The sequence below is a fragment of the Olea europaea genome, chromosome 7, assembly GCF_002742605.1.
Source record: "Olea europaea var. sylvestris chromosome 7, O_europaea_v1, whole genome shotgun sequence".
NCBI lineage: Eukaryota > Viridiplantae > Streptophyta > Magnoliopsida > Lamiales > Oleaceae > Olea > Olea europaea.
This window is the reverse complement of record NC_036243.1, coordinates 359,134-422,601: the sequence shown is the minus strand read 5'-3', so window position 1 is coordinate 422,601 and position 63,468 is coordinate 359,134. Positions and strand designations below refer to the sequence as shown.

The window sequence follows — 63,468 nt, the reverse complement described above, 5'->3', positions numbered from 1 at the left end:
TGTTTGAACTACCGAAGTTTGGACATAAAGGGACTAGTGCGTGTATACAAGCATTGCCTAGTATAATGTATTCCATTACAAAGCTTACAAATTATGTCTTCTACAAGCATATCCTTATATCCATGTCGAGATTATTTGTTGCAAAAATTGTCTCTTTTTCCATCATCAAAATACTATATATATTGCTGAATAGTACCTGAAAGCATATCAATCACAAGAGAGATCGGGCTGGGTAGCGAAAATTATCAAAAAAAAAAAAAGTTCGATTCATATATAAAATAATAAACTCAAATCAATTAATTTATTTCTGACAACGACGTCCAAAACTTGTTCATGTGAAACCTATAAGCGTACTGTATCATTGACAAGTAATATATTTGAGTGAGTTGAAAGTATCGCCCCACAAGAAATAAATTTAATTCAAGTTTACTAATTTTATATGAAATTCGAATTATGCAAAACAAAATGGAGATTTTGATTTTATTTTTGCTAAATTATTCTAGAAAAATAACAAAAGTTTGGTTTTTATTAAATTATAGATGATTGTATTGGATTTTAGACTTCACCTATTGTTATTTATTTCAATTCTTGATTTGTAATCTAGTTTCGTTCATACGTTATTGACAATAGATAAAGCTTATATATTTAACTTTATTTTCCAAGACAAATCAACTCTATCCTAACCACGACCGAATCTATTCCAAGCCCAAATTCGAATGATTAGAACATATTAAACTTTAGATTATCTATATGATTGCACATGTTATAAATGTTATTCCTAACATAAATTGCACATTTGTTAATTTTGCTTCTAAACTTATTATAAGTCTCCTAACACTACAACAAACAACTAATTATCTAATTACTGGCCAATCAATTAAATAATATAATGGGTATGCAAAATTAATCAAGAAACACACTAGTCTTGAATTTAACACAAATAAAAAATATGGTTCATCTTATTCAATACAAAAAAGGGATCTAACCTAGCATGATTTTAAATAAATTACAAGACGAATAACGCAAAAATATCATCCAGATCATGAAAGAATACAAAAAATGTTGATATTCAATTCTAAAGTTGAATTTTTCAATTTTTTATGTAATTGGCTTTCAATTCTTGTTAGGGGACTTGATCTTCTCTTTCAAAAGTGATAAATTGACTCTGTGTTCTCGATGATATTATTGTATATAAGGAGGCAAGAATTTTTATTTTTTATTTTTTAATATGTAACCCTTGCTCTCTATTTATAAGATCCAAAAAAGGTCAAAATCACGTCCAATTAGGATCCCATAAGAGTTTGAATTGCAAAAGAAAATTGCTAATTTGTTTGTAAAAAACCCGCACGTGCAAAGGCACAACTACCGCCTGCGCGCTATTGAACTGTATGGGTCTTGGGTCAAAATTTTGGTGTCTTGCACACATGCACTGGTTTTCACAGTGTTGTCCCTGAGAAGATTTTGATATTTTGGTTATAACTTTCTCTCTTAATATCCAATTGAAGTGATTCAAAGTGTATTGAAAAGCTAACTCGAAGGCTATAATTTTTTGATTCAAATGTTTGTTATCCGAAAAAATCGATCTCAAGTTGAGGTTAAAACTTCAGAGCATATATTCTTTAGCTGAAAATTGATTTATGAAAATACATCAAATTTATTTTACTCATTTGACCTCTAATTGTATCCATTTGATCCTATATGATCTTCAATCATCATTTCATAATAAACTATTGAATGTTTACACTTTGGATTTCTTTCTTTTTTGCCTCTTTTTCGTTCCTTTCTTTCAATTTCACCAATTTGCACTAAGTTCAACCTAATAAACATAACTAATATATAATTAAGTTATAACTTATCCAAATCACTAATAAATATTATAATTTATTGGCCTAGATAAGTGTACAAAATACACTTATCACCAAAATGCAGCATGTAACTATAAATTTTGTTATAATATATACTATTTTCACAACTCAGATTTACAAAAATCATGTTACTAATATGAAAGCATATGTGATATGTTATGAAATGAAGAATTATCGACCACCAAGGTAGGCCCAGGCTTAGTTTATTCACCGAATACACCACAATCAAACAATCAATCGACCCAAGACAAAACCAAGCTTCCCACTTTCAATTACCAAAGAGATTACACATAGGAGAGGACAAAGACTAGTAATAACTCAATGACAATCAGCACAAAAATAGAATTTAAGGAAGAACGTGGCAAGGCAAAGAAGTAGAAGAAGCAGAGGCCAAAATCTCAAAATAGAAAAGGAGAGGTGCACGGTCACTTGGAGATGGGTAGGAGACCCAATTATATTAAACCAAATTAGCCCAATAAGATAAGTTACACAAGGGTATTAAATGGGTCAAGTAAAGGCCCAATTAATAGACAAATGGGCTACCAAGTGAAACTTCTCATTTTTGGCCATCCAAGAAAGTGGGTTGGGCCATGAATAACACTAAAATATTTCGGTTGTTTCAAATGACACAATTAACATTTGGGTCGTGTCATCTAGATTGTGGTGTTACAATTTTGTTCAGTCATTTAGCCAAACCAACTGAAGATTAAAATCGAATTACATCATAGCTCGAGGAGGACGTTTGACAATAAATTACCTAAAAGTGACTCAAACTGAAATCTCACGTAAATTCAGGACCTAAGTATAACCCTCATTGAAACCCTTTTTCCTTCTTTTAAGGAATGGTAACTAAAAAGGAAAATAAAATAAAATAAAATATCTCATCTCGGCACCACCTCCCCCAACCCCTATCTGGTCACCCTTGGTGTAACGTTTGTGCATCGTAGGTGTAAATTTTGAAAACAAAGACAATCAACTATATTAATTTACGTTTTAAGGTGGTTGATCATCTTGTTCAGATATAGACACTCTCTTTCTCAAGTATAACAAGATACTGTAAACTAATCACGATAATAACAAAAGACTCCGTATTTGTTACAAAAAGGTTTACAACTTTTATTCATCAGCTGCTAAACAACATTGCTACTGCAATGTCCAATATAGGATATGCCACACATTTATTGCCTTATATAATCATCTATCACATTTTGACACACTGGTTGATTCATGTAAAATCCACCAAGATATATTAATAATATATGTATCACGCTAGTAGAATGTTTGATCTGCTTAGTAACATAAGTATACGTTCTTTTTAAACAGGGCGAAAGGTCATCTAAGGACACTTGGGCTTATTTCCGTGTGTTCGTTGATTAGCATAGCAGGGACACACATTTTTGTTGCCATAAGTTCCTGGCGGCACGCAATGGCATCTCTTGCAACAAGTTTTACATGCGCGATGGCACACATTCTTTCTTGATGACTTGCTGCATCTTCTTGTGCATTCATGACTGCAATCTGTGTATTATTATACAAATTAGTCAAAAAATTTGAATCCGTATTTAAATGTATGTGACTTTTCGGAATGAAACACCGAAGTATATTACTGATTTTTGGATGCGGGCTTTTCTTGAGAAGGCTTCCTAAATTTCCTGGTTCTTCCACCTGAATTAACGTAAATTACAAGAAAATGTTTTGGATTAAAACGTAATCCCTTATTATGGACCAATATGAACCAAATAATAATAAAAACACGCAAAGGTGCAAATACATGGATTCAAAGTGATTCACCCTAAACGTGAGGTCCACATCACTATGATGATGAAGAATACAAGATTTTCTTAACACCTCTTACACACTCAAAATAAGCCCTAGTAAAATCATTTATATAATAGGTAGATTAGGTTGACCCGCTGTCGAATGAATAAGTGAACAGTAAGATTAGACTCTACAAGGTCGAATTGAAAAAGTGGAAGTAATTTACCTGAGTAGGGGAACCTGGAGCATCATTCAAGGTTAATGCCTCTGCAAAACCCTAACATAGCATTTCATAGAATATAAAGTTAAGCCAAGTCATTAATATATATAAAAAAGTACCCAGATTTCTCAGTACTTCAACTGAAATATACCTGCAGAAAGAGGATGGCAATGAGGAAAAATGACGAGAATTTCATGTTTGGGAAATTTAGATGAAAGTTCTGTGACTGCATGCAAATTCTTGATTGCTGGTGCTAGCTATTTATTGACAATCAGATTATTTCCTTTGTATTCTTTTGAGGTTCACATGCACTGATTTTTTAAGAAAATCACAAGCTTTGGGTGGTAGAGGAAAAGATTGAGCAAGTTGAATGACTACAAACTTTTTAATTACTAGGAACTTTCTGTCACTTTAGATAGGCCAGCTTTTGCTATGCACGATGAGAAAACAGCTGGTGGATTCTTTAGTTGGTGGATTCTGATAGAGAAAGGAAAAAATGGATGGTCCCCTAAGTGATAAGGAATGGTGTTCTAAACCCAATCTTTGTATGTCAATATTGGAGTAAATTGGAGAGCAAAGTCGGTGACTCGGAATCGAGCCAAAATGGCCAGATCAGGTTCTTTTCTAGGAGAATAATTAACCATGAATTTTTCTCATAATGGATTTTCCATGTGTTAGCTCAAAACAAGGGATATGTTTGTATTCGTCGGCCTTTAGAAATGGTAAATCAATTCCTTGCATTCTTCGCGTATTGCACTATTCGCTTTCAGTAAAGTACTTGGCTAATTATGACATAAGATTCATATTGGTTCTCGATTTAGTTGGTAACAAGATTGAACATCTTCCACCATTATATATTCTATAATGGAATTGAATTTGAGTTTCATGGCACTAAAAATCTAAACCAGTGATTATTTTAACTCTTTTATGTATTTCATTTTTACCGCCTTTATTTTAATACTGTTTTGTTAGCATTGGTAGATGGTGGGAAAATATTTATAATTTAAATATGAAATTTCCACATTCACCAAAGTTAAGGAGGGAAGTCCAGTGTGCACCAGAAAGTAGAAACATATAAAAAACATATGGATTCCACCCTCTTAAGATGAGAAATTAGGCCCAGAAATCAATCAGCCCAATATGGATTAAAAATTATTGGGCCAAACAAAACAAAGGAAAAATTGATAACTTACGCTACTTACCTAATATTTATATAATTTCGGAAATTACTTTGTCATTAATTTTATTCAAGATATATTATTAGAAATATAATAAAACAAAAATATGTAAATCACCTCGTTCACAGTATCAATATGTGCGACCAAACACGCCACTTACCAAAATTTTATAAATCATAATAGAGGGCATATGAATATATGTTTCAGCAAATTATGAGCATTTGGATGGATTATTAAGTTGTGAATCAGAAAATTATCAAGTCAACACAGAAATAAATGATTGGCTTAATACTAGGATAATTTAATTTAATTTCAATTACAAAGAACATATGGAGTCTAAATTGGTTATGTAGTATTTCCCACAATATTAACCATATCAGAAAGTAATATTTTGATCATAAAATGACATAGTAAATCTTGAATATTTATTTCGTAATGATGTAGATATGAAAATTTCTGAAACATTTAATTAGATAAATGCCCTAAATAGAAGGTCCAATATGAAAAGAATAATTTTATATGTATTAATGGTGCTAAAGTGTCAATTTATGTGATACGTGCATATTAAAAGTGAAACTATATGATTCATTAAATATTATTTAATGACACTTATTGCCATAGCACTAATCATTTTAAAAATCAAGCAAAAAGTTATTTATTTATTATTGTTATAGTAATTACACCATAATTAATACTTTACATTTAAGGGCTATGCTACACAGCAAGTTGTACACCCACCTCACATGAGTGGGCTCCAGGATTAATATCTTCTTTTGTTATTTTATTCAAAATTTTATTAAATTAATTTTTTTCATCACTTATTACATATTTAAAAAACACTAATATAAATTGTTTTGTGTACATTATTATCCAAATAATGTTTAATAAAAAATCAATTTTTAATTTATTATCCAAATAATGTTTAAGCAGTTGGCTTAATCACCTTACCAAATAAGACAGTACTAATCAATCTCCATAAATAATAATAATAAATAATAATAAAAAAAGATTAATATTTAAGGTATACGTAGGCCGCACCTGATCGGATTCTGAAGGACATTATTTTTTGAAAAATTCAAACTAAAGAATTTATGAACTTTTTAATTAAAATGCAATACAATGCATTACTTTCAAATGCAAAACTTTACTTCACATCTAAGAGTGACAAAGTATGTCACATCTCTATCTTTTAATTTAAACGTGGCGTAGAATTCACATATCTATTATAGCTATATCATTAATTATTCACATCTAAAGTTAATATTAACAAGTAAATATAGTTTATGTAGTCTTTATCACATTGTGAACTTGTGCAATCTCACATACCATGTCGATAACAACTGCAGCAATCACCATTCCAATCGGTTTTGTATAAAGGTGAGTGAGGGCCACGCCTTAGGCCCAACATTAGATGGAGCCTCAGATTTTAATCTCTTTCATTCTGTGTGTGTGTGTGTATAAATTAGGTTTACTACAATTTTTTTTTTTTTTTAATTTTATAAATTAGGCCCATTTCATTCCATTTACAAATAAGGCCCAATAATGTTTTTTCATCATGAGAATTTCATTTCTAAATTAGGCTTATTTCAAATGCAACAAAAGAGGACAAGTGGCTTAGGATTTCTTCTTAGGATTTCTTAAACTAATTTTGTAATGATTTCTTAATTCATTCAACTTTTTCATCATATAGATAGTATTCAACTTATTTGTTTGAAATAAGAGATATTTTACTGGACTTTACAGCATTTAACATAGATCCTAAAATTAGGAGTGAAGTAGAGTCCTTAGCAACTTATGAACTTTAGAATTTTTAGTTCTTGACTGACATGGTAATCTGGTACAAGTTGTTATATGCAATCAATAATATGAGTAAATTTTTTAAATAAAAAACATAGATATTGATGGTGCTATCTACATCTTACAAGGATCTATTTTATTTTTCGAAGATTATAGAAAAATTGAATTTACTTTTCTCGTGGATAAGCTGACAAAAAAGGAAAGTAAAATATGAATTGAAGTTGTATTCCGAGAAAAGCATATAATTTGAAAAAAGAAGAAATTTAACGAAAGTAGTAATGATGAGGTAAATCAATCAGTCAAAAAATCTTTTAAAGTTGAATACTTTATTTTTATAATTAATCAAACTCTATCTTTTCTAAGATTCAATTTGAACTTTATCAGCCTCTACTAACGCATCATTATCATTTCGACTACCTGCTTCATTTTTACCACTAATATCCGTTCCAAACTCCCGCCTACCTTGCTTCCTTGCACTAGGGACTTCTCTAAGTTGTTCCCCACATAAATTAGCAAATAATGTGTCTTGCATTTCCATTCACTTCTCTTGCCTATCCATCCTATCTCCTATATCGCCAAACAACTTTTCAAACCATCGTATCATCTCCTCCGTCATGATGACTTAATTATTCTTTCCGTTTAAAGTAGAATCGTTTTTGTCGGACATCTTAAAATTAGAATAATATTTGCCTCACGTATGTACACTCGTGTATCACTCAATTTGGAATATTGTTGACTTTATTATTTAATTATAATATAAATTTTTGTATAATCCATTTTATTTGTTGTTTTATCATTAAGTTTAAAATTAACAAGTAAAAAATTCACTCCATAATACACTTAGACTTTCGTGCATGCTATAATTTCGAGACCTAATTTATAAAATTCGCTTCAACCCTAAAAGTCACAGAACTTGCACTGCTCCCAAGGCGAGAGGAAATGACATTGTAACAGTAAAATACTTTTTATATGATTTTTTATATGGCCCATGTTAAAGTGTATTTGTATAAGTTGCCCAATTAAGTTTCAAAAATCCAAGAATTTTTAACATTCTGTAGGTACTTGAGGAAAAAATAAATGAGAATAATTGTTACCTAAATAAACGAATTGTAAGCCCATGAACCTCTCTTTCATATCCAAAATCCAACATTATCTCAAGACAACACTTCATGTATATAAGTATATATTGCTAATTTCAAGGGTGTTATATTCACATTACATTTTTTTATTTTTCATTTTTTATTTTTTATAAATACACCACAATTTAATTGTACTGAAGGTGATTATCTTTATTGATTTTCACAATTGTATCCTTAATTTTCTTCATCACATTCTTATTTTTAATTGTTTTTTACATATTATTTATTTTGCTTATTTAAAAATGCAAGGGAGAAATTAGTCTTTTCACACTAACTTAAATAAAATAATGGGGAGAAATTCTAATTAGGAACAATTTATGTTAATTTGAGAATTTAAGAATGCGATGAAAGAAAAGTTTGAGACACAAATGTGAAAATGTATTAAGGTTATGAATCTTTTATGCAATTAAATGTGGTCTAATTATTAAAAATCGTTGTGGGAATATATTTAACTAATTTTAATACTCCACGGTGTCATCTCCGGTCAGTTACACTAAATCAAATATTATCTACTATATCATTTAAATAATGGGTCAAAACTAGAATTTTGAATTTATGGATTACGAAAAAAAAAAAAAACAAAAACACTTCGAGAAAGCAGAATGCAAGTATGAAGAAAAAAATAGCTTTAAGGAAGAAAATGAAGGAAAATTCTATCATTCCATATATTTGCATGCGTGTAAATCAATTAAGAAACCAGCAATCTAATTTATAGATGTTAAACAACTCTACCAAAGAGTTATAATCCTTCATGAGAGTCATAATTTTAAGTATTTTAAGTTCAAATCCAAGTGAAAGCGGTGGGAAAACCTGAGAAGACACGAACAAGTTTATATGCACCTGTTTTGGTTCACACGGGGTGCAGCCGCCCCAAGCTTGAGGGCGCCTGTGGCATGCACAAAAAATTGCATGCCATGGCGAGCCCACCCACAAGCATTGGGCAGGTGGCCTACCAAGGCCTTGACATGTACACTTATGTCTTCCACCTTTCTGAACCTACTCTGGATGATTTCACAACTCATAGCAATTCTTATATATATCCAATAATGTTAAAAAATCGACATTATTTTAAAAATGTTTACAATATCTCTGATCCCAATGCTATACATAACAATAAAAAAGATGACCATTGTCCCAATTGATTAAATAATTAATTGAACAAGAAAAGAGAAAAAAATAAATTTAACCTTGTAATTTAATAATCAGATATATGAGGAAAATGGAGAAAGATTGTGTCAGGAGATATGTCATTATCAAGCTTAGTTAAAGGTCCCTAGTCTCCACCCCTTATCTAGAAGCTTGTTAAACTCACTTTCAAGTTTTGTTAACCCCCACGACACCCCCCCTCTCCACTCCCTCTAGATAGATACATATAATAGATAGATATATTGGTATGTATCATATGATGAAGAGTGTTGAAATTTTTTTGTATAACAATGGTAGTGTGTGAGGGGTAGCTTCCTTAGTCCCACAAACCGCCCCGAGATCCCCCCACCCCATTTGGTGTGTGCGCATGGTCCTACATTAATGTTGTCATCTTCTTATTGTGTTCTTGCATTTTCGGCTGCTGAGAGGAGTGTTCACACTTATAAATGCACATTATCCTCATATATGGTGATCTAATTATATCGCTTAACCGTTTGAACAAAAATATTCGAAAGAAATTCTTGTCAAGACATAATTGTAAAAGGTTTCAATGCTAATTTCCAACCTCAGAAATCAAGATTGGTACAAGAATGATCTCAAGAGTTGACACTTAACAGCATTAGAGCGACACTAAGAAATTAATATCAACTAAGCTTTAGACAAGGTGGTTCACTACGGTGTAGTAGACAACCAAGAAAAAGTACAAGCTTCTTCACCACATATTGATTAAAATTATCAAAGCTTCGAGGGAAAAATAAATTTAGCTTGCACAGGAGGGAGCTTATGCTTTATTTCTTTTGAGTATGCATAAACAGTATGGCGCCCTTGTGGTAGGTTGTTATTTTTCTAAAAATTTAAGTTTTTAGATGATCAATATTTAGTGCAATACTTTTTATCAGTTTTTGCAATATTGAGGTAGAAGAAATATTTACATATAGCTCAGTTAATATCTTTATGCAGGCCGGGAAGTGATCCTTAGTTTGATTTCCTTTGAATATTATTTTATAAAACGATATTATGAATTAATATTCGATCATTCACATGTTATAATTTGAAACAATTATCTAAGATTCCATGATCATATCTGATATCACAAATTGTAGACTCGATGATTCCAGTACAATAAGACACAATTTGTGACATGATCTAAATATATCGTTCACAATTGGTACATGAAGCTGGATGTTTTATGTTGATACGATTGTTTTGTTCTTATTGAGATTTGGAAATAAGAACAATAATGTATTTCGATACACATTGAACAGAATCGTGTAGATAACTCATTTGTGGCCATTTGGAATGAGAGTCTACTTGATTATCAAACGAGTCACCTAAAATCTTGAGCGATTATTATAACTTTGATTGCTAGTAGTTCAAATTTTTTCGGGTACTAATGAGTAAAGTCTTAATTGCAATATTGATCTCGGTAGTTTGGGAATTGGAGTGAAACAGTTAGAGATTATATGCTTGCAACCATGGAATCTGTTAATCATCACAATGAGACGATCGCCACTCCAAAGCATTTTTTATAGTCATTTGAGCTTGGGCTTAGTAGTCCAATGATGGGATCATTGGACTCTATATTGTGATTAGTTCACAACAAATTAGTCTTATGAAAATGGGACTTAGAGGGAAATACAGGTTGAAATGGCAAAATAGTCATTTTTTCAATTTTCAACATACTGACGGTGAAACAGGAGTTGAATTGTGGAATGTTGATGGGAGGATATTGTTATCGGATCGTAATTTACTTATGTAATTATCACTTGAATCGAGAGTGTAATTTCGACTTTTTGGTAGAATAAGTCGGAATTAATAAATGTATCTTAGTTGGTCAAGAATTAACCCAATTTGTAAGTCTGGTTAGATCCCTCTCAGCTTTATTAAAAGTATATGACTTAATTGGCTTACTACAATAAAGTCCAAGGAAAATTGTGTAATTATGAACCTTAAACCATAGTAAAATATCACCACGCTAACTTCTTATTATCTTTTAGCCTAAGTGCGACTGTTCAATTCCGGTTTTAAAACTATAGACTCGATGATCTTATTTATTTATTTTTTTGCCTCCCTTGGCTCCGCCCGTGCATGTTTACACCAAACAGGCATCTGCTTAACAAGTGGAAACGAACTAATTTTCCACAAAATTTTCTTACAGTGGGTGAGATGTGGAAAGGTAGGAATATAATATATATATATAGTCAAGGGGTAACATAATGTGCAAACTTTTTGACCTAGTAGAAAGGGGACGTGCATGCCATGCGCAGTGGAATTTAAGTTGATTTTCTGCATTCAGCTTTTAAATTCAGGCTTGTAAAGATTGACTTTGAAATGATTTTCAATTCAAATTTGTCACACTTTGTCTTATGAGCGTACGATAGAACGACACTAATCTTGACATTGATTGCATGGGAAGATTTTGCAATCTTCTCCAACCAGGTAAAATAATGACCTTCATAAAAAATTATCCAAAAATAGCAGTATACATCTATATTGTAGCCCGAAAAAAAAAATAATAATAATAATAGAAGAAGAAGAAGAAGAAGAAGTAGTAGTAGTAGAATACGGAGATACTTCTATAAATAATTGAAGTTTAAGAAATATAAATACTCTAACGATATGATACTCAGAATACAACAAAGTTAGAACTGAATAATGTTCAAAGTGTGAAATTCTCTCTTGAAATTGTATATTTATTTTGCACTAAGTAAAGTTTCAAATTTTTAAAAAAAAACACGAGTGTGAATTTTTTGACTCTTTCCTTTTTGTCAGTATCCAGCATAGGATCCAATGTAAGTTCTTTTGACATGCATGAAAAGCTAACTATCTTGTTCTTAGGCTTCATATATAATACTGTTTAATTTTTCATTTATTATAATAAATATATAATGCGTATAATTCCTTTCCTGGTTTAGAAGTCCTTTTCAAGGTGAAATGATTAGTGAATTTAATCCATCTTACTTTAGTTGATTAATCAAACTTTGAAAGAACGAAACCCATTATAATTATATTTAAGTCGCAAATTGCAGAAAAAGTAAGTCACAAAAGAATAGGGTCGGTAGATCACACAAGATTGTAATGATTTTCTGAGATTGAAGTGATGGTACTTTAACCACGATCTACAAAGACAAAGATTTCATACTTAACATCTTATTGACCATTGGCTTGGAGTCTTCTTGTTTTCTAGTCGACTTCTCATGTACAGCCTTAGCTATCAAACATTTAATAAATGTACGTCTCTAATATCATGTTAATCATCTAACCTAAAAACTTAAAATGTTACCAAAAAAGTTATATTCATTTGTATCTTGTCTTCAACAAATTAGAGAAGCTGAGAGGAATCGATAACTATGATTGTCAGTGTATTGGCTAGCGCTTTGATAGTCCTAGATTTTTTGATCGAAAGCCTCATCTCTTATATTTAATGCAATGATCCTTTCGATTGAAATAGTTTTATTTGCATGTGTTATGCGCGGACTATTAAGGCATGATCTTATAAGAGAAATTAATAGAAAATGTTAAAATATTCACTATTATATATATTTTTTCTTTGTACAATTAATATTGCATACTAAATGTGTATTCATTGTTTAGAAGAACATTTATGTTACGGGTACAAAAAAATTTGACAGAACAATACTTGACAATTTTTCATTGGTTTTAGACCAAATAATGGTAGAAAATGTACCATATGTGTGCTTTCTAGAGGTAAATAGGAAAAGTTACTTTCCGACCATACAAAGCTTTCCATAAATGACCACTTGGTAATTTAGTTTGTCAATTAGTATCGCATAATTAGTGTAAATAGTACAATTCTAGAATAATAATGCTGATAAATATAAGGATAATTAACGTCATATAAAAACTCATGGTCGTCCATTTTATCAGTACTTTTTCCTTTTTAATTTCTTGTTTTTTGCTGTCACCATCAAGTCTGAGAAGTATTAAAACATTAAGCCCTTGTTTGAGCCACATTATTTTGGAAAAAATACATTTTCGAATAGTGTATTGATTGAAAATGTGTGGTTAAAAAATAAGGAAAAGTTTTGAATTTACGTCTAATACAATTTTATTGAAGAATGTGGAATTGAAATGATGTCCAATCACTGTTTAAAAATATTTTTTTTTCAAATAATGTAAATCGATATATCTTGGTGAATAATCATTTTGTTGCCAACCCCAAGTTTTATAAATATCAACTACTCTAGAGAAGTGGTTGATGTGTCACGTTATAGGATTTTCTAATATATTTCAAATCTTTCTCCTATGAGGAAAGTTCAACTCTAGTAAATGATAATTGAACTACATAAAATTGTTTGATTTGAATAAGTATTATTTATGTATTATATATTTAAAGGAGCAAAACATAATTAGACAATAAAGTGAATAATGATGTAAGGAAACACAATGTATTCGTCAATAAACCACAAGTAGTAGAAGAAAAGCATCGAACCTTTTATCATCCACGATTAATCTAATCTTAAACACTATTCATTGAAGAATCACTTCAAAGCCCTGTGTAAGATAGGCTCACACCCATAATTAATTGATGTTTAATACAATTTTCAATTTTTCTTAAGATAATCAAACGCAAAATATCTAGTAGACTAATGAATTCATCGCAAACACAAATTGGGTAATAAATTTATTATACCGAAATTACAACTAGTGATAGATGCAGAATCTAGCCATTTATCACAAAAATCAAATTCAAGAATCCACCCACACACACTGTGTACAACTATATTCATTTAATTCTTATTTCATTAATACACATAAACTTGCCCTCTTGTTTTTCATGGAGGAGAAGAATCAAAACTAAAATGGATCCAACCCTAATAAAATTAGCTGGCAAAAACAATGCTCAGTCAGGAAAATCGAAACTGATAATGCAGCTTTTAAGGTTTATTGCTGTCAAATCTTGATTGGGAACTTGCTAGATTATATATTTAGTACAGTAGTTTTGTCTAGCCCCTAAAAAATTTATTTTATCATTTTAAAAACAAGAGTATATTCAAAATGCTTAAAACAATTGAACAAAACTTATATATATTTTGTACAATACAGAAAACTGATATTTAAAAAAAAAAAAAAATCTAATGAAACATCTTATTTTATTTTATTTTTTCTTCTTTTATCTCTTCGTCTTTCTCTTTGTTGTAAATTTATGGTTTTATAATACGGATAAGACGATCTATTCATGAATATTGTAGGACCATAAGTCCTATCAAAACCTATATTTTCAAGTGCATATTTTATGACTTGTTTGGGATCAACAAATATTAATTTTTTTTTGGCATCTTATGGGTCTGATTGTTCTCATAAATATGCATGTTGTGAATTGGACTTAATTACACTTTCCCCCTTTACTCTTACATTTTTTTTTTTTTAATTTCTCTCTCTCTATTTTTTTTTATTAAAATACAGTGGGCATAAGAAATATAGTACGATCTAATAAAAGATAGAATCCATTGATGCTAATAAAATAGGATCGTGCTACATAAACATAGGGGATGACAATTCGGTTAACATAGCACACACACATGGGGGAGGTCGGGATTATTTTATTCATGAGACCCACACCTCGATTGTGAGTGCTATGTCACCCATCGTGTCAAAATTTATGTTCGTTTGGCATAATTCAATAAAATATCGAGAATAAACCATTAACAAGACCCGAAGCTATGTCAATGATTGATTTACATCAGCAAGATAATTCGAGTACATATCAAAATTAAACCTAACAAAAATCTCAAAGTTCAATACAATTTTATCCAAACAACCATCTAATTAAAAGTCTTAAACCCTTGTTCTTAGCGTTTTTTTTTTCTTTTTTTCTTTTTTCTTTTTTTTTTTTAAGAAAGAAAGAAAAATGGAAAAAGAAATCAAAGTTGCTATTGCAAGAAATTGTAAATAAAGCTCTAAATTATCACGTAATACAAAAGACTTGTATTTTAATACAAATAATAAAAATAAAGGATTCATTAAATTTCAGATAGACCCAATTTAAGGACAAGTACGTGGAATTATCAATTATGTATTATTGAATTACTTGATTTAAAAAATTTAAATTGATATATAAAATTACTTATATATCATTTATTCTTAAAACACGCCTCTTAGGTTAAAACTTCAAGTCTTGACTTTAGAAACTTTGTGTTGTGATACCATGCTAGCAGAAAAAGGAAATTAGAATTTTATTTATGGGCGAATTTGATTAGTGACTAATAGTCAATTAATCGCCTGACATGCATTAAGCATGTCTGTCCCCATTATTTTAAATTATAATTTTTTTCTTATTTTTAACCATACAATCTTTTATAAAATAATATTACACTTAAATAAAAAAGTTAAAAAAATTTCTTCCTTTTAACCACACATATATATATATATTGAAATAATGGTGTGCTAAATTAATACTTGGCAGTATTTCATTAGTAATTGAAAAGTGTTTTTGGGTCAACTATTAATAAAATCAAGTGTTAATTTAACACAGTTCTAATAAAATCAAAATGGAAATACAACACAACTCCACAAACAATCGAGTTGGTAATACATGCCCAACTCTTACAGACCCTTTACAGGGTCTCACAAATGAGTTGGAGTTGATTTTTTCTTTTTTTGGCCATTTTCTATTGCATTGAACACTGTGTGGAGCCGACCCATGCGAAGAGTCTGTAATTTCTCTATGAATATTTTCCCTGTACATATTGATTTATGCCTCCACAAATTGACAACACAAATAATTAGCTTCCTGAAGCCCCAGGGCACATCCAAGTTGGCGGAACAATCACATTGGGGGGCTCTGAAACCAAGCGTGGGGAGTTCGATTCCTGGTGAGAACCTTTGATCCAATAAAGGAGGAATTATTGGTAGATTAATCACCATGGAGGAGGCTCCCTTTGAGGAAGGAGTAAAAGCCATGTGGGAACTTGGGAACCAACAAGGGCACATCCTGCGATTTACCTCCCTGAGCAGCTGAGGGGCCGGAGGTTCAGGGACGAGGATATAGTCTAGCGCAAGCTGGGACACCTCGTTAAAAAAAAAAAAAAAAAAATTAGCTTCCTGAAATAGACAGCTCGGAATTCAAGGTTTCATCTACCTGTTGACCGGCTACTGGTTCCAAATGTCGAAGGGCGGCGCACCTAACAGACAAGAATTGCTGGATTGTGGGAAGAGCAAAATGCAAATATATGTTATATTGATAATTCAAATGGCAATGACAAATTACAAGGTCCCTTTATTCATTTATTTTTTTTAGGCCATAATATGTTTGGTTGATAACGAAGATAAAATAAAATATAAATTTAAGAAGAGATTAACCTAACCTCTGATTGAAAGTACAGAAGAATAAACAATAATATTAATTTTCTCGATCAAGACAGGGATTACAATTAAATAACTAAAGATAACTATTCCTTTTGGTCTTAGTCATACTCTTGTCATTATGTCCGAAAGTTCATAATTTTGTCCTAAAAGAACCTCACGTATTTCCTGATGTTTGGATGGATAGATGAGGCTTCAACTTTTCAGAGAAGTGGAAATTAGTCTTAGGGCACAATATAACGGTGGAGGGTGGCGTGAAAATAGGGTGTCACGCCGTCCAAACAAAGCTTGATCCAATCTGCCACCCCCACGCGTAATCAATAACATATGTACAATCTCTCTTACTTACATTACCTTTTGTTTTTATATGTATATAGATATGTGAAACTTTATTTTATATATAAATCATATGTTTGATCAGTCATATTCATCAACTATTTGTTAGCTTATCGTGTAGCTATAAAAAGCCCTCTTACCAACAGCATTAAGCAACATTTAAAACAATCAAGTCCTTCTCTTCACCAACATATTCGCCTCCAATTTCAAGAAATCGACTCTCTCTCTCTCTCTCTCTCTCTCTCTCTCTCTCTCTCTCTCTCTCTCTCTAAAAGGCAGCTCAAGAACACATACAAAAAGGTTGAACTTGTGGTTAGTAATTTTCTTAATCGGTTATTTTGGATGTAAGTTTGTATTCATGCATTTATGTGTACTGTATAGACTAATGAAATAGGAATCTATTTTCGTTCTTGTCCCAGATCTTAAATGATCAGCTTGCACGCAATTATAATCTCTCAATGCTAGCTAGTGTGTCTATATGTATTCTCTCCATGTGTACAATGTAATATTGGTCTGAACACGGTTTCGACCGGAAAACTGCGACCGCATCGAAATATGGAGTTGGTTATTTTTGTTGTAGTTCAGAAATGGTGTGAAGAAGGGTGTGTGGGTGGGTTAGAAAACCCCTCCTACACTATGAGGGATGCAGTGGAATGCACTCAAAGAAATGAGTATGACCCATGTTCAAAAGTCAAATTTCTACGGCCACTTTTGTGATAATTAAATGTGCTTACTTTTGCTACATGCAACTGAATCTGGTTTGGCAAATTGTAAACTGCATCCAAACAGTCAATAAGAATGTTGGCATATGTTTTAGCATGAATCATTGGTTTTTGGGCGTGGGATGCCACATTTGGTCGGCCATTTTTTCCTCATAAGACACAATTTTAACACATGCAGCAACAATTCATGGGACCATCAAACCATAATGTTCACGAGTGGATATATGAATGAATCATGACAATCTAAAAAAACGAAGTTGTATGAATTTTACTCTGTGATTTGGGAACTTTTTTCATTCACTTCATCAAGAGAGTGTGTTCCAAAAGTAGCTTTACAATAACCTAAAGAAGAAAAACATCTTCGGGGCGGTTTGCTTTAATGATTTGTTCTGTAAGACGATTGTACAATGTAGAATGATGTTCAATAATTACTTGACCTAAATATCTTTCGATCGAAACAATGTTCTCTAACATAGCATATCTCTTGAGGAAAAATTGAAGACCGACGATGGAAATGGAATCATGTGTCCCTCCAGGCTTTCGATTTCACCCCACCGACGAAGAACTCGTTGGTTACTACCTGAAGAGACGGGTTAACGACATGAAAATCGATCTTGATATCATCATTGACATCGATCTCTACAGAATGGAGCCCTGGGACATTCAAGGTATTCATTTGCATTTAACATTTTTGAAATAGTTTTTGATCTAATCAAATTATCCATGTAGCATTTTTCTCAATTTCACTTCAGTTTGCTTATGAGCTTAGTCCCATTATTTCCTAACAGCATTTTTAGGGCAGAGTAGGGTTCTCAATATCCATGTTACTTTGTTTGTAACTGCAGAGAGGTGCAAATCGGGGTATGAAGAACAAAATGAGTGGTACTTTTTCAGTCACAAGGACAGAAAGTATCCAACAGGAACGCGAACTAATAGGGCGACTGCTGCCGGTTTCTGGAAGGCAACCGGAAGGGATAAGGCAGTGCTTTCGAGCAACAAAATGATAGGGATGAGGAAGACATTAGTGTTCTACAAAGGACGCGCTCCAAATGGGAAGAAATCTGACTGGATTATGCACGAATATCGGCTCCAGACATCTGAAAATGGACCCGTTCAGGTACTCTTCTTCTTCCTAAGACATTGTTTGCCTCCATTTTATAGAAAGAAAAACGGGTGGAATATATATATATATTTTTTTTAAATTGAGTGGTTGAAAAAGAAAACAAAGTTTTCGATTTACGTGTAATATTATTTTATGGAAGATTGTGTAGTTGAAAATAGGAGAGAGAAAAAAAAAATGTAATGAAATGAAAATTAATGCGGGCAAACGGGGGCTAAATCTCAATCGAACATACTTAACTCTAATATTGAGGGCGACATATTGTATATCTGTTAGTTTTTTATTTTATTTTATTTTATTTTATTTTTTTATTGCTCTTATTAATCGATTTTAAAATTTAATCTAAATAGTCTCATCGTGAGAAGAAAGTTCATACATTCCCTTGAATTTTAAAAATAAAAAAAAAATTTAAATTAAATTGCCATAACAGATATGTAGATATATTTGTATATTTTCAGATTGATGGAGTTGAAATCTAGAATAATTTTCATTTCAAATATTTGTTTTTTATGCAACTTTTTCTTCTCTACAAAAAGTGTGGCTGAGATAATTGTTATAAATATATTTTATTTTTCAATCCGTAATGATTGCAAATGTCTCGACCACTCTTTTTGAAAGCACTTTCGGAGGTGAAAATTGAGACAAGCTTTCTTCTTCCTTTCTTTATTGTACTTCATCAGTATAAAAGAAACATATAGCTTAGATATGAATCCTAATCATATGTATGTTTATCTCCTTTCATTACGAATTTTGTTAGGGTTATATTGATTTTGTACATGTATGAGGTCACCCTCTTAGAGTCGGTTTTGAAACTGGGAGGAAGAAGAAAACGCTTGTACTCTTCTCCGTGACAATAATTAAAAAAAAACATGCAAATTCAAGTAGACGTAGTTGTTACATTGCATAACCATTTGGAATCAGCGTGTTTATATGATCAAACATTACAGGAAGAAGGATGGGTGGTATGTCGCGCATTTAAGAAGCCAACTCCAAATCAAAAGCAAGGTTTTGAAGCTCGGGACAATGTTTACTACACCAGATCAATCAACAGCAATTACAGGCCTAATTCATCATATCCAAGCACCCCGAGTTCAATGCAACCTTTTGATCCAGTTAATCAAGGAACAAATTTTCAGCAGTCTCCATTTGGCCTGGTTTTGGAAAACCAAATAGTTGAACTTCCAGAACTTGATAGCCCAGCCATGTTAACGAGTGATTTTACAAGGAAAGGAATTTTAAGTTTCGACAGTAATGCAATATTTGAAAATGAAGAGTTGACCGAGGATGATAAAAGCAATTATGGGAATCGAATTAGTGACTGGAAAAGCTTTGATTTACTTGCATCAGAAGTAGTTGAGCCTTCGCCATATGCTTACACAAACCTGTTATTAATGTCCCAAAATAGTGAGCAAAATGCTCAAAACTATGACAGCCAAGTACTTGAAATCTTTCCCAACTAGTAGTTAAGCATGTTCAGTATGCAATGTACTGGACACACGACATTTTAGCCATTTTTTTTTGGTTCAGTGCTATCCAATTTACATATCCAAACAAGTCAAAAGTGCATGCATAGATAGAATTTCTAGTGAATTGAAAAAATAACAGCCCTTGTCAAGTCCTGTCTAAAATATCCAAGGCCGTAGGTTAAATTGTTAATTTTACATTTTGACTCTTTGTTATTATTTTGCATTTTTGAATGGCATGCTAACTAAAGGAGATTTTGTCTTTTCCATGTTTTTCAAATTTCCTTGCCTCAGAGTAAAAAGGGTTTTGTTGATTGTACATCCGGGCATGCAGGCTCCCTATTTCAAATTGCAGAAAAAGTAAGTCACAAAAGAATAGGGTCGGTAGATCACACAAGATTGTAATGATTTTCTGAGATTGAAGTGATGGTACTTTAACCACGATCTACAAAGACAAAGATTTCATACTTAACATCTTATTGACCATTGGCTTGGAGTCTTCTTGTTTTCTAGTCGACTTCTCATGTACAGCCTTAGCTATCAAACATTTAATAAATGTACGTCTCTAATATCATGTTAATCATCTAACCTAAAAACTTAAAATGTTACCAAAAAAGTTATATTCATTTGTATCTTGTCTTCAACAAATTAGAGAAGCTGAGAGGAATCGATAACTATGATTGTCAGTGTATTGGCTAGCGCTTTGATAGTCCTAGATTTTTTGATCGAAAGCCTCATCTCTTATATTTAATGCAATGATCCTTTCGATTGAAATAGTTTTATTTGCATGTGTTATGCGCGGACTATTAAGGCATGATCTTATAAGAGAAATTAATAGAAAATGTTAAAATATTCACTATTATATATATTTTTTCTTTGTACAATTAATATTGCATACTAAATGTGTATTCATTGTTTAGAAGAACATTTATGTTACGGGTACAAAAAAATTTGACAGAACAATACTTGACAATTTTTCATTGGTTTTAGACCAAATAATGGTAGAAAATGTACCATATGTGTGCTTTCTAGAGGTAAATAGGAAAAGTTACTTTCCGACCATACAAAGCTTTCCATAAATGACCACTTGGTAATTTAGTTTGTCAATTAGTATCGCATAATTAGTGTAAATAGTACAATTCTAGAATAATAATGCTGATAAATATAAGGATAATTAACGTCATATAAAAACTCATGGTCGTCCATTTTATCAGTACTTTTTCCTTTTTAATTTCTTGTTTTTTGCTGTCACCATCAAGTCTGAGAAGTATTAAAACATTAAGCCCTTGTTTGAGCCACATTATTTTGGAAAAAATACATTTTCGAATAGTGTATTGATTGAAAATGTGTGGTTAAAAAATAAGGAAAAGTTTTGAATTTACGTCTAATACAATTTTATTGAAGAATGTGGAATTGAAATGATGTCCAATCACTGTTTAAAAATATTTTTTTTTCAAATAATGTAAATCGATATATCTTGGTGAATAATCATTTTGTTGCCAACCCCAAGTTTTATAAATATCAACTACTCTAGAGAAGTGGTTGATGTGTCACGTTATAGGATTTTCTAATATATTTCAAATCTTTCTCCTATGAGGAAAGTTCAACTCTAGTAAATGATAATTGAACTACATAAAATTGTTTGATTTGAATAAGTATTATTTATGTATTATATATTTAAAGGAGCAAAACATAATTAGACAATAAAGTGAATAATGATGTAAGGAAACACAATGTATTCGTCAATAAACCACAAGTAGTAGAAGAAAAGCATCGAACCTTTTATCATCCACGATTAATCTAACCTTAAACACTATTCATTGAAGAATCACTTCAAAGCCCTGAGTAAGATAGGCTCACACCCATAATTAATTGATTTTTAATACAATTTTCAATTTTTCTTAAGATAATCGAACGTAAAATATCTAGCTCTAAGACTAATGAATTCATCGCAAGCACAAATTGGGTGATAAATTTATTATACCGAAATTACAACTAGTGATAGATGCAGAATCTAGCCATTTATCGCGAAAATCAAATTCAAGAATCCACCCACACACACTGTGTACAACTATATTCATTTAATTCTTATTTCATTAATAGACATAAACTTGCCTTCTTGTTTTTCATGGAGGAGAAGAATCAAAACTAAAATGGATCCAACCCTAATAAAATTACCTGGCAAAAACAATGCTCAGTCAGGAAAATCGAAACTGATAATGCAGCTTTTAAGGTTTATTGCTGTCAAATCTTGATTGGGAACTTGCTAGATTATATATTTAGTACAGTAGTTTTGTCTAGCCCCTAAAAAATTTATTTTATCATTTTAAAAACAAGAGTATATTCAAAATGCTTAAAACAATTGAACAACTTATATATATTTTGTACAATACAGAAAACTGATATTTAAAAAAAAAAAAAAAAGTCTAATGAAACATCTTTTCATTTTATTTTATTTTTTCTTCTTTTATCTCTTCGTCTTTCTTTTTGTTGTAAAATTATGGTTTTATAATAAGGATAAGACAATCTATTCATGAATATTGTAGGACCATAAGTCCTATCAAAACCTATATTTTCAAGTGCATATTTTATGACTTGTTTGGGACCAAAAAATATTAATTTTTTGGGGCATCTCATGGGTCTGATTGTTCTCATAAATATGCATGTTGTGAATTGGACTTAATTACACTTTCCCCCTTTACTCTTACATTTTTTTTTAAATTTCTCTCTCTATTTTTTTTTTTTATTAAAATACAGTGGGCACAAGAAATATAGTACGATCTAATAAAAGATAGAATCCGTTGATACTAATAAAATAGGACCGTGTTACATAAACATAGAGGATGACAATTCGGTTAACATAGCGCGCACACATGGGGGAGGTCGGGATTATTTTATTCATGGGACCCACACTTCGGTTGTGAGTGCTATGTCACCCATCGTGTCAAAGTCTATGTTCGTTTGGCTTAATTCAATAAAATATCGAGAATAAACCATTAACAAGACCCGAAGCTATGTCAATGATTGATTTACGTTAGCAAGATAATTCGAGTACATATCAAAATTAAACCTAACAAAAATCTCAAAGTTCAATACAATTTTATCCAAACAACCATCTAATTAAAAGTCTTAAACCCTTGTTCTTAGTTTTTTTTTTTTTTTTTTTTTTAAGAAAGAAAGAAAAAAGGAAAAAGAAATCAAAGTTGCTATTGAAAGAAATTGTAAATAAAGCTCTAAATTATCACGTAATACAAAAGACTTGTATTTTAATACAAATAATAAAAATAAAGGATTCATTAAATTTCAGATAGATCCAATTTAAGGACAAGTACGTGGAATTATCAATTATGTATTATTGAATTACTTGATTTAAAAAATTTAAATTGATATAGAAAATTACTTATATATCATTTATTCTTAAAACACGCCTCTTAGGTTAAAACTTCAAGTCTTGACTTTAGAAACTTTGTGTTGTGATACCATGCTAGCAGAAAAGGAAATTAGAATTTTATTTATGGGCGGATTTGATTAGTGGCTAATAGTCAATTAATCGCCTGACATGCATTAAGCATGTCTGTTCCCATTATTTCAAATTATAATTTTTCTCTCTCTTATTTTTAACCATACAATTTTTTGTAAAATAATATTACACTTAAATAAAAAAGTTAAAAAAATTTCTTCCTTTTATATATATATATATATATATATTGAAATAATGGAGGCCAAACAGAGACTAAGCCAAAGCTTGCAAATATAAAAAAAAAAACTAGATGAGGGCTTTTCTAAGACTCATCTCGCAAATATGAGTATGTCATTTTACCATAAGTGTGCTAGATTAATACTTGACAGTATTTCATTAGTAATTGAAAAATATTTTTGGGTCAATTATTAATAAAATCAAGTGTTAATTTAACACAGTTCTAATAAAATCAAAATGGAAATACAACACAACTCCACAAACAATCGAGCTGGTAGTACAGGCCCAACTCTTACAGACCCTTTACAAGGTCTCACAAATGAGTTGGAGTCGATTTTTTTTTTTGGCCATTTTCTATTGCATTGAACCCCGTGTGGAGCCGACCCATGCGAGGAGTCTATAATTTCTCTATGAATATTTTCCCTGTACACATTGATTTATTCCTCCACAAATTGACAACACAAATAATTAGCTGCCTGAAATAGACAGCTCGGAATTCAAGGTTTCATCTACATGTTGACCGGCTACTGGTTCCAAATGTCGAAGGGCGGCGCACCTAACAGACAAGAATTGCTGGATTGTGGGAAGAGCAAAATGCAAATATATGCTATATTGATAATTCAAATGGCAATGACAAGTTACAAGGTCCCTTTATTCATTTTTTTTTTTTTAAGCCATAATATGTTTGGTTGATAACGAAGATAAAATAAAATATAAATTTAAGAAGAGATTAACCTAACCTCTGATTGAAAGTACAGAAGAATAAACAATAACATTAATTTTCTCGATCAAGACAGGGATTACAATTAAATAACTAAAGATAACTATTCCTTTTGGTCTTAGTCATACTCTTGTCATTATGTCCGAAAGTTCATAATTTTGTCCTAAAAGAACCTCACGTATTTCCTGATGTTTGGATGGATAGATGAGGCTTCAACTTTTCAGAGAAGTGGAAATTAGTCTTAGGGCACAATATAACGGTGGAGGGTGGCGTGAAAATAGGGTGTCACGCCGTCCAAACAAAGCTTGATCCAATCTGCCACCCCCACGCGTAATCAATAACATATGTACAATCTCTCTTACTTACATTACCTTTTGTTTTTATATGTATATAGATATGTGAAACTTTATTTTATATATAAATCATATGTTTGATCAGTCATATTCATCAACTATTTGTTAGCTTATCGTATAGCTATAAAAAGCCCTCTTACCAACAGCATTAAGCAACATTTAAAACAATCAAGTCCTTCTCTTCACCAACATATTCGCCTCCAATTTCAAGAAATCGACTCTCTCTCTCTCTCTCTAAAAGGCAGCTCAAGAACACATACAAAAAGGTTGAACTTGTGGTTAGTAATTTTCTTAATCGGTTATTTTGGATGTAAGTTTGTATTCATGCATTTATGTGTACTGTATAGACTAATGAAATAGGAATCTATTTTCGTTCTTGTCCCAGATCTTAAATGATCAGCTTGCACGCAATTATAATCTCTCAATGCTAGCTAGTGTGTCTATATGTATTCTCTCCATGTGTACAATGTAATATTGGTCTGAACACGGTTTCGACCGGAAAACTGCGACCGCATCGAAATATGGAGTTGGTTATTTTTGTTGTAGTTCAGAAATGGTGTGAAGAAGGGTGTGTGGGTGGGTTAGAAAACCCCTCCTACACTATGAGGGATGCAGTGGAATGCACTCAAAGAAATGAGTATGACCCATGTTCAAAAGTCAAATTTCTACGGCCACTTTTGTGATAATTAAATGTGCTTACTTTTGCTACATGCAACTGAATCTGGTTTGGCAAATTGTAAACTGCATCCAAACAGTCAATAAGAATGTTGGCATATGTTTTAGCATGAATCATTGGTTTTTGGGCGTGGGATGCCACATTTGGTCGGCCATTTTTTCCTCATAAGACACAATTTTAACACATGCAGCAACAATTCATGGGACCATCAAACCATAATGTTCACGAGTGGATATATGAATGAATCATGACAATCTAAAAAAACGAAGTTGTATGAATTTTACTCTGTGATTTGGGAACTTTTTTCATTCACTTCATCAAGAGAGTGTGTTCCAAAAATAGCTTTACAATAACCTAAAGAAGAAAAACATCTTCGGGGCGGTTTGCTTTAATGATTTGTTCTGTAAGACGATTGTACAATGTAGAATGATGTTCAATAATTACTTGACCTAAATATCTTTCGATCGAAACAATGTTCTCTAACATAGCATATCTCTTGAGGAAAAATTGAAGACCGACGATGGAAATGGAATCATGTGTCCCTCCAGGCTTTCGATTTCACCCCACCGACGAAGAACTCGTTGGTTACTACCTGAAGAGACGGGTTAACGACATGAAAATCGATCTTGATATCATCATTGACATCGATCTCTACAGAATGGAGCCCTGGGACATTCAAGGTATTCATTTGCATTTAACATTTTTGAAATAGTTTTTGATCTAATCAAATTATCCATGTAGCATTTTTCTCAATTTCACTTCAGTTTGCTAATGAGCTTAGTCCCATTATTTCCTAACAGCATTTTTAGGGCAGAGTAGGGTTCTCAATATCCATGTTACTTTGTTTGTAACTGCAGAGAGGTGCAAATCGGGGTATGAAGAACAAAATGAGTGGTACTTTTTCAGTCACAAGGACAGAAAGTATCCAACAGGAACGCGAACTAATAGGGCGACTGCTGCCGGTTTCTGGAAGGCAACCGGAAGGGATAAGGCAGTGCTTTCGAGCAACAAAATGATAGGGATGAGGAAGACATTAGTGTTCTACAAAGGACGCGCTCCAAATGGGAAGAAATCTGACTGGATTATGCACGAATATCGGCTCCAGACATCTGAAAATGGACCCGTTCAGGTACTCTTCTTCTTCCTAAGACATTGTTTGCCTCCATTTTATAGAAAGAAAAACGGGTGGAATATATATATATATTTTTTTTAAATTGAGTGGTTGAAAAAGAAAACAAAGTTTTCGATTTACGTGTAATATTATTTTATGGAAGATTGTGTAGTTGAAAATAGGAGAGAGAAAAAAAAAATGTAATGAAATGAAAATTAATGCGGGCAAACGGGGGCTAAATCTCAATCGAACATACTTAACTCTAATATTGAGGGCGACATATTGTATATCTGTTAGTTTTTTATTTTATTTTATTTTATTTTATTTTTTTATTGCTCTTATTAATCGATTTTAAAATTTAATCTAAATAGTCTCATCGTGAGAAGAAAGTTCATACATTCCCTTGAATTTTAAAAATAAAAAAAAAATTTAAATTAAATTGCCATAACAGATATGTAGATATATTTGTATATTTTCAGATTGATGGAGTTGAAATCTAGAATAATTTTCATTTCAAATATTTGTTTTTTATGCAACTTTTTCTTCTCTACAAAAAGTGTGGCTGAGATAATTGTTATAAATATATTTTATTTTTCAATCCGTAATGATTGCAAATGTCTCGACCACTCTTTTTGAAAGCACTTTCGGAGGTGAAAATTGAGACAAGCTTTCTTCTTCCTTTCTTTATTGTACTTCATCAGTATAAAAGAAACATATAGCTTAGATATGAATCCTAATCATATGTATGTTTATCTCCTTTCATTACGAATTTTGTTAGGGTTATATTGATTTTGTACATGTATGAGGTCACCCTCTTAGAGTCGGTTTTGAAACTGGGAGGAAGAAGAAAACGCTTGTACTCTTCTCCGTGACAATAATTAAAAAAAAACATGCAAATTCAAGTAGACGTAGTTGTTACATTGCATAACCATTTGGAATCAGCGTGTTTATATGATCAAACATTACAGGAAGAAGGATGGGTGGTATGTCGCGCATTTAAGAAGCCAACTCCAAATCAAAAGCAAGGTTTTGAAGCTCGGGACAATGTTTACTACACCAGATCAATCAACAGCAATTACAGGCCTAATTCATCATATCCAAGCACCCCGAGTTCAATGCAACCTTTTGATCCAGTTAATCAAGGAACAAATTTTCAGCAGTCTCCATTTGGCCTGGTTTTGGAAAACCAAATAGTTGAACTTCCAGAACTTGATAGCCCAGCCATGTTAACGAGTGATTTTACAAGGAAAGGAATTTTAAGTTTCGACAGTAATGCAATATTTGAAAATGAAGAGTTGACCGAGGATGATAAAAGCAATTATGGGAATCGAATTAGTGACTGGAAAAGCTTTGATTTACTTGCATCAGAAGTAGTTGAGCCTTCGCCATATGCTTACACAAACCTGTTATTAATGTCCCAAAATAGTGAGCAAAATGCTCAAAACTATGACAGCCAAGTACTTGAAATCTTTCCCAACTAGTAGTTAAGCATGTTCAGTATGCAATGTACTGGACACACGACATTTTAGCCATTTTTTTTTGGTTCAGTGCTATCCAATTTACATATCCAAACAAGTCAAAAGTGCATGCATAGATAGAATTTCTAGTGAATTGAATAAATAACAGCCCTTGTCAAGTCCTGTCTAAAATATCCAAGGCCGTAGGTTAAATTGTTAATTTTACATTTTGACTCTTTGTTATTATTTTGCATTTTTGAATGGCATGCTAACTAAAGGAGATTTTGTCTTTTACATGTTTTTCAAATTTCCTTGCCTTAGAGTAAAAAGGGTTTTGTTGGTTGTACATCCGGGCATGCAGGCTCCCTATTTGGTGATGACAATTTACCCCGCCCCACCCCGAATGGGGCAAAAAAACCCGCCCCGGCATGGGGTGGGGCCTTGTGAATTTTTATTTATTTATTTATTATTATTATTATTTTGTGATCAAAAGGTTAGGGTTCAACTTACTTCAAATAGAAGGATATGACCTATTTTCTAGTATCCTCAATTATACAATTCTTATCAAACTTGACTAATTTATATATATCATTATGCTACTTTGTCAAATTGATATTATATTGATAAAAACAAATATAAAAGGATATAACATATGCAACTGAACAAATTTGAAAATCTATATATTGTAATAAATTAAAGTGTGTGGGGTTACAACTTTTGTGACAATATCAATGGAAAAAATACAAAAAATGTACCAATAGCGACCATTATATTTAAGATTTGTAATGTTTATTTGGATATTAACTTTGTCAGCTTGAATATTATCTATATTTTATTGAACTTGAAATTCGGGAAAAAAAAGGGGCAGGAAACGAGGCAAGCCCCCCGCTCCGCCCCATGGAAGGCGGGGTGGAAGAAACAATCCCTGCCCTGCCCCGCCCCGACCTGACTCAAGCCCTTTCCATTGTCATCACTATCCCTATTGTGAGGGAGCTGTCATCCGAGCTATCATGCTCGGATGTACGTATAGCATAACTCAAGTAAAAAAATGGTGCCATTTTTTTAGCTCCATTTGTACTAATTAGCACTATATGTGGCATTGGAGCCACTGTCACATTGTATAATGAATAAAAACATAGATCTCAATTTCATTAATGAACAATATTACAGCTGCCTCACCGTCACATAAATCGATGTTGAGCACTGCTGACACATAGCTTTGATGGACTGTGATATAAAAATAGCACAAGAATATAGAAATTCAAGTATTTTAACATTGTGTCAAAATGAGTGAGTTGGCTGCATTCAAACCCAGATAGAAGCTGTTAAGTTTTGTAAAGAAGTGAAATCATCAACCACTAAGGCGATATACAGGCTCAATTTACCAAAATTCGAACCAATACCAAAACAAACGACTCAAGAACACCACAAAGGTTTCACCTACGATTACTAAACCTTTTGCCACTTAGAGACCACCTCAAAGGGGAGAAATATCACCAAGATGTATGCACTATAGAAAATGGTAGAAGGTAGAAGTGATGAAGCCGAGAGAGAGCACGCAAGAAGGAGAAAAGAGAGATACCAAGTCTTGTTCTTCAAAGTGGTGTGCAGGACCAACGAATATATATTGGCCCAAGTCACAAAATAAGGTAATTTAGGTTTAGGTAATGGGTCAAGGTCTAATAACATATAAGTCGACAATAGTGTGGGTCTCAAAACTAGTTAGCCATACAAATAGGTGAAAATATGGCCCATGAGCAACACAATTTAATTGGTTGTTTCAAATGGTCCAATCTTTTCTTTGGTCGGGTCGTTACAATTTAGCATTGATCTATCGCCCAGTCATATCACAATCGTTGACTGATAATTAATAAAAGGTTTACATCGTTGCCCAGAGATCTTTTGACAACAATATGTTCAACAATTTCCATCTTGGTGTCAAAAGACCTGCAAAAAGAATGTTTCTTATTAGTGACACCTCTAACAAAAAACCAATAAAACTAGAAATCATTTACATGTACCAATGTTTAGAAGTTCCTTGCAACTTCTAAACTTTACTTGTGGCAGCACCTTTGTGCCCATATCAGAAGGGTTGTAATGTGTGCGAATCTTTTCAAGTCTTATCACCTCTTGAGATGCTATATCTCTAATGAAGTGGAGTCTAATATCAATGTATTTAGTGCGCTCGTGAAAAGAAGGGTTCTTGCATAAATGTATAGACGACTAACTATCAGAATACACTACCACATAATCATTTAAAACACATAGTTCATGAAGTAGATCTCTAAGCCATAGAGCTTCTTTAATAGCTTCAGTGGTGGTAATATATTCTGATTCTATAGTGGATAGTGCAACAATGTATTGTAACTATGATTTCTAACTAACACGTGAATTAGATAAGGTAAACATGTAAGACGAGGTTGATTTCCTACCATTCTTATCTCTTGTATAATCAGCATCTACAAAATCTTTCAATTATACACCTTCTTTATTAGCACTAAACTTTAAACCTACGTCACTCGTACCGTTCAAGTACCTTAATAGCCACTTTAACGCTTCTCAATGTTCAGGGCCCGGATTAGCCATATACCTATTAAGAGTACTAACAAAACATAAGTCCGATCTGGTGCAAACCATCAAATACATTATGGAACTAATCACATTAGAGTGAAGCACTCTACTCATATATTCTACTTCACACTCATTGTAATGAGATTGTTCTTTCAATAAAACAAAATGATTAGCAAGAGGTAACGTGACAGGTTTGCAATCACTCATTTTAAATTTTTTCAATACTTTAGATATGTATAGAGACTGATGCAAGAACAAAATCGAATTTGACCTATCTTTTTCTATTTCCATGCCTTGGATTTTCTTAGCCTTACTAGGCTTTTCATGTCAAATTTACTACTTAATTTGGCTTTATATTATTTATCCACTTAGAAGAAGAATCCATCAATAGTATGTCGTCCACATAGAGCAACAAAAACAAATAATTATTATCAATTTCGTTGTGTTGAAAATACAAACAGTGATCAAATTTACTTCTTTGGAACCCTATAGTGAGTACAAAGGAATCAAATATCTTGTATCACTGTCTATGTGATTGTTTTGAGCCATACATGGATCTTTTCAGAAAACACACGTAATCAGGTTTTGACTTGTCTTTAAAACCTTTAGGTTGGTTCATGAATATTTGTTCGGCAAGCTCACAATGTAAGAAGACAGTTTTTACATCAAGTTGTTCAAGTTCCTAGTCAAAATGCACAATCAAAGCAAGTATGACCCTAATAGTAGTATACTTAAAACGAGTGAGAAAATCTCATTATAATCAACGCCCTCTTTCTGTGTGTAACCCTTAGCCACTAACCTAGCCTTAAACCTTAAGGGTTTCGAGCTACTAGTACCTTCCTTAACCTTAAAAACTCATTTGCAATCAACAATCGATTTGTTCTTAAGCCTAGGTACTAGCTCCCAAATCTGATTCTTTTCCAGAGAACTCGTCTATTCATTCATCACCTTAAGCCACTCATTAGATTGATAACAACCTATCGCATCCTCAAAGGTTTTGGCCTCTCTATCGACTAGTTCTTCATAACTAGTATGGGTGAAAGCTAACTCATAATCAAGACCAAATCTTCTAGGTTCTCTCATTTGTCTCCTCTCTCCTCACCTGATTCAGTTTCACTCATAGGTTCGATTTTCCCTTTAATACACGGCATCTCATTCTCGTTAAATGTGACATCCCTACTCATGATGATTTTAACCCCCTTTTGACTTCTATCCCATAGCCTGTATCCCTTAACACCCTCAGAATACCATAGAAAGGCACACTTTCTAACTCTAGGTTCCAGCTTTTCCCCACTCTTATGAGAAAAGGCAGCACAGCCAAAAGTTCTAAGCATAGAATAATCACTCAATTTATCCAACCATCTCTCATATGGAGTGTCACCGTTCAATGTAGTAGATGGAGTCAAATTAATCAAATAACAGGCAGTCATAACAGCCTCACCCCAAAAAAATTTGGGAACATCAAAACTTAACATCATGCAACGCACTTTATCAAGTATGATCCTATTCATTCTTTCAGCTACCCCGTTTTGTTAGAGAGTGTAAGGAAAAATCTTATGTCTAGTTATACTATTTTCTTTACACATACTATCAAATTTCGTGTTGCAAAATTCTAGGCCATTATCTGTCCTTAAAAATTTGATTTTCTTGCCAGTTTGTTTTCCATTTGTCTCTTCTAGTTATTAAAATTATGAAAAGTCTCAGATTTATCTTTCAATAGATAAACCCACACTTTTCTAGTATAGTCATTGATAATAGACAGGAAATACCTATTTTCACACGATGTGGGATTACTAGTAGGACCCCACAAATCATAATGCACATATTCAAGCATGCCTTTAGTCTTATGAACACTCGAGGATAACGATGTTTTATGATACTTACCAAGCACACAGTGATCGCAGAATGACAAACCTGATACATAGTCATTACCAAAAACACATTTTTCATTAAGTAACTTAAATCCCTTAATGTCTATGTGTGCAAGTCTATTATGCCATGTGTGTGTAATCAATCTTGGCAGAAGAGATAGAGGAGTTCAAATCTTTAATCACTTCCTCAGTAGTGATATAGGTGTCATTTTTATTAGTTTCCTTAATGGAAACTAAAGTACCCTTAATCATCTTTAGCATACCATTCCAATTTTACCAGTAAAGTCATCATTTTCAAGTCTACCTACTGAAATCAAATTCCTAGACAATTCAGGAATATATCTAACATCCTTTAACGTGTGCACAAAACCCGTGTCAAATTTTATGTTTATATCATCAATTCCAACAATAGTATAGGCAAAGTTATTACACAGCACAATATGCCCAACATTAGACATGCAAATTATCAAGCCAATTCTTTTCAAACGTCACATGAAACGATGCACCAGAATCAAGTATCCACTCATGCATATGTGAATTAGCAGTTTGATTCAATTCAATTGTGTATGCGACTTGACTTGTAAGCATATAGACCTCATCATTATCTATTCAAACGTAGAGGATAACACATTTACCTCATCTCTCTCTTTAATCTTTAACTTACAATTTTCTTTATGGCAATCTTTTATAAAATGCCCTGTGTTTTTACAGTCATAGCATTTTCTATCCTTAGTCCTAGATTTTGATCAAGACCTACCCTTGCCCTTCTTTTTCTATCCATTATCACTTGACTAGACACCACTTTGATATCCATCATGACTATTTTGCCTAAATTGAGTTCTACCCCGTATCATATATAATTCATCGCTCCTCTTATCGTGTTTTTCAGCCCTAATTTACATCTCTTTACTCCTAAGAGAATTTATGACAATTTCAGGTGTCAACGTATCCCTACCATACTTAATGATATTCTTAACTTCCTTATAAGAATCATGAATCGCATTGAGCAAAATTATAGCCTTATAAGTTTCGAACAAAGCCTCATCACAATTAACTATATGTTGCACCAATTTATTAAACACATCTAAATTGTCATCGAGATCCTTTAAATGATCCATTTTAAAACTGAAAAAATGTTCGAGCAAGTAAAGTTTATTCGGTGTAAATTTAAGCAAATACAAGTCTTCCAATTTTTTTTCAAAGTTCTTTGGTGGTTTTCAATTTACCCACCTTTCTTAAAATAGCGTTAGACAAGTGTAAAATGATTGAGGTATAAGCAAGCTCATCGGCTTCTTCTCGTTGCTCTTTTGAAAAGTCAGTTGAAAAATTGCCTTCGATAGCTTTTGAAACTATTTATTGGACTAAAATACTCATTTTTTTTGTCAAATAGAAAAGTCATCCTTTTCGTTAAAATCTCCAAATCAAAATTGTGAGTTGTCATCTTTACACAGCAGTCAAAGAATGCACAAAACACAATCAAACTACACAAAGTAGCCCTACGGTCACAGACAGTAGACACCGTTATAGATTTTCAGGGTTTCGTAAGACTCGCGGTCATAGATCAAGGGAATTTCAAACAGGTAAGGTCACGGTAATTGTAATGGAATTAAGACGCAGGGGAAATAAAAAAAATGCAATAAAAGGTATGTCAAACAAATAATCAATTTCACGGCAATTATGACACTAAGAGTTAAATACTGATCTAATCAAGAATGCAAGTATTCAACCAACCAATTAAGAGCAAGTAACCCTAGTTTCTAGCATAAGTAATAGTTGCCAAGCAATGACAACCCCCAATCCTAACGAACACCCCACACGATGATCTGCTAGTCCGAAAAATTTAAAGGTTTCAGCAAATTTACTAGAGCGGACCTATCTGAGTCTGTAACGTGGAGATATGTGAATTTGCTTCTTTAGGGCCATCACTATTGGTCCTAAAGATTCAGCAAATATAGCAGTTCAGTTTAGCAACAAATGCATATTGTGGTTAGGGGTAAAATCGTCCAAACTTTCCCGCGCAACCTGAAATACTAAACTAAACACATTAGTAAGTTCAAAAGACTAAAATAAATGGAATGGCACGAAAAAACTAGGCAAGAGCTCCTCCACCCGCCGTCGGTTTCCGATCGCCGCTGCACATGGACGCCTCGACCTGCTGATGATGGGTCCAAACTCCGCTTATTTGGTTGCTTCAAATGGTCTAATCTCTTTTTGGGTTGGGTCGTTACAATTTGGTATTGATTTATCACTCAATCATATCGCAATCGTTGATTGATAATTAATAAACGATTTACATCATCGCCCAGGAGGTCATTTGACAACAATATGTCCAACAAGGTTGATATGATCCACTAAGGAATATGGTTCCGCTAAAATTGCTATGGTCCATTTTGGAAAATATTGCCCGAACTGTTCTTCCAAAAGGTAAAACAATAATCTAAGTTCAGGAACAAACAATAATCAGTTAAGAAAGCAAAATCTTCGTTGAATAAAAACAATGAATGACACAATAATAAAATAAGTCAAATTTCAGCCATTGTAAGAGACACTTAACAAAATGGCTTAACTAGTAGCACTTGCCAATCTTGCTTAATAACTAAAACTAACTGTTAAGAACGATAGTTCATCTCTATAGATGAGTCACATAACTAATATATCAAGAATTTATAACTTGGAAAGTTTAATTTTGACAAATAAATAGTTCAATTAAAAGATACTTACTTTTTTGTGTTGTGTATGAAACATTGGTAATTAAAAGTGTACATTTTCTAGTTCTAATCCATAATTAAAAGTGTTTATTTTCACGTAGTAAAGAAACCCAAAAAGCCCAATTACTCGAGTTCTATAATGAGAATGATAAATGAAAACACGTGCACATACACCTATAAACATATGAAACCATAACCTTGATGACATTAAATCAATTAACTTTTGATAAGTAAGGAAAGGCAAAGGATTAAAAAACGTGTTGCAGACATATAGCTTACAATTTGATGTACAAGAAGTTCTCAAACGTTGTAAATGTTTTCCACCAACAATGCTGATATAGACAAATCAAATGCCAAATCCTGTAAACAATAAAATAATAATTAGCTTAACATGTGAAGTAGAAAAGCCAATATTTTATACCATCAAAGAGGATTTTGTAAAAGAGATTTGAGATTGAAGGTGCCTAGCTGTCCACGGATATAGAGCATTTGCGTGGGTTGTAAATTATTATGATAAGCACCTCAAAAAGCAAAAAATAAGAGCCAAATCATATAATCAAGAAATGGTCGAGAACATTTACAAATTTGAATTCTAGACAATTAACACACATACCTCACTTTCGAAATTGTGAGAATAAGGAATATGAAGAAAGCAAAAATAAAAATAAAAATCCGACAATGATATTTCTTACGTTTTATTTCAAAACACTCATGGAATGTTTAGCTCAACCGAATTTGGTCATATTAACATATGATTTCATAACGAATTTGTTGAGAATTACTGAGAATAACTGTCAAGAACGATATTTTTATTTCAACAGATGATTCCATAACTGTTGAGATTTACATTTACATTTGTCATTCAATTTGGTGTTCCAAGACATAAAGGGTCACGTTTTGACAAGCTTGATTAGTGTAAATATAAAATTAAAATCCAAATGTCATTAACAAAGATCACACAACCTCAAGAATATATCAAACCCAAAAAACTTACCCAAAAAAAAAAAGGAAAGAAAGTCTTGTTGAATAGAAGAGAAGGAAGCACAAATATATTGTTATACCAATTTTTTATTATCTTTCCAGCATATCGAATTACAAATTTATGTAAGCTGAATTTTTTTCACAGCCTTTTCGAAAATTCAAAATCAATAGCTGTCCCTACACCAAAATCCATCATCAACACCATCTAAGACATATTTCTAATATTATAGGATTGGACCTTTTTTTTGCCCACAGATCACTATTTACAAGAAAATACATAAAAATAATAAACCATCCTAACGCCATTGTACACATCCAAAGGAGCATAAAACTTAGTCTTTGGGCAATGGAACAAGCAATTGGTAGATGGGTTGAGACTGACTTGTTGGTGGGTGGCAATTTGCGTGGTGACTGAGATGGTGGTGGTTGGCGTGGCGTGAAAGAGTGGGTGGAGCACGGCAACAATAGAGGAGTGATCACATATGTTTGAGATTTTTAATGTCAGAGAGAGTGGCTTGTGTTTTTTAGTTATGAGATTTTGAATGCGGAAGAGAGACCAATTATGGTGTGTATAGTTTGCGATTTTTCACATTTTATTATTCCAAAATTTTGGAAATATTTCGGTACAACTTTTCATGTAGTTGAGATTTAATGAAGGACTTATAGGGCATTTAAATTTGTAAAGGGGGAAATGTAAAAAAAAAAAATGATATTGTTGCAAAAATTTTTAAAAAGTGACATTTATGAAAATGTAAAATCGAAAAATGACATGGAGTGCAAATTCCTATTACATAAATGCATGTTTGCCTCTTGTGCAGGGGCTGATCATATAGTGTTTATTTGGATAAAATTATGAATTGCTCAAATTATAATGTGAATGAATGATGAATAAGTAGAGAGCTATGAATATTACGAAATATGTCATTAAAAATATTTGCTTCTGACCATTAAATTACAAAGAAATCACATGCACTTAGTAGCACAAGAAGCGGACGTTGACTTTAAAACATAAAAAGTGACAAATCTGGAGCAATTGCCCGCACATGTGGAAATAAATAAAATTTAATGTGCAAAATAATAAAGAATAGGTTGGAGAGATGAAATCAAAGTTGATGGGTGTTTTATAATCAAATAGTAATTAAAAATCGATGAAAGGATCAGAAAAATAGATATGAAAATTTTTAATTAAAATTTTTATGAGATTTAATTTAATGCTCACTATAATCCACAAAACTAATCACGTGGACAAAAATAAATTAATGTGCAAAATAATAAAGAATACGTTGGTGAGATGAAACCAAAGTTGATGACCATTTTATAATCAAGTAGTAATAAAAATCCAATGAAAGGATCAGAAAAATAGATATGAAAATTCTGTAATTTTGTTGACTTTGTGATTTCATCTACCATATGATCCATCTGTAAATTGCAAAATATTGCATGGGTCTAACGTTTTTTATGATGTATTTTTTTCTTGCTTTTTCTTACTTAGAATGGGGCAATAGTTATGAACACAGAACATTAGCGATTTTTAAAGTTGACGGATTTTTTCATTTTATTGCTAATTTTATTGATGTATGAAATAAGACTCTAATTTGATTATACAGAACTATGAGAGATTAGGCCTGACCTCTCGATCAAAGACAACCAACTAAAAAAGATGGTTTCTTTAATCTGAGAGATGCTTTCCATTGTTTGGTGACATTTCGATAAGACAAATATAAGGATAATAGAAAAATAAACAAAGAAATCCCAAGAAAGATACTCATGCATTGAAATACCACATTTTGTCAACACTCAAGTTACAGTTTAATTAAAATTACATTCCCCTCTTTGTCTTATGTAATTTTCAAATTCTTCCTCAGAGTTAGTAAAATTCATGCCAGAAATTCTATATATACTCATTCCAGCATTTGCTCAAGGCATGCTCACTTGTGAAAATAACACTTCAATAGGTAACTTGCTAGAGAAAAATGGATGCCTTCTCAGCTTATATTCTTCCTCTTGTAGTCCTCCTTCTCTCCCTCTATCTTGTCTTTCGCAAACGAGGTTCTGATGACTCGAAAGTGCCTCCTGGCTCGAAGGGATGGCCAATGTTAGGAGAGAATATGGAGTTTGTATTACAAGGTCCTCATAAATTTGTTAAAGCTAGGATGAGTAAGTACTCACCTGAGGTTTTTCGAACCTCGTTGTTGGGAGAAAAAATGGCAATATTTTGTGGCGCACAAGGCAACAAGTTCCTTTTCACTAATGAGAACAAACTTCTCACTTCATGGTGGCCACAATCAATGAAAAAGGCCTTGCTATTTCCAGAATTCGTTGAGAGTAATTTGAAGGAAGTATCGGCTCTTAAACATAGCTTTCACCACGATATTCTCAAGCCCGAGGCTCTAAAGAAATACATACCAGTGATGGATGCACTCGCTCGTGAACACTTGGATGCAGACTGGACTCCGAATGGAGTTGTGAAAGTTTTCCCTTTGTCGAAAACATACACATTCGCCTTGGCATGTAAATTGTTCTTGAGTATAACTGATCCCAAGCACATAAAAACGTTGGCCGATCCCTTCGCTCTCGTGACTAATGGAATGTTCTCCGTGCCTATTGATTTGCCCGGCACAGCTTATAACCGTGCAATCAAAGGAGGTAAAATGGTGCGGGACGAGCTTATGAAAATCATCACGAAGAGAAGAAAAGAGATAATCGCTAACGGCGAGACTGAAGGTCGAGACCTACTGTCTTGTATGTTGCTCGTTAAAGACGAAGATGGTCAGTTCTTGAGTGAAATGGAGATTTCGAACAACATAATAGGTCTACTAGTGGCCAGTTTTGAGACAACTAGCTCTGCTGTCACTGCTGTTATGAATTACTTAGCAGAACTTCCCCATATATATAATGGTGTTCTCAAAGGTAAATTATTAGTAAAAGTTTGAAAGTGCTAACGTACATCTCGAGTCAAGATAGATCATGATCAATATTATGTTGTCCCACATTTTTACAGAACAAATGGAGATCGCAAAATCGAAAGGTCCTGGCGAGCTTTTAACATGGGAGGATATCGAGAAGATGAAGTACTCGTGGAATGTGGCGCGCGAATCACTCCGGTTAACACCACCGGCTCAAGGAGCTTTTAGGGAAACCACCACTGACTTCACCTATGCAGGTTTTACTATACCTAAAGGATGGAAGGTATATATACATAAGAAATAGTTTACACTTGAAACTTTTTTTTTATATTCGACTTCATTCGATACGAATAATCAAAATTTTCGCAGACGTTTTGGACAGTCCATACAACGCACAAGAATCCAAAGTTCTTCCCTGATCCAGAAACGTTTGATCCTTCAAGATTCGAGGGTAGTGGACCAGCACCTTACACATTCGTGCCCTTCGGGGGAGGTCCTCGAATGTGTCCCGGGAAAGAGTATGCTCGGCTCGAAGTACTTGTTTTTATGCACAATGTGGTGAGAAGGTTCAAACTCGAAAAGGCAATCCCGAATGAGAAGATAATTTTCTATGCTTCTCCCACGCCAGAGCATGGCCTTCCGGTTCACCTTCAACCTCACAAAAAATAAATCACTTTCTCTTCATGCAACAATTTGAGATATTGTAGCCTATATTCAAACTTGTTTTGCATTTTCCTGCTTTTCATCAACAATAACTTGTGATAATTGAGTGTTCTATGTACGTAACAATAAAGAAATATGTTGCGAAATATGGTTGTTATTTTGGTTTGAGATTAAATGACTGATAAAAGAAAGAGGTGTTATGTCTTTTGTTCATCTCTAACTTCTTGAATTTGGAAATAAGTGCATCTTTGAGCATTACAGAACTAAACTAAATATGAGATTATAATCCAGCTAAGAATTAAGAATAGAACACATAGGTCATATAAATAGTTCAATTCGTTTTAATTGATGTCATTTCATTAAGAAGGACAAAGCATACAAGTTTGTTCATCTTAGTAACCTAACTTCAGTTTGTTTCACTTTTATTGCCTAACTTATATCTTTATTTCACTTTGACTATCAAAAACTTTTAGTTAGTCCCACGTGACTAAAGAAAAATGCTTGAGTTCGCACCTCTATGATCCTTTCAATTGAAATAGTTTTACTTGCATGTGTTATGCTCTGACTACTAAGGTATGTGAAAGGCTGTGGCACAATGATGCAATTGTGTGAATTGGCCAACTGACTTTTCCTTGTTGATTTTAAAGTGTTGCCTGGTCTGTTAAAAATGCAATTTCAATTTCAAAACTGTGTTTCTTCTAATGGACGCTCATGATAATGCCATGTGTCAACTCCATGTCCATTGGATGGCTGACCATTTGGTGACTCATATAAAAGGGAGCTCTAGGGTTGAGACGCGTGATTTTTTCTGGTTTTCTAGACACTTCTCTTTATACTCTGGCCGTTTGAGTTCTTCTTCGTCTTCTCCTCTCTGAAAAACAAAGATCTCATTTGATTTTCAACACTTTCTCAAATTTGGTTTGTAATCTTGAGTGGTTCTTTCTGAGAAGTGTTGTGTGTTCTTGTGTGAACCATTTTTTTGAAGTAAGAAGATCGAATCTTCTGTGATCTTGGGTGATTTTGGTCTAAGTGTGAAAAACACTCTAATTTCTAAGCGTGGGTTAAGATCGATACTGGCAGTGAGTTTCCTAGAGACGGAAGCACTTATATTTTTGGGAGATTCTTCGACTTGTTATTGCCTTAGGGCATTTTAATGAGATCCCCTTTTTCTTGTGTTTCAATCTTTGATTACTGCACATTTTATTGTTGTTATATCTAATATTTCTTGGAACCTCCTCTTTTCAGTACGATCTTATAAGAAAAAAATTAGAAGAAAATGTTAAAATATTCATTGTTATATTTTTTCCGTACAATTTAATATTGCATACTAAATGTGTATTCATTGTTTAGAGGTAACATTTATGTTACAAGTACAAGAAAATTTGATAGAATTTTTATAGAACAACATTTGACAATTTTTCATTGGTTTTGGACCAAATAATGGCAGAAAATGCATCATACATGTACTTTCTAGAGGTAAATAGGAAAAGTTACTTTCCGACCATGCAAAGCTTTTCATAAAGGACCACTTGGTAATTTAGTTTGTCAATTAGTATCGCGTAATTAGTGTTAATAGTACAATTCTAGAATAATAATGCTGATAAATATCTGGATAATTAACCTCATATAGAAACTCATGTTCGTCCATATTATCAGTACTCTTTCCTTTTTAATCTCTTGTTTTTTGCTGTCATCATCAAGTCTGCGAAGTATTAAAACATTAATTATCTTGGTGAATGATCATTTGTTGCCAACCCCAAGTTTTATGAGTTTTGCTAGAAATCCCAGCCCCCTAGAAATCCCGGGTCTATGAGGCCCTGTACAAGAGGCTTTAGCCAAGTTTGATATATATCAACTACTCTAGAGAAGTGGTTGATGCGTCGCGTTAAAGAATTTCCAAGATATTTGTTGCGGAAGCTTGCTTCAAGGGTCGTCTCCTATATAATGATTATGAACCAAAATTTGAGTGAATAGGGATTTTTTTATATGAAAAATGGAAGAATGATTCCACTCGAATTGATACATTATTCATTTAGTATTGGATATTTAGAATGAAATGTGTTTCTAAAGAATCCTTTATTTCAGGCTTAAGAATAAAAGGGTCATCGATAAGATAAATTCCTAAGTACACGTATAAAAGCAAATAGGCAACCAACCACCAATCCAACCGGCTCTAATCCACAACCAATATATTCACCTCAATTACTTTTCAATCTCCCCCACAAAGGACAAGATAAATGTGATGATTTGTAACCACAAAGGTAGGTAAGGAAGATACCACAAAGTACACAACGTAGTCAACCGAATTTTGGTACACAAAGTCAGCCGGTTTCTTCACTTCAAAGGGCCCTGCTTTTTCTTCTTAATTTTCTTACAAATCACACTAGAAAACAGCTAGGGTTGTTATCTTATAAGTAGGCTAGGTTAGGTTTTTAGTTGGACCTATAGGAAAGTTAAATGGGTCAAAATTCAAGTCATCCAAGATGGAATACAATTGGATCGAGTAGAACCTTTGGACTTGTTTGTTTGTATTTATTTCATTCATGGCCTATATATATAATCTAATGTTAACATCATAACCCGGGATTTATTAGATATCAAAAATCCAACAATATTTCAAATCTTTCTCCTATGAGAAAAGTTCAACTCTAGTAAATGATAATTCAAATACTTAAAATTGTTTGATTTGAATAAGTATTATTTATGTATTTATATATTTAAAGGATCAAAACATAATTAGACAATAAAGTGATTAATGATGTAACGAAACACAATGTATTCTTCCAAAAGGCGCAAGTAGTAGAAGAAAAGCATCGAGCCTTTTATCATCCACGATTAATCTAACCTTAAACACTATTCATTAGAGACTCACTTCAAAGCCCTATGTAAGATAGGCTCACACCCATAATTAATTGATATTTAATACAATTTTAAATTTTTTCTTAAAATAATCGAACGAAAAATATCTAGCTCTAAGACTAATGAATTCACCGCAAATACAAATTGGGTGATAAATTTATCATACCGAAATTACAACTAGTGATAGATGCATAATCTAGCCATTTATCACCAAAATCAAATTCAAGAATCCATCCACACACACCATGTACAACTATACTTATTTAATCCTTATTTCATTAATACACATAAACTTGCCTTCTTGTTTTTCATGGAATTGAAAATATTTCACTTTTCTTTCTCCTTCAAAAGTATAAAACAAAGACTAAATTTAAAATAGAAAATGGAAAAAAAAGGATAAGAATCAAAACTAAAATGGATCCAACCCTAATAAAATTACCTGGCAAAAACAATGTTCAGTCAGGAAAATCGAAACTGATCATGCTACATTTTAAGGTTTATTGCTATCGAATTTTGATTGGGAACTTGCCCTTAAAAAATTTATTATATTATTTTAAAAACAAGAATATATTCAAAATGCTTAAAACTTTTGAACAACTTATATATATTTTGTACAATACAGAAAGCAGCTGCAACCAAAAACTGATATTTTTTCAAAACTTTTTTCTAATGAAACATCGATTTTTTTTTTCCTTCTTTTATCTTTTTGTTGTAAAATTATGGTTATCTAACAAGGATAAGACAATCTATTCATAAATATTGTAGGACCATAAGTCCTATCAAAACCTATATTTTCAAGTGCATATTTTAGGACTTGTCTGGGACCAAAAAATATTAATTTCTTTTGGCATCTCATGGGTCTGATAGTTCTTATAAATATGCATGTTGTGAATTGTAACACTTTCCCCCTTTACTCTTTTACATTTTATTTTTATTTTTTTACATTTCTCTCCCTTTATTATCATTTTTTAAAATTCAGTGGACACAAGAAATATAGCACGATTCATTAAATTTCAGATGGATCCAATATAAGGACAAGTACGTGGAGTTATGTATTATTAAAGTACTTGATTTAAAAAAATTTAAATTGATATATAAAATTACTTATATATCATTTATTTTTAAAACACGCCTCTTAGGTTAAAACTTCAAATCTTGACTTTAAAAACTTCGTGTTGTGATACTATGCTAGCAGAAAAAGAAAATTAGAATTTTATTTATGGGCGAATTTGATTAGTGACTAATAGCCAATTAATCACCTGACATGCATTAAGTCTATTATTTCAAATTATAATTTCTCTTTCTTATTTTCAACTTTTTAATATTCTATAAAATAATATTACACTTAAATAAAAAAAAAAGATTCTTCTTTTTCAACGATACAAGTTTAAAAAAAAAAAAATACCATCTTAAAAATTACATATTGAAATAATGGAGGCCGAACGGAGACTAAGCCTAAGCTTGCAATTACAAAAAAACTAGACGATGGCTTTTCTCATCCCACAAATATATACAAGACAACACAAAAGATTAGCTTTCTGAAATAGACAGCTCGTAATTCAAGGTGTCATCCACATGTCAACCGGCTACTGGTTCCAAATGTCGAAGGGCGGCGCACCTAACAGACAAGAATTGCTGGATTGTGTGGGAAGAGCAAAATGCATAAATATGTTAAAGTGATAATTCAAATGGCAATGACATGTTACAAGTTTTATTTATTTATTTTTATTTTTTGGTAATCAGGGGCGGACTCAGTCAGTTCGAACTGTGGGGTCAAAAAATTTTTTCGAACAACGTATCATGAATAAAAAGGAAAAATCGATTGTTTGTTGTTCATGTTCGGTGTTTGCACTCTAAAAAGAAATCGATGAATTATATGATATATCTATGGACTAAATAATGGATGTGGACCATGTGATATGGATATAGATTTAGGATATGAACTTTTCGGGACAGAAAAATTAAGTTTTCAACCAAAAAAAAAAAAAAAGTTCCCAAAAATCTATGAGGTCATTTGACCCCACATGACCCCGTGTGGTCCACCCCTGTTGGTAACCAGAACATGTTTGGTTGAAAGCGTATATTTAAGAAGGGATTAACCTAATCTCCGATTAAAGGTACAAAAGAATAAACTATAACATTAATTTTCTTGATCAAGACAGCAAATACGATGAAATAACTAAAGATGACTATTCTTTTTGGTCTTAGTCATATTTTCATCGTTATATATTAAAATATATTGTCTCTATGTCTCCTCTTTATATTCAGACTTACTACTAGATAAAGATTATATAAATTTATTGTTACAATCCAAATTCGGGAAGTTCATAATTTTGTCCTAAAAGCGCCTCACGAATTTCTTGATGTTTGGATGGATAGTTGAGGCTTCAACTTTCTCCTCGCTTTCATTCGTTACTTGAAAGGTAGAATAATCTCTTTATTGGCACGTTCCCTGTCTAAGTTCATTTTTGGAGAAGTGGAAATTAAAGTCTTAGGGTACAATATAATGGTGGAGGGTGGCGTGAAAATAGGGTGTCACGCCGTTCAAACAAAGCTTTGATCCAATCTGCCACCCCACACGTAATCAATAACATATGTACAATCTCTCTTACTTATATTACCTTTCGTTTTTATGTGTATATAGATATTTAAACTTTATTTATATATAAATCATATGTTAGATCAGTCATATTCAGTAACTATTTGTTAGCTTATCGTGTAGCTATAAACAGCCCTCTTACCAACAGCTTTAACCAACATTTAAAACATTCAACTCATTCTCTTCACCAATATATTCACCTCCAATTTCAAGAAATCTAGTCTCTCTCTATCTAAAATGTTTTGCTTTCCAATATTCCTTCCCAGGATATTTGTTATGTACCTACTAACCGCACTGACTTTATGTGCCAAATTTGACTTTGTACAAACCATAGTATACATTAGCGAACCAACTACAGAGGAATAAGGAACCCATGATATGTAATCAATATCTTCATCTAATTGAGGACACAATCCAGATGACAATTTGAAGTGAACAGTTAAGGGAATACTAACAGTCTTAACATTTAGCATGTTGAATCTTTGAAGCACCTTCTCAATATACTCCTTCTTATTCAAATACAATCTGCCAGCCTTCCTATTTCACGATTTCCATACCAAGAATCTTCTTTACTGCACCCGGATCCTTCATCTCAAACTCCTTGCTAAGTTGAGATTTCACCTTTTTGACCCCTGTTTTATCCTTTGCTGTAATGAGCATATCATCAGCATATAATAATAAATATGTGATCGACCCATCATCTCTTTTTCTGAAGTACACACAGCTATCATAATTACTTCTGATGAAACCATGAGTAGTCATGAATGAATCAATGGTGTGTGCTGTCGTAGGCACTTCAAATTAAAACATATACTCCTCAAAATAAATGTAGTAGTGGAAGTAAGGGTCGATCCTACAAAGAGTGTTTAGTCTATCTTTTATGCTAAATTAACTAAAAATGGGGGGTTTTTGGTTTTGAAACAAATAATTATTAAAAATGGCAATTAACATAAACGCAAATCATCGAATTAAATGAAATCAATAGAACGAACCTTGGTCTAAGTCAACATCCAACGTTGGAGATTTACAATTAGTCATTGATCCACAAATAATTATTAATTCATACTTCTAGTATTCATCATTGGAAAATAATTTCCCATTCGAAACAATTTCCTATTTCTCCTTACTTTTCATTAATTAGAAACAAGAAATCTAATTAATCCTCATTACCAAACAATCCTAGACAAGTGCAAGAATTTAATTTAATAATGACTTTCCGAATTAGAGAAATCAATGAACTAGATAACATAAGCCAAGTGTTTGTATTTAACCTTGATAAATATTCTTCCTAGGATTTGATAATTTCCTAAAGCAGCAAATTAGTAATTCTAGTTGCTTCACAAGTTAAATTAATCAAACAATTACGGATTTGATATTTAACTTAGTTATAGATTGAAACGCATGATAAACTAATGGATCCTTTTATTAATCAAACATAACAATCATGAAATCAAGCATGGAAGAATATTCACTACTGAAAATATAAATTAAACGATAAAAATTAGGTAGATATCACAATTGAAAACGATTCCAAGGCTTTAATATCCTTCGACCAAGAGATGAAGTTTGGCAATATATCAATAATCTTGAGCACAAAGAGATAAAAATAGGGTTGGGGCGTTTTCTAGGTTTTGGACGAGATTTGGGGTATATATATCATGTACAAAATTTGTTTCCATAAGAATTTCAATCAGAAAAGGAAACTAGATTTTTCTTGCCGCGATTGACTTGGGCTGTCGCTCAGGCAAAACTTGGGCAGTTGTTCGAGCATTGCTTTTGGTTTCGGTAATTGATTTTTGGTGTTGGACGGTCACCCAGATTTTATAACTGGGCTGTCGCACAGGCAAAATTTCTTCAAAAAGTTGTATTTTAGTCCCGAATTTCATTCTTGATTCTTTTAAATCATTTTTCTTGCAATTTCAACCCTTGAACTTCTAATTGCGTCCAATTGAACCTGTAACATCTTTAATCTTCATTCCATTGCTTTTCTCATCTAAGGATTATTTGCAACTTGGTCCTTGAACTTCCAATTTCTTCCATTTAAGTACTTTTTTCTCTCTTTTCTTCTATTTTATGCCATGATCATCCAAATGCAAACTAAATCACAATATAAGGGTACTTAGCACATTAAGGTGTTAATTAATCATAAAAATACAAGAATTAATGGATATAAATCACAATATTTCATGTCTTATCAAATTCCCCGCACTTAGTTTTTGCTCGTCCTCGAATAAAACTCAAACTCACTTTCATAGGGTTGCAATGCCGCATACATAGAACAATCAAACTCTTCAAAACACATAACAATTCATGGATAAACATTCTCACACAACTTATAATTAATTAGCAAGCATTCTCAAATGAAGATGGATGAACCAAACGTGTAGACCCTCACGGAAGTAAGCGCTCAACTTTCATATGTCAAGTTCATTCCAATAGAAGTGTCCTGTCATACGCTTGCATATCTTCTAATTCTCCATCAATTAGATCACATGCATTACACAAATCATAATGTCGTTTTCACAAATTGTAATGTGGGCTAGGGTCTAGGTAGGGGCGGACCCAGACAGTTTGAACTATGAGGTTAAAAATGAAATTTTTTTCGAACAATGTATTATTAACGAAAATAAGATCATACGCTACTACAATAGGATTTGGGTTTGGGCTTTTTAGGCATTGGGCTAGGGAAATTAACTGGGTTGGCTCACTACTTTGGCAGAAAATTACGTTTTAAGCAAGGAAAAAAATCCAAAAAATTGTGAGGTCATTTGACTCTACATGACCTCATGTGGGTCAAAGTGTGTGGCTCCAAGTGTGAGATATTTGGGTAAGTAACTCAAAAGCCATAGAAACTAGTGGAGTAAAAATAAATTAACTCAGCTCATATGTACATAAAACATGTAAGATCAAATCTCTCCACTCATAGCTTTTTTGCATCTATTTCACACAACCCAATCATTTTCTTATGATTCTAGGAGGAATCATGAACATAGAGTAATTATGGAACATTGAAAATCATTTTCTCCATCACTTTTTTTCCTCTTTTTCATCATTTTTTTTCTCAAAACATTGCATTAATAATGGAACTTATGAACTGAAAGTGAATAATATGTTCCATTCCACCATCATAATCCTACCAAAATTTTAGACACCCCCACATTTATTTCTTTCGCACTCCCATATGTATCAAAATGAAGAACAACGCTCCACTAGCTTCACGGCTTGGGTAAAGATATTGTTTTTCTAGTTTTAAAACTTGTAACATGTGTTCAAAAAAAGAAAAGGCTATAAAGCTCAAAGAGGTTCAACAAAGGGAAAATTAATTACAAGGTAGGCTATTTGGCTAAGTTGGATAACTTATCCAACAAAAATGGCCTTAATTATGTTTATGCATGCATGTATCAATATGGCCTCGAAAAAAATCAAGGCAAGTTCTAGATAAGCAAATTAATGGAAGAATATCACTCATAAAAGAAAATAGTGAGACTAATATATATGTCTCAGTCATAAGCTCAAAATCTTACTGGCTTTTTGTCTACAAAATCTAGTTACTACCATTCTCAAAGAAAATAGCCACACTAATTAACTCTAAGTTGGGAGATTACTCATTCAATCATGTTATAAATTCTTCAGAAACTTAATTGAATCTAGCAAATAGCATACACAACTAAAATTATTCAAAACCACTTTGTTTTCTTCCCCTTATGTCGAAATTTATCAAAAAGTCAAAAATAAACACAAAAATACGAACTGAAAATTTTAGACACAACCTAAATTTCCTCCCCCACAGTTAAAATTTAAATTGTCTCTAATGTAAAGTGAAATATCAAGAAGAGAACAAATTTAACCTAAAATATGAATGCAAATACGAAAATGAAAAGAAAAATAAAAAGTAAGGAACGAACTCCCCTTGGCTTGTCTCTCAAGCAGCGCCTTTCTTCATTGTCTTTGGCTAGACTTATTGCTTCCTTCTCCTTCCTCAACCGGCATCAATTGGGTTCCCAAGATCCCATGTTCTCACCTCATCCATTTGGAAACCTGTATAGAAAGGCCTCTCGTTAGCAATTGGCAAAACAATATGTGAACTTTTACTTGACTTTGATGACTTTGGAGAAGCATCCAATGCTGCAACGGTTTCCTGCAAGGTAGTAATCGAGGGTAGCTCCTGATTCACATTCTCAATATGCTTATCAATGGCAACTTTCACTGCATTATTTTCATCAAGTTCTAAAACTTCCTATTCTAAATTATCGATCACTTGAATAGAATAAACAGGGTTAGTTTCATCAGGATGTTTTATGGCATCATAGATGTTAAATTCACTAATTTTATCATCAAATTCCATAGTAAGCATGCCACTATAAAAATCTATTTTAGCTTTGGACATCCTTAAGAATGGTCTTCCTAGCAAAATGGGGATAGTCTGATCACTATATCCCATATCAAGCACATAGAAGTCAGCAGGAAAAACCAAATCATTAATTTTCACAAGAATATCCTCAACCACACCCTTAGGATAGGCATTAGATTTATCAACTAGTTGAATTATGACACCAGTTTCATTCAAAGGTCCAAGTTTTAAAGAAGCATATACATAATATGACATGACATTAATAGACGCTCCTAAGTCTAACATGGTCTTTTCAAACCTATTGTTACCTATCGTGCAAGGGATGCTAAACATGCCTGGATCTTTGCACTTTGTAGGGAGATTTCTTTCAATGATTGCAGAAATATTTTCCTCTACGTTTATCTTTTCACACCTTTCAAGTTTCTGTTTTCTTTTAATGGTACATAATTCCTTCAAAAACTTAGCATAATGAGGTACTTGTTTAATAGCATCCAACAATGGAATGTTTACCTCACATTTATGGAAACTTTCATAAAGTTCATGATTATGTTCATCTAGGTTCTACTAAAGCCTAAGGGAAAGGGGGCACTAGTTTATACTCAGAAATGATTGGAAACTTAGGTATGCCATCATCGTTGGGAATACTTTTTTCTTCAGTGACATCTTTCTCCTTTTCCTACTCCAATGATGTAGGGGCTACCCTTGGAATTTCAACTTTTTTACCACTCCTCGACAAGATTGCACTTACATTTTCCCTTGGATTGACCATTGTTTGAGAGGGTAATTTTCCCGAACCTTGTGCTTCCAACCTATTGATTGTGGTTGCCATTTGACCCATTTGATTCTCCAAACTTTTAATACTTGCCTTTGCTTCTTGTTCGAATTGTTTTGTTTCCTGTTGAAATTGTAAAATGTTAGTGGCCAAAGACTTAACAATAACTTCCAAAGGCATACCTGAACTTGAAGTTTGGTCCTGTTGTTGTCTAGGAGGAGATAGCTGGCTGTATTGTTGGAAGATTGGTTGATTCACTTGTTGATTCCCATAGCTAAGATTAGGATGATCCTTCCATCCTAGATTATAGGTGTTCGAGTAAGGATTATAATTCCTTTGTGGTTGTCCAGGAAAGCTCCCTACTGCATTAAATTGTTCATCTTCTTGAAGAGTTGGGCACATGTCAGTTGGATGTCCTGCCACCGAACAAATTCCACATGCTTTTGCCGTTTGCATATTACCTGCAGCCATTTGTCGAATAAGAGAAGCTAGACTCGCAAGTTGTTGTTCAATAGATGAAACATTTAGCTCATTAACAGGTCCAAAAGGGGTGTCATGTTTGCAATCAAATTCCTCGCGCCCTTTGAAGTTTTATCCACTAAAGCTCCTCCACTTGCAGCATCAATCATACTCCTATATGTGGGTATAAGCCCTTCATAAAAATACTGGATGAGTAGTTGTTAACTGATTTGATGATGGGGACAGCTTGCACACAGTCGCTTGAAATGCTCCCAGTATTCATGTAAGGATTCTTTGTTGTCCTGCATTACGCCACAAATTACTTTTCGAATGTTTGCTACCCTTGAAGCTGGAAAATATTTCTCTAAAAATAACCTATTCATCTCCTCCGAGGTTGTAATACTTCCGGATGGTAGATAGTAAAGCCAATCCTTAGCGGAATCCTTCAATGAAATTGGGAAAGCTCTCAATTTGATTTGCTCTTTAGTTACCCCTGCGGGTTTCATACTCATGCATACCGTATGGAATTCCTTCAGATGTTTGTGAGGATTTTCACCTATAAGACCATGAAAAGAAGGCAAAAGATGTATCAGTCCAAATTTTAATTCAAAAGTAGTATTAGCATCTAAATTAAGAAAAGTTATGCATAAGGGTCGTTGATACAAATCTGGAGTTGAAAGCTCTTTCAAAGTTTGATTCCTTGTCATGCCAATCCTCAACTTGCGCAAAGTTCTTTCTATTTCTGGATCAGACTACAAATCACTTGGTTAGAGGATCAAGTTATGGGTATAAACAATCAAGGAAGCAAAAAGAAAGAAAAACAAAACTGAACAAAATCTTTTTTATTTTTAAACAAAAACCAATGAAACAAATAAAAAGCACAAAAATAAACTAAATCACTCCCAAGTGACAGTACAAAAATTTGGTGCGTGCTTTCATATGCACTCCAAATTAAAACATATACTCCTCAAAACAAATGCAGTAGTGGAAGTAAGAGGTCGATCCCACAAAAAGTGTTTAGTCTATCTTTTATGCTAAATTAACTAAAAAAGGAGTTTTTGGTTTTGAAACAAACAATTATTAAAAATGGTAATTAACGTAAACGCAAATTATCGAATTAAATGAAATCGGTAGAACAAACATTGGTCTAAGTCAACATATACCGTTGGAGATTCACAATTGGTCATTAATCCACAAATAATTATTAATTCATACTTCTAGTATTCATCGTTGGAAAATAATTTCCCATTCAAAACAATTTTCTATTTCTCCTTACATTTAATTAATTAGAAACAAGCGATCTAATTAATCCTCATTACAAAACAATCCTAGATAAGCGCAAAAATTTAATTTAATAATGACTTTTCGAATTAGAGAAATCAATGAACTAGATAACACAAGCAAAATGTTTGCATTTAACCTAGATAAATATTCTTCCTAAGATTTGATAGTTTTCCAAAGCAGCAAATTACTAATCCTAGTTGCTTCACAAGTTAAATTACTCAAACAATTACGGATTTGATATTTAACTTAGCTATAGATTGAAACGCATGATAAACTAATGGATCCTTTTAGTAATCAAATATAACAATCATGAAATCAAGCATAGAAGAATATTCAATACAGAAAATATAAATTAAACGATGAAAATTAGGTAGATCTCACAATTGAAAACGATTCCAAAAATTCAATATCCTTCGACCAAGAGATGAAGTTTAACAATATATCAATAATCTTGAGCACAAAGAGAGAAAAATAGGATTGGGGGTGTTCTCTAGATTTTGGATGAGATTTGGGGTGTGTGTGTGTGTATATATATATCATGTACAAGATTTGTTTTCATAAGAATTTCAATCACAAAAGGAAACCAAATTTTTCTTGTCGCGATTGACCTGGGCTGTCGTTCAAGCAAAACTTGAGCAGTCACTCAGGCATGACTTTTGGCTTTGGTAATTGATTTTTGGTGTTGGGCGGTTGCCCGAATTTTATAACTGGGCTATCGCCCAAGCAAAATTTATTCCAAAAATTGTATTTTAGTCCCGAATTCCATTTTTGATTCCTTTAAATCGTTTTTTTTTTTGCAATTTCAACCCTTGAACTTCTAATTGCGTCCAATTGAATCCGAAACATCTTTAATCTTCATTATATTGCTCGTCTCATCTAAGGATTGTTTACAACTTGGTCCCTGAACTTCTAATTTCTTCCATTTAAGCACTTTTTTCGCTTTTTTCTTCTATTTTATGCGATGATCATCCAAATGCAACCTAAATCACAATATAAGGGTACTTAGCACATTTAGATGTTAATTAATCATAAAAATGCTAGAATTAAAGGATGTAAATCACAACATTTCATGTCTTATCAATCAAACATGTTGTACCACTGCCTTGGTGACTGCTTTCGCCAATATAAGGACTTCTTCAATAAGCACGCATAGTCTTCTTTCTCAGAAATTATGAAACTCTCAAGTTGTTACATGTAGATGTTCTCCTCAAGTTCTCCATGTAAAAAAGCTGTCTTGACATCCATTTGTTCAAGTTCCAAGTCATTCCTTGCTACAATCCCAAGTAAAACCCGAATTGAACTATGCTTTATGACTGGGGAGAACACATCTGTGAAGTCAACACCTGAAATCTGACTATAACCCTTTGCTACCAATCTAGCATTATACCTAGCATCTTTAGTCCCGATGTCCCTTATTTCCTTTTGAACACCCATTTGCAGCGAACAACCCTCTTATCCTTTGGTAGTTTCACCGAGTCCTAAGTACAATTTTTATTTAGTGATTTCATCTCTTCCTGTATAGCAATCAATCATCTGCTAGAATCACTGCAGCTGACTACTTCTGTATATGTAGACTCTTCAGTGAAATCAATTTTGTTCAGCCATATTCAATGCATATACAACCAAATCTGCTTCCCCATACTCTTGTGGAGGTTTAATTTGTTTGCGAGGTCTATCCTTAGCAATCAAATAATGTGGTACTGCTGGTAGCGTAGGCAAAGTAGACGAAACATTATTGTCTGTCAATTCTAAGCTGAACTATTCTGAAATGGATTGTTCTTCAACATCTTATTGTTCTACTAGACTAATTTTCAACACCACCTGAGTTGAATGATTCTGTTTCTCTGCTTTATCAGAATCCCCACGAGGTAAACCATAAACTATAGCAAGTTCATCAAATACTATATCCCTACTAATCAGCACCTTTCTCGTTTCTGGACACCACAATTTATATCCTTTCACACCTGATTTGTATCCAAGAAAGATATACTTTCTAGACCTAGGCTCCAACTTCCCATTATCCACATGAGCATAAGCAAGATACCCAAAAATCTTCAAATCAGTATAGCATGAGGTTTACCATACCATACCTCTTTTGGGGTCATTTTCTTAATGACAATTATAGGTGAGCAGTTGATCAGAAAACAAGCTATGGCAACAGCTTCAGCCTAAAAAGTCTTAGGTAGCCCAGAGTTTGAAAGCATATACCAAACCTTTTCCATAATGTTCTATTCATCCGTTCTGTCACACCATTTTGTTGAGAGTTCCAAGCAATACCAAGTGTCTAAAGATATCTTCTGCCCTGTAGAAGTTATTGAATTTATCTGAACAAAACTCCAAATTATTATCTATGCATAGACACTTAACCTACTTTCCAGTTTGCTTTTCAATCATTATTTTCCACTTTTTGAAGGTTCCAAACACATCACTCTTCTGCTTCATGAAGAATATCCAAACGTTTCTGGAAAAATCATCAGTTACTGTTAACAAGTAATATCCACCTCCTCTTCAAGGCACCTTGGCCGACCCTCAAAGGTCTAAACGGATATACTCAAGTGTTTACTTCTTGTTGTGTCTATCGATAGTGAATCTGACTCTCTTTTATTTTCCCAAAGACATAGTGCTCACAAAACTTCATTTTACTAGTCTTCTGCTCATCAAGAAGTCCCCTTCTACTCAACTCTTCCATGTCATTCTTACTCATATGTTGAAGTTGAATATGTCAAAGTTTAGTAACTTCCTCACAGTCAAAGAAGAAGTTGAAACTGTTGCATCATCTGTAACTGTAGAACCTCGCAGATTGTACAACTGTGTAGAGTTTTTCTGTCCCTTTAAACCTACAAGAACACCCTGGCTCACTTGCAAAACTCCACCCTCATCAGTATATTTATACCCCTTTGAGTCAAGTGCACTCAAAGATATAAGATTTCACTTTAGTTCTGGAACATGCCTAACGTCTGTAAGTGTTCTGACAACACTATCGAACATTTTGATTATAACTGTACCAACTCTAACAATTTTACAAGGTGCATTGTACTCAAAGATATAGCTTAGAGAATGAATCCTAATATTATATATGTTTATCTCCTTTCATTACAAATTCTTTTAGGGTTATATTGATTTTTTACATGTATTTAGGTCACCCTATCAAGGGTCGGTTTTGAAACTGGGAGGAAGAAGAAAAAGCTTGTACTCTTGTTCTCCGTTATAATAGTAATAATAATAAAAAGAAGCATGCAAATTCAAGTAGACGCAGTTGTTACAGTGCATAACCATTTGGAATCAGGGTATTGATATGAACAAAATTACAGGAAGAAGGATGGGTGGTTTATCGCGCATTTAAGAAGCCAACTCCAAATCAAAAGCAAGGTTTTGAAGCTTGGGACAATATTTACTATACTAGATCAATCAACAACAATTACAAGACTAATTCATCATATCCAAGCACTCCAAGCTCAATGCAACCTTTTGATCTAATTAATCAAAGAACAAATTTTCAGCATTCTTCATTTGGTTTGGTTTTGGAAAATTTGAACTTCTAGAACTCAATAGCCCAGCCATGTTAATGAGTGATTTCACAAGGAAAGGAAGTTTAAGTTTCGACAGTAATGCAATCACTACAAAAAATAACTGATTTCGCGACAAAAAAATGTTATCGCAAAAACTGAAATTTTGTTGTAAAAGTAATTTAGTGATGACAGTATGTTTGTTGCAGGTATTATCACTCTATATGAGTCACAGAATGTGTGTTTTGAGGACTATGAAAGCCATAAAGACATTGACAAGTCCATCTTCTTTTCCCTCTAACGATGATCGATGACTTTCGGTCATTCATCGAATCAACAAAATCGTGATACTATTTGTTTGATTCAAAAAATATGAGGCAACACAATATCTATAGCCATAATGGTGCCACAATGTATATATGTCGCAAAAAATTTAAAAGGCGACAAGTCAATTTGTCGTAACGAATATACCAATAAAGTTTTTACGAGAAATATTTTATGGCGAATGTGAAGTCGCAGAATGTATTTTACGACAACTTTCGACCATTCATTGCATTAATGAAATCGCAACACTATTTAATTGCCGCAAAAAATACGAAATAGCAACACAATATTTGTAACTATAATGTTGTTGCAATTCATATATATAAGTCGCGAAAAAATAAAAGGGCAACAAGACAGTTTGTGCAACGATTCTTCCAATAAAGTTTTTAGGGAGAAATTTGTTTTTTGTGGATATTCTTTTAAATGTGTAATTTTTTCTATCTATTTTATTTTGCAACAATACATGCTCGTAGTACTATATATCTAACAACAAGTAATATTTGTCATGAAATATATATACAATGTGTTTGATATGTCGCATAATGTATTTCAATTTATTCAATATTTGTAGTACAATTTATTATGTAACAAGTGGTGTTTGTATTTAAGCCTCCGTTTGGCCCCCATTAATTTCTATTACACTACATTTTTTTCTCACCTATTTTCAACCACACAATTTTTCATAAAATAATATTACACGTAAATCAAAAAAATTTCCTTATTTTTCAACCACTCATTTTTTCAAAAAAAAAAATACTATTCTACCCATTTTCAACTCTACAAAATGGGAGCCAAACAGGGACTAAGTTTACTTCGTAAGACAGAGAGTCTATCGTGATGTGTGCAATAATGAGTCAACAAATAGTACTACAACAATAGTAAAAATCAAATGTTGTCTTAAAAAATAACCCCGGTCTTTGTATTTTTCAAAATAACATCTGATTGAACAAAATCATCAGCAGATGTAAGTGTTGTTTCTAGATTTTGAATTCACTCCTTCGAAAACAATCCGACAGAATTACCTGAATGCAAGAATTGATCAACAGGATCCGAAATTGTAATTCGAGCCCACCGACTTCACAATGTGTCCTTAAAACGAATTTGCTGCCTTCAATGGTGCTAAAGGCATCCAGCAATCGTTTTCCAGGATAGAACGAATTTTTCGTCTCCTACGGAAGTAGCACTGCAGTCTGTAGGAGTTCCAATGAACTCAACGAAGTGTTTTTTTTTACTTCGAGACAATATCAGAACAAGAGAGACGGAAATGAGATTCAAAGCACAGAAAATTTGCAATGAAAATGGTGTAAATTTTCTGGTAGAAAGGCTGGCTATTTATAGACTTGNAGATTATAGAAATTCAAGAATTTTAACATTGTGTCAAAATGAGTGAGTTGGCAGCATTCACCCAGATAGAAGCTGTTAAGGTTGACATGATCCACTTAGGAATATTGTTCCACTAAGATTGATATGGCCCGTTCCAGAAATATTGCCTGAACTATACCTCCAAAAGGTAAAACACGAATCTAAGTTCAGGAACAAACAACAATCAGTTAAGAAAAACAAAATCTTCGTTGAATAAAAACAAAGAATGACACAATAGTAAAATAAGTCAACTTTCAGCCATTTTAAGAGACACTTAACAAAATGGTTCGACTAGTAGCACGTGTCAATCTTGCTTAATAAGTGAAACTAACCATCGAGAATGATAGTTCATCTCGACATTGAGTCACATAACTGATCTATCGAGAATTTATAACCGTCGAAACTTTAATTTTGATTAATAAACAATTTACTTAAAAGATACTTAGGTTTTTTTTTTGTTATGTACAAAGTATAGGTAATCAAAAGTGCTTATTTTCTAGTTTTAATCCATAATTAAAGGTGCTTATTTTCAAGTAGTAATGAAACGTAAAAAGTCCAATTTCTTGACTTCTATAATGAGAGAAATAAATGAACACACACGCACTTACACGTACAAAGTTATGAAACCATAACCTTGACATTAAATCAATTGACTTTTGATAAGGAAGTTAGAAAAGGCAAAGAAGAAGAAAAAGTGTTGCAGACATATAGCTTACAATTTGATATGCGAAAAGTTCTTAAAAGTTGTAAATGTTTTCCACCAACAATGCTGATAGAGACAAATCAAATGCCAAATCCTATAAACAACAAAATAATAGTTAGCTTGACATGTGAAGTGGAAAAGCAAATATTTTATATCTTCAAAGAGGATTTTCTTACAAATTTGAATTCTAGACAATTAACACACGTACCTTGCTTTCAAAAATCATCTGTAAGAATAAGGAATATGAACAAAGCAAAAAAAGTCAATCGATGATAATTCATATATTTTATTTCAAAATACACATGGAATGTTCATCTCAACCGAACTTTGTCATATCAACGGATGATTTCAAAACGAATTTGTTGAGAATTACTGAAAAAATAACTGTTGAGAACGATATTTTTATTTCAATAGATGATTCCATAACTATTGAGATTGACATTTACATTTGTCATTCAATTTGGTGTTCCAAGACATAAAAGGTCATGTTTTGAAAAGCTTGAATAGTGTAAATATAAAATTAAAATCCAAATGACATTAATAAATATCACACAACCTCAAGAATATATCAAAACCAAAAAACTTTAAAAAAAAAAAATCTTGTTGAATAGAAAAGAAGTACAAACAATATTGTTATACCAAATTTTCGTTATCTTTCCAGCATATCGAATTACAGATTTATGTAAACTGGAATTTTTACACTACTCATTCCAAAGTTCAAAATCAAGAGCTATCCCTACACAAAAATCCTTCATCAACACTATCTAAGACTTATTTTGAATATGATAGGATTGGACCTTTTTTGCCCAAAAATCGTCATTGACAAGAAAATACATAAAAATAATAAACACTCCTAACGCCATTGTACACATCCAAAGAAGCATAAACCTTGGTATTTGGGCAGTGGAACAAGCAATTGTTAGATGTGTGGAGACTAACTTGGTGGTGGGTGGCAATTGACATGGTGGTGGTTGGCGCGGCATGAGAGAGTGGGTGGAGCACGGCAACATTAGAGGGGATATCATAGATGTTTGAGATAAGTGGCTTGTGTTTTTTAGGGTTAGAAGATTTTGAATGTGTGTGTGTGTGTGTGTGAGAGAGAGAGAGAGAGAGAGAGAGAGAGAGAGAGACCAATTATGGTGCGTATAGTTTTTGGTTTTTCATATTTTATTATTTCAAAATTTTGGGACATTTTTTCAGTTTTGGTACAACTTTTTCATGCAGTTAAAATTCATTTAATGAAGGAGTTATAGGGTATTTAAATTCTGTAAAGGGGAAAAAAATATCCCCTAAAAAATGATATTCTTGCAAAGATTTTCAAAAAGTGACATTTTTGAAAATGTAAAACCAAAAAATTCCTCTTACATAAATGCATGTTTGACTCTTGTGCAGGGGCTGATCATATAGTGTTTATTTGGATAAAATTATGAATTGCTCAAATTATAATGTGAATGAATGATGAATAAGTAGACTTAGTAATTATGAATACTACAAAATATGTCATTAAAAATATTTGCTTTTTGATAATTGCAATTTATGCACTTATTTGGGCAACATTATTAAACTTTTATGTCGCCAAATTATTGAATTTTACTTAATTTGAGTTAATTTTCGTTTGTTTCAATGTTTGACCCGTTTTGAAGCAATTGGAAAGGAAAGAAGGACAAATTGGCTATTGGATGGACAATTTGGAGATCAAATTCTACACATTGAAAACTAAAGGACTTGAATTAAATTAAAGAAGACATGGATTGCACAAATAAAAGGATTCAAGGGCTGATGAATCGGTGATGCCGTTTGGGCTAACCAATGCACCTGCAGTATTCATGGACCTGATGAATCGAGTGTTTCATCAATACTTGGATAAGTTTGTCATAGTCTTCATCAATGACATTCTGATATATTCCAAGAGTAAGGAGCAACATGAAAAGCACTTGAGAATAGCCTTAGAGGTATTGCGCAAGGCGAAGCTGTATGCCAAATTCAAGAAATGCAAGTTTTGGTTTGAACGAGTTGGATTTCTCGGACATGTAGTTACTGCCCAAGGGATTGAAATAGATCCAGCAAAAGTAGAAGCAGTAACCAACTGGAAAGCACCAACAAATGCTAACGAAGTACGGAGTTTTCTAGAATTGGCTGGATATTATAGGAGATTCATAGAAGGATTCTCCAAAATAGCTGGACCAATGACGCAGCTTACAAGGAAGGGAGTAAAATTTCAATGGACGGAAAAATGCGAACAAAGTTTTCAAGAACTTAAGCAGAAGTTGATATTAGCACCTGTATTAACAATACCTGAATGTACGGAAGGGTTTGTTATATACAGCGACGCATCCAAGCGAGGATTGGGGTGTATACTAATGCAGAATGGAAAAGTGATAGCCTATGCTTCAAGACAATTGAAGAAACATGAGCAGAACTACCCGACGCATGATTTAGAACTTGCAGCGGTAGTACACGCTTTGAAAATATGGCGACACTACTAGTATGGACGGAAGTGTGACATCTATACAGATCACAAAAGTCTCAAGTATTTCTTCACACAGAAGGAATTGAATATGCAATAAAGACGATGGTTGGAATTGGTGAACGATTACAACTGCACTATTTACTACCATCCGGGTAAGGCTAATGTTGTGGCCGACGCTTTAAGTAGAAAATCAATGGGACAATTGACGTCACTACCTACCTCTCAAGCGGAGTTAGTCAAGGACTTGAAAAAGTTACAGATCGAAGTGGTTACCACACCAGAACAAGTTACTGCTCGTCTAGCAGCTTTAATAATTCGACCTACTCTTAGAGATCGAATTATAGAAGCACAAAATAAAGACTCATTTTTGCAGAAGATTAAGAATGAAGTTGGTACCGATAAGAAAAAGGACTTTGGAGTAGCTGAGGATCAGGCACTGATATTTAGAGAAAGAATTTGCGTGCCTAAGGATGAAGCCTTGAGAAACGAGATATTGAAAGAAGTTCATTCCACCCTGTACACTGCACATCCCGATGGTATGAAAATGTATCGAGATCTTCAAGATACATTTTGGTGGAGAAATATGAAAAGAAGTATAGAGTTATACGTGCAGAAGTGCATGGTATGTCAACAGGTTAAGGCAAAACACCAAAAACCAGCTGGATTGTCAAATCCAGTAGATATACCTGAATGGAAATGGAAAAATATCACGATGGACTTTGTGGTTGGATTCCCGAAGTCAGCAAGAGGAAATAATGCTATATGGGTAGTAGTGGATCGATTAACGAAGTCAACTCATTTTCTTCCAGTGAAAATGACATTCAGTTTAGACCAATTAGCACAGTTGTACATTAAAGAGGCTGTGAAATTACACAGTGTACCTGTATCCATTGTGTCTAACGGAGACCCAAGGTTCACGTCCAAATTTTGGAAAAGTCTACAAGGAGCTATGGGAACGAAGCTGAACTTTAGTACAGCATATCACCCTCAGTCCAATGGTCAGTTTGAAAGGACCATCCAAACTTTGGAAGACATGCTAAGAACATGTGTTTTGGATCTGGGAGTCATACTTACCTCTAGTAGAGTTTGCTTATAATAACAGTTTCCAAGCAACTATTGGAATGGCACCATACGACGCTCTCTATGGTAAAAGATGTAGATCCCCTGTTCATTGGGATGAAATCGGAGAGAAGAGAGTTTTGGGACCAGAAATAATTGAAAGGACGGTCGAGGTAATCAATAAGATCCGTGCAAGAATAAAGGCAGCACAAGATCGACAAAAGAGCTATGCAGATACAAGGGGGAAGGATTTAGAATTCCAAGTTGGGGATAAAATGTTTCTGAAAGTAGCACCAATGAAAGGTGTACTTAGATTTGGAAAGAAAGGCAAGCTACGACCCCGGTATATCGGACCTTTCGAGATACTTGATAGAGTCGAAAATGTGGCTTACCGACTAACTTTGCCACCTGAATTATCGACAGTGCACAATGTGTTCCATATATCGATGATAAAGAAGTATGTACATGATCCTAATCATGTAGTGAGTTATCAAACCTTGGAGGTACAGAAAGATTTATCGTACAAGGAACTATCGATCAAGATATTGGATCGAAAAATGCACAAACTAAGGAATAAAAAGATTCAGCGGGTTAATATACAGTGGAATCATCACGGCGTAGAAGAAGCCACTTGAAAAAAAGAAGAAGAAGCCAAAGACAAGTATCCAACACTATTCGTCCAATCAGAAGGTAAATTTCGAGAACGAAATTTTAATTAAGGTGTGGGGGATGTAGAACCCCAAATAATTCTAGACACCTTAGTGGCACTAAGACATGAATATTGGATGACTAAAGTATACTTCAGATTTTTAGTCTCATTCGAAACCCATTTTCGACATAGGAAACATTCGATTTGGAAAATGATATCTGAATAAAAGTTGTAGCTCTTTGAGTTAGCTTTCAAACGTACTTTGAATTACCTCAATCGGATATCGAGAAAAAAAGTTATGATAGAAACACTGAAAGCTGTGCAGTGTCAACCGGACTACAACCGGTCGACCGAAACTGCCTGAAATGAAAATTCTCGTTTTTCTCTAGAATTTAAATATTTATTTTCATCAATAATTTTTTCAAAGGGCCACCCATGTTTTTGGCAATAAAAACCCCACTAAATTGAAGTATTTAATCTCAAACTTAAATGGCACCCATGTTTTCTCTCTTAAATGAAATTTGACCCTTCATTTGCTTTAAGTTATGGGATATTTACCTATAAATAAAGACCTCATTTCACTCATTTTTTTTTCTCACCAAAAGCAAGAGCTTTTACATACTAAAGAAAGAGTTTCCAAGAGAGAAAAAGAGAGGGAGGAAAACTATTTTTCCTAGAAATTTAAGAAGTGTTTTCAAACATTTTTCATAGAAGTTTTGGATGCTATCAAGGAGTATCTTCAAGCATCAATTCTCAACGGTTTTCGAACATCCAAGGAGTGCATTTCGTTCAACGTCCAAGTTTCATCAAAGTTTTCAATCCAAGTTTTCAAAGTTTCAAAAGCATCGATCAAGGTAGGTAGAGGTGCAATGTGTTTAATCGTGTTAAGTTATAAGTTTCGATTCATGTTAATGTTTGTATGTAAAATGGTATTTCGGTACGGCATACCCCTCTATGTCGAAGAAATGTTCGTATGTCAAATGGTGTCCTCAGGTACGGCATACCCCTTCATGTCAAATGGTGCCTCCGGGTACGGCATGTATGAAAAGTTATAAAGTTAATATTTTGAAATGTATAGCTTGATCACGAATGCACCTATGACACCTATTGAGTTTTTCAACTCACGGGTTTAATGTCATCTCTACAGATTGAAGGAATTCTACCTCAGGTATGGATAAAGGAAAAGATGGAGAGTGATGCAACGAGCCCATGGAAATTCAGTGAATAAGTGATTTGAATTTATTTTTATAAAATGTTTTCCAATGTTATTTCTTTAAAGTTTTGAA

The 63,468-nt window shown here is 33.0% G+C and overlaps 5 protein-coding genes across 7 annotated transcripts; 3 read left to right on the top strand and 2 right to left on the bottom strand.

Moving 5' to 3' along the window:
* Window positions 1-2,936: 2,936 nt before the first annotated feature.
* Window positions 2,937-4,170, bottom strand: LOC111396595 (gibberellin-regulated protein 11-like). Its single transcript, XM_023023006.1, has 4 exons — window positions 3,995-4,170; window positions 3,850-3,900; window positions 3,473-3,530; window positions 2,937-3,383 (listed from the first exon to the last, which is right to left on the bottom strand). The coding sequence occupies exons 1-4, from the start codon at window positions 4,073-4,075 to the stop codon at window positions 3,202-3,204; spliced, it is 372 nt and encodes a 123-aa protein (XP_022878774.1). The 5' UTR covers window positions 4,076-4,170; the 3' UTR covers window positions 2,937-3,201.
* Window positions 4,171-16,925: 12,755 nt separating this feature from the next.
* LOC111396594 (NAC domain-containing protein 30-like) lies at window positions 16,926-20,323 on the top strand. Of its 2 annotated transcripts, XM_023023004.1 has the most exons (4): window positions 16,926-17,077; window positions 17,989-18,155; window positions 18,333-18,604; window positions 19,555-20,323. In XM_023023004.1, exons 2-4 carry the CDS (start codon window positions 17,996-17,998, stop codon window positions 20,065-20,067), a joined length of 945 nt encoding a protein of 314 aa, XP_022878772.1. In that variant the 5' UTR covers window positions 16,926-17,077; window positions 17,989-17,995; the 3' UTR covers window positions 20,068-20,323. The 2 variants fall into 2 exon arrangements, with proteins under 2 accessions (XP_022878772.1, XP_022878773.1); XM_023023005.1 differs by lacking the exon at window positions 16,926-17,077 and having other exon boundaries at window positions 17,084-18,155.
* A 4,665-nt stretch (window positions 20,324-24,988) lies between these two features.
* LOC111396593 (NAC domain-containing protein 30-like) lies at window positions 24,989-28,365 on the top strand. 2 transcript variants are annotated; one of them, XM_023023002.1, is made up of 4 exons: window positions 24,989-25,119; window positions 26,031-26,197; window positions 26,375-26,646; window positions 27,597-28,365. In XM_023023002.1, exons 2-4 carry the CDS (start codon window positions 26,038-26,040, stop codon window positions 28,107-28,109), a joined length of 945 nt encoding a protein of 314 aa, XP_022878770.1. In that variant the 5' UTR covers window positions 24,989-25,119; window positions 26,031-26,037; the 3' UTR covers window positions 28,110-28,365. The 2 variants fall into 2 exon arrangements, with proteins under 2 accessions (XP_022878770.1, XP_022878771.1); XM_023023003.1 differs by lacking the exon at window positions 24,989-25,119 and having other exon boundaries at window positions 25,126-26,197.
* A 9,785-nt stretch (window positions 28,366-38,150) lies between these two features.
* On the top strand, window positions 38,151-39,931 carry LOC111396592 (beta-amyrin 28-oxidase-like). The gene is made up of 3 exons (XM_023023001.1): window positions 38,151-39,126; window positions 39,218-39,405; window positions 39,492-39,931. Exons 1-3 carry the CDS (start codon window positions 38,190-38,192, stop codon window positions 39,789-39,791), a joined length of 1,425 nt encoding a protein of 474 aa, XP_022878769.1. The 5' UTR covers window positions 38,151-38,189; the 3' UTR covers window positions 39,792-39,931.
* Window positions 39,932-49,222: 9,291 nt separating this feature from the next.
* Window positions 49,223-50,837, bottom strand: LOC111397619. The gene is made up of 3 exons (XM_023024623.1): window positions 50,295-50,837; window positions 49,502-50,104; window positions 49,223-49,408 (listed from the first exon to the last, which is right to left on the bottom strand). Exons 1-3 carry the CDS (start codon window positions 50,835-50,837, stop codon window positions 49,223-49,225), a joined length of 1,332 nt encoding a protein of 443 aa, XP_022880391.1.
* Window positions 50,838-63,468: the final 12,631 nt, after the last annotated feature.

Bases quoted from the DNA above. Each gene is read 5' to 3' on its own strand.
- LOC111396595 (XM_023023006.1), bottom strand. From the start codon at position 4,075: ATGCAGTCACAGAACTTTCATCTAAATTTCCCAAACATGAAATTCTCG. The intron at 3,901-3,994 runs GTATATTTCAGT...ATGCTATGTTAG, and splicing joins TTGCCATCCTCTTTCTGCAG to GGTTTTGCAGAGGCATTAAC. The intron at 3,384-3,472 runs GTAATATACTTC...AATAATACACAG, and splicing joins AAGCCCGCATCCAAAAATCA to ATTGCAGTCATGAATGCACA.
- LOC111396594 (XM_023023004.1), top strand. From the start codon at position 17,996: ATGGAAATGGAATCATGTGTCCCTCCAGGCTTTCGATTTCACCCCACC. The intron at 18,156-18,332 runs GTATTCATTTGC...TTGTAACTGCAG, and splicing joins GGAGCCCTGGGACATTCAAG to AGAGGTGCAAATCGGGGTAT. The intron at 18,605-19,554 runs GTACTCTTCTTC...CAAACATTACAG, and splicing joins CTGAAAATGGACCCGTTCAG to GAAGAAGGATGGGTGGTATG.
- LOC111396593 (XM_023023002.1), top strand. From the start codon at position 26,038: ATGGAAATGGAATCATGTGTCCCTCCAGGCTTTCGATTTCACCCCACC. The intron at 26,198-26,374 runs GTATTCATTTGC...TTGTAACTGCAG, and splicing joins GGAGCCCTGGGACATTCAAG to AGAGGTGCAAATCGGGGTAT. The intron at 26,647-27,596 runs GTACTCTTCTTC...CAAACATTACAG, and splicing joins CTGAAAATGGACCCGTTCAG to GAAGAAGGATGGGTGGTATG.
- LOC111396592 (XM_023023001.1), top strand. From the start codon at position 38,190: ATGGATGCCTTCTCAGCTTATATTCTTCCTCTTGTAGTCCTCCTTCTC. The intron at 39,127-39,217 runs GTAAATTATTAG...ACATTTTTACAG, and splicing joins ATATAATGGTGTTCTCAAAG to AACAAATGGAGATCGCAAAA. The intron at 39,406-39,491 runs GTATATATACAT...AAATTTTCGCAG, and splicing joins CTATACCTAAAGGATGGAAG to ACGTTTTGGACAGTCCATAC.
- LOC111397619 (XM_023024623.1), bottom strand. From the start codon at position 50,837: ATGGCTGCAGGTAATATGCAAACGGCAAAAGCATGTGGAATTTGTTCG. The intron at 50,105-50,294 runs GTAGCCCCTACA...CATAAATGTGAG, and splicing joins AAAAAGTTGAAATTCCAAGG to GTAAACATTCCATTGTTGGA. The intron at 49,409-49,501 runs GTGATCGATAAT...AATGTGAATCAG, and splicing joins ACCCTGTTTATTCTATTCAA to GAGCTACCCTCGATTACTAC.